We start from the raw sequence: 59,153 nt of genomic DNA, 5'->3' as shown, positions 1-59,153 counted from the left end.
TTAACGACTGAGCCACCCAGGCGCCCCATGTCGTTTTTTTAAAATATTTTGTTAGAGAGTGTGTGAGAGAGCAGGAGCAGGGGCAGAGGGAGAGGGAGAAGCAGACTCCCTGCTGAGCAGAGAGCCCAACGCGGGGCTCCATCCCAGGACCCTGGGATCATGACCTGAGCCGAAGACAGACGGACGCTTAACCAACTGAACCTCCCAGGCGCCCCCCTGGTTTGTTTTCATCTGAACCATTCAAAGGCTTACATTCATTTTCTCAAAGGGGTTAAGATCTCAATTTCTGGGGCACCTGACTGGCTCAATTGGTAGAACATGCAACTCCTGATTTGTCGGTTGTGAGTTCGAGCCCCACCTTGGGGACAGAACTTACTTAAAGAAAAAATTCCGTATATAGTTCAAATACGATTTCCAGCTCACAGTGGGAGTTCACCATTGTGGCTGGGAAAGCTTGATGGGCCCAGAGTACTTCCTTGATATCCTCTGGCTATCCTTCCTTCCAAGAACCCTGTGCTCATTTGCATAATGTTCATGCTATGTCTGGACGGTGGTGGTGATGGTCTATGCATGGAAAGTGCTGTTGTAGAGCAGAGGCTAACAATTTGCCAATGGTAAGGACAGACACTTCAATGAGACTATTAGAGATCCAGTTTAAAGACACTGCAGAAATCCTTCTGTTTGGTTCAGTTAGTAAAATGAATCCTAACTTGAGATGGAAGTTGAAGTAGGAATCAGGAAAGTATAGTAATGAAGGCCCAGGATGGCTGTAAATAAGCTCCCAGTGTAAACTACCAACTTCCTGCAGACTTTACTTTTTTTTTTTTTAAAGTAGGATCCATGCCCAGTGTGGAGCTTGAACTCAGGACCCTAAGATCAGGAGCTCTACCAACTGAGCCAGCCAGGCACCCCATTCCTGCAGACTTTTTATCAAAATGTAAAATGGGCAGATCTTCTGACTCAAACACTCCTATGTATAGGAATTTGCCCAAAGAAGATAGACCTATGTAGGGACATGTAAGGCTTTCACAGAAACAAAAACCTATCAATATGGAATTGGTCAAATGAATTATGGTGTAACAGAGTAAAACATTAGTTATTAAAAAGATGTGTATCCTGGGGCGCCTGGGTGGCTCAGTTGGTTAAGTGACTGCCTTCGGCTCAGGTCATGATCCTGGAGTCCCGGGATCGAGTCCCGCATCGGGCTACCTGCTCGGCAGGGAGTCTGCTTCTCCCTCTGACCCTCTTCCCTCTCTTGCTATCTGTCTCTCATTCTCTCTCTCTCAAATAAATAAATAAAATCTTTTAAAAAAATAAATAAATAAATAAATAAAAATAAAAAGATGTGTATCCTGGGTGCCTGGGTGGCTCAGTCAGTTAAGTGTCTGCCTTTGGCTCAGGTCATGATTCCACAGTCCTGGGATCTAGTCCCACATGGGGCTCCCTGCTCAGCGGGGAGTTTGCTTCTCCCTCTTCCTTACCCCCTGCTTGTGTGCTCTCTCTCAAATAAATAAATAAAATCTTAAAAAAAAAAAAAGATGTATATCTCTTGGTAGGGTTTGATGCTCATTTTTTTTTTTTTTTAAGCTGCAAGGGGCGCCTGGGTGGCTCAGTCAGTTGAGCGTCCAACTCTTGGTTTGCACTGGGATCATCATCTCATGGATTCTGAGATCCATTTTGAGTTGCAAGACAGCCCCACATCAGGCTCCGTGCTCAGTGGGGAGTTTGCATGAAGATTCTCTCCCTCCGACCCTCCCCTCACTCTCTCAAATCTTATAAAAAAAAATTAAAAAGGCTGCAAAATAGCACATATAATCTTCTAAAATTATATATGCAAAAATAAGCATGTGGATATAAATGCAAATATGATTGAATAGCATTATCTATAATAGCAATAGCTCTACATCTCAAAACAGAATAAACAGTATCTCAGATTCTGGAAGATTTACTGTCTACTGTATATTTTTTATAGTCTGAATTCCCAATTGCATTTATAAAGAGGAAAAAAATCATACCTCAAATAAAATCTACCTTATGTTTTTTTTAAGATTTTATTTATTTGACAGGGAGAGACACAGTGAGAGAGGGGACACAAGCAGGAGCAGAGGGGGAGGGAGAAGCAGGCTCCCCGCTGAGCAGGGAGCCCGATGCGGGACTCGATCCCAGAACCCTGGGATCATGACCTGAGCGAAGGCAGACACGTAACAACTGAGCCACCCAGGCGCCCTACCTTATGTTTCTATAGCAGTTTGGTAATGGTCTCATCTCTATGCTCATTTGTATCATGTGGAAGCTGGGAAGAGTATGTATCCCAGCATTACTTAATCTTTAGTAAGGCCTAGCACTGTGGGGGTAAGCAATGGTTCCTGCTCTGAATATTTACAATTCAGGTGAGGATACAAAAGCATCATGCAACAAATTTTGAATGCGTGCTATGTGCCAGCATGGTCCTAAACACTGATACACAAGGCAGTAACTGGCATGATCTTTTCCTAGAAAAGTTGTTACTACCTCACACCCATTAGGATAGCTACATTCAAATAAGCAAAAGATAACAAGTGTTGGTGAGAATGTAGAAAAACTGGAACCTTTGTGCAGATGGAAACGTAATATGGTACAGCTGCTGTGGAAAACAGTATGGAGGTTCCTCAAAAATCTAACATTACCATATGATCCAGCAATACAACTTCAGGATATATATCCAAAAGAACTGAAAGCAGGATCTCGAAGACCTGTATTTGTACATTCATGTTCATAGCAGCATTACTAACAGGTAAAATGTGGAAGCAACCCATGTCTATCAACAGGTGAATGGATAAGCAAAATATGGCATATATATACAATGAAGTATTACTCAGCCTCTGAGGAGGAAATTCTGCAATATGCTACATCATGGATGAAACTTAGATACTGTAGGATTCCACTTCTATGATAGTCAAAATCATAAAAACAAATTATGATTGCGAGGGGCCGGGAGAAAGGGTGGATGGAGAGTTTTTCCTTAATAGGTAGTTTCAGTTTTATAAGATGGAAGAGTTATGGGGATGGATATGGTTGCAGAACAAAGTGGATGTAATACCACTGAACTGTGTACTTAAGAATGGTTATGATGATAAATTGTTATGTGTATTTAACCAAAAGAATCCCAAAAAGAAACAAAAAACTATTCTGAATTAAAAGGAGGATCAAATTTGTACAGGCTGAGTAGGCAGGATGACCAGGACTTAGACACTAAGGTGTAGATGTGGAGTAGGTAAAAGTTTTTGCAGAAGGGTGATGTGTGCCTCCGTATTGCAGAATACTGGAAGGGCAGAGGCAATTCCTCCTGGTTGGGCCAAGCCCTTCCCAGCTGATGAGACTGGTCAGTGGGCACCTGGGTGGCTCAGCTGGTTGAGTGTCTGAGGGGCTCAGTCGGTTGAGCATCTGACTTTGGCTCGGGTCATGATCTCAGGGTCCTGGGATAGAGCCCCTGGGATGGAGCCCTGAGCTCAGGGGGGAGTCTGCTTCTCCCTCTCCTCTCCCTCTGCCCCTCCCCTCCTTGTGCTCTTGCTTTCTCTCAAATAAAATCTTAAAAAAAAAAAAAAAAAAAGCCAGACACACCTGGTGCTTGTGAGAAGTAGCCACAATCAGGAACATGAATTAGGAGGCACCACTACAGCTTCACCATCCACCATACTAATAATAAACTGCCATACCTTCCCCCACAGGCCCTCATGACACCACAAAATAAACTACAGAACTCACACACAAGAGAGCAGAAACTGGGGATTACCCTGATAAAAGTGGAGTAATAAGAAAAAGGAAGTCCATATAGACTTGTAGTTGCCAAGAAAGTAGCCAGAATCTGATTGCTAATGCCTTTTGATGTTCATAGCCAACTTCTTTTTAAGATTTTGAAGTAATCTCTACACCTAACGTGAAGCTCGAACTTAGAACCCTGAGATCAAGAGATGCATGCTCTACCGACTGAGCCACCCAGGCACCCAACTCTTAAAAGTGAAGAAAAAAAGTCATTTAAATCTCAAGAGTCAGGGCGCCTGGGTGGCTCAGTTGGTTAAGCGACTGCCTTCGGCTCGGGTCATGATCCTGGAGTCCCTGGATCGAGTCCTGCATCGGGCTCCCTGCTCGGCAGGGAGCCTGCTTCTCCCTCTGACCCTCCCCCCTCTCATGTGCTCTCTCTCATTCTCTCTCAAATAAATAAATAAAATCTTTAAAAACAAACAAAATCTCAAGAGTGAAATAGCCAACAAGAAACCACTACTTTTTTTTTTTTATTTGCGAGAGAGAGAATGAGAGACGGAGAGCATGAGAGGGAGGAGGGTCAGAGGGAGAAGCAGACTCCCTGCCGAGCAGGGAGCCCGATGCGGGACTCCAGGATCATGACCCAAGCCAAAGGCAGTTGCTTAACCAGCTGAGCCACCCAGGCGCCCAAGAAACCACTACTTCTGAGTTAACTACCCTGGCAAAGTTGAGCATGTAAGAATTAGTCCTGCTTTACAGTAGGCAAATGCAATGATTTAAACTTGAGTACTGTCCTAATGAAAGGTGGGACATTCCTGATGGTGTTGGCACAGCCCATTTGCATCAGGTTTTCATATATATATATATATATATATATATATATATTTTTTTTTTTAAGATTTTATTTGACAGAGAGAGACACAACAAGAGAGGGAACACAAGCAGGGGGAGTGGGAGAGGGAGAAGCAGGCTTCCTGCGGGGCAAGGAGCCCAATGCAGGGCTCAATCCCAGGACCCTGGGATCATGACCTGAGCTGAAGGCAGATGCCTAACGACTGAGCCACCCAGGTGCCCCTTTTATTTTTTTTAAAGATTTTATTTATTTGACAGAGAGAACAAGCAGGGGGGAGTCATAGAGGGAGAGAGAGAAGCAGGCTTCCCACTGAGCAGGGAGCCTGACGCGGGGCTCGATCCCAGGACCCTGAGATCACGACCTGAGCAGAAGGCAGATGCTTAACCATCTGAGCCATCCAGGCACCCCGCATCAGGTCTTTAGAACCAATACTTCATCAATGCTACCATGCATGAAGCACAAGGACATCATGGATTAGAAGTCATTAAAGCTGTACTTAATGCCATTCTCACTCCAAGTTTACTTGGGGTGGGCACCTAATGTCCATTTTTTGGTCTACTAGCCCCAATATAGACCGCCTTTCCTTTTCACACTGTTTTCCTATTTCCTATTGTACATCTTTACAGAGTTCTTAAATTGTGTGGAAATTATAAAACTTTCTAAGGCTAGAACTTCAGGTTCACAGAAAAGCCAGGGCTAAAAATCTTAAACATAAATCCTTTAAGTATGTTAACATGGTCTTAAAAATTACCTTCCAACAATCCTCACCCGTACTTTTTCAGTCTGTCTGTAATTTAATACAGTTTCATCTTTTACCTAGTACTTTGAGCTCCACCCAGTATCAACTATAGTTTATCAGCAAGTTAGATGTACTTGAGTGATGAGGTAGCCATTTCCATTTTCCCATTCACTTAAAACTTCAACTAGTTGTTACCAAGCCTTATCATTAGTTCCTATGTTATTAAGTGATACAGTGGGAAAAGAAACATTTAGCTAGGCAAAGTAGTGAATTCCCAAGACTTCATGTTTCTGCCCCAGTAACTTTCCTTGAAACGTCTGGTTGTAGCTAGTTCCCAGAAAATTACAAGACTTTAATGTTCCGAGCAAAAGACAAGACACATCTGGGAGGGGCACCTGGGTGGCTCCGTCGGTTAAGTGTCTGCCTTCAGCTTGGGTCATGATCCCAGGGTTCTGGGATCGAGTCCCACATCAGGCTCCCTGCTCAGCGGGAAGCCTGCTTCTCCCTCTCCCTGCCGCTCTGTCAAATAAATAAAATCTTAAAAAAAAAAAAAAAAAAGGCGCCTGGGTGGCTCAGTTAAGTGACTGCCTTCGGCTCAGGTCATGATCCTGGAGTCCCGGGATCAAGTCCCACATCGGGCTCCCTGCTCAGCAGGGAGTCTGCTTCTCTCTCTGACCCTCCTCCCTCTCATGCTCTGTCTCCCATTGTCTCTCTCACAAATAAATAAAATCTTAAAAAAAAAAAAAAATCTTAAAAAAAAAAAAGACATCTGGGAAAGCAGTACCTAGGGCTCTGAAATGGGGTATCTTCCATTGGTGGGTTTTTAAAATTCAGTTTTGAAAGAGTGTGAGGGGGGGGGAGGGGGAAGTCCCCCAGGGCCTGAGATCGTAACCTGAGCTGAAACCCAAGAGTCAGACACTCAACTGACTGAACCACCCCCCATTGGTGTGTTTTTTGTTTTAATTCTTTGCACAGGTTTCTAATGGTGATTATTTTCTAGCATTTCCCCTAGTTCTAGGTTTGGAACAATAACAAAAGCAGTACCTCAAGCAAGAGTACCTGAAGCAGGCATGATTACAACTCCCTAGCCTAAATACTTCTTTGGCTACAGGTAAAACTATCATTCTCAAAGTGTAGCTTCTTCGCTTGATACCACCATCACCTGATAACTTGTTTAAAATGGAAATTATCAAGACCCACCCTAGCGAAGTGGAAATTCTAGTGGACCCCATCCATATTTTAACGAAGCCTCCAGATAATTCTGATGCATGCTAACATTTGAGAACCACTAAAGGAAAACATTTTGTTTGTATACTAATGCTGACCCTAAGAAATCTTGGCCTCACCCGTCATAGGACTTGCATCAAAGTGAAAGGGTATTTTATTTAAGAGAGATCTTATTTTTGGGGCGCCTGGGTGGCTCAGTCGCGTAAGTGTCCATCTCTTGATGTTGGCTCCGGTCATGATCACAGGATTATGAGACTGAGCCCTGCTTCAGGATCCACTCCTGCTTTGGGCTCTCCCTCCGCCCTTCCCCCACCAGCTTGTGCTGTCTCTTAAAAGCCCTACCCACAGAGCCAGCCAGGTGCCCCGGAGAGGGCATTTTAAACTCCAGCTCAGCAAACAGCTCAGAGTTGCCAGGGAATACCCAATCCTAAATGCATTACCATTCAATACTTGAGCTTTTAGCTATACTAAGCCATATTCTGTAATGGAGACCAATAAAAGAGCACACAGAGCTGCTCCTAGCCATACTGCAAATTATGTTAAATAACCCACACAGACTGGACCAAACACTTTACTGCTCTGATTTTTTGGGTAATCTTTACACCCAACGTGGGACTCAAACTCACAATCCCAAGATCGAGTTTGCATGTTTCACTGACTGAGCCAGCCAGGCACCCGATTCTGATTTTTAAAAAATTGTTCTACAGTGTTCCTGCAGATTCCACTACATCAGCCTCCTTTTAAGGTTACTTAAAGAGAGAGCCTGAGAGGTGGGGGAGGAGGGGGGCAAAGGGAGAGGGAGAGCGAATTCCAACCAGATTCCATGCTGAGCACAATGCAGGGATCGCTCATGGCCCTGAGATCACACCTGAGCCAAAACTAAGAGCCAGATGCTTAACTTACTGTACCACCCAGGCACCCCCACCACCAGCCTGTTTTTGTCACAATTTTCACTCAGGTAATACTACATTTTACTGTTCAAAGCCACTGAAATCCACTGTGAACAAAGCTAGACAAAAAATAAGGGTATTCTTCCCCCGTAACTCTAATATCTGCCATTAATACTTAACAGGGTGCATTTTGTGTTCCACATCACTGGGTGAGGAAAGCCATCCCTCTTAGAAGAATTCAAGAGAATGGATATAACCTAAAAAATTTCCTTAGAATTTTATTATTTAGACTCTACAGGAAGTCAGTGTACTCTGTGGCCAGAAATTCCTGTTCCTCATTAATGAAATTTCAAATCAAACTTTTACAATATAGCTAGCCAACTCATGCCTTTATCAGTCACGATCAAATCCCAAATTTACCAGCAATAGGCTTAAAAAAATAATAATACATACTCAAGGTGTTTTTAAAGGTTTCCTTCACAGAGTAATTAACCTAAGATTAAACTGAAGGCTAAAATGATACTGGTAACAACGTTCTTCAACTTTATACCAGGTTTAAGTGAAAACATTCCTATGAAAAAAGGTCTGCCATAATCTGGGAAATACTAATAGCTTACTTATGAAAATTTTTGCTTTCTAAATGTTATCAAATGAAGATACTGAACTTTCTCTTCTACAGCTTGCTACAGCCAACAATGTCAGACCTATGAAAAAAAGCTATCACTGATAGGAAACAATTAGGGATTCCAATGCACACACGTTTTCTGTTGCTTGCTGTTAGTTAACAGTTGGAATTAAACAGAAGTGGGTAATTAGTAAAGGCCAATATTAAACTGCAGAAATAAACTGGCGAGGATTTTTTGTGCATGTCACATTAAGAAAATGTTAACTGCCTTTCAGAGATACACCATGGAATTTTGATATATCCCTTAAACACATTCAGACCTAAGAGTTCCAAAGAGAATTCCTATTAAGTTGTTTTTCTTAAAATTAAAAATGTTTTTTGACAATAGGTAAATCCCTTACACCAAGAACCCTGAAAGATTTTGAAAAGCTGGTAAGACTAATTCTTGATATTCCATGTTATTTCCAATTTTATTGTTTGATACTTAGACAGGTCTAAACATGAGCTTTTGCCATTTCTTCACCCTTAGCGTTTTAACCTCCAAAGGTTTTTAAAGACCACAAATAGCCCGATTTTTATGTAACAGGAACAAGAAATCCACCAGCACCAAAAACTTTAAAACTCAGATCTTTAGTAGCAGTCTTTTAGAACACTCTAGATTAAAAATGTAATAATTTGTTAAAGCATGCAAAAAAGTGTAACAGTGAATAAAAACCACAACTGACAAAAATATTGGTTAACATTCCAAACATGTATAACCAATGAACATGGCCTAGGTTTTTTTTTTATTGGTATTCACTTCAGAAACTTGAATCCACAGATATAAGCAGTATATTACCAGAAAGTTACAAGTAAACACAGATTATACATGCAAATTTCTGTTCACAAAGGTCACATGTGCAGGTATATGAATTAGAAGCGTGCGTCTAGATTATGGCCAAACTGTTTTTAAAATGCAGAAATGTAAAATTACATCTTGAAATATGAAGAGATGGTCTACACACTTCAAAAATCAAATGTTGCTTATACCAGATGTATGACAGCTACAGGATTCAAGTGACAAGCAATAAGATCTCAAGAAATTAATACTGCTCAAAGAGAACGGGAGTATTTTTACATTTCACTGAAAATACATTGACTACTAGAATACGAAATCTAGCAGGAACTTAGGGGAAAAAATTACAAAAATCTAAAGCCAATTACTTAGTATTTCTTATTACCTAAACAACAGCATGACATTAAAAGAAAACTGCACCTGCTTTTTAATTGCCAATCTCATATTAATGAAGATCTCCAAATAAAAAGCAACCCAAAAAGCTTCAAACTCCAAATGAAAAGTCTGCAAGGCTCAGATTAAAATGTGGAATGTTTCAGATGAAAGTAATAAAAATACAATTGGTTTTGTTCTTTATTGAATGGAATCAAAAGTTTTGACATTTCTTTGAAGCTTGGAACTAAATTTCATTTCTCTGAATGATTCTACATCTTTTTTCTTAGTGGTGCAAGTTGTCTTAAGTAGCGAGTCAGTCTCTACAAAGTACTTCGGTCTGTTACCATTCTGATAAAACAAAAACAATTCTTCATTAACTTAACCGTATATGTATTTTTGCTGTAACACTTAACACATGAACAGACATCTATTATTTTTCCACTAAAACAAAAGAGTACAATAGTTTTCTTCTAACTATCAGTATTATATTTAAAAAAGGTTAACATTTAAAAACAAAGAACCATTATTTTCTTTGAAATCGTTAAGCTTCTTGCACATCTTAAGCTTCCTTCTTCTGCCTGCGTTCTTCTGCCAATTTATTCAGAAATTTCTGAAAAGAAAAAAAAATTACAAGGATTAAGTCACCTAAGAAAAACTAAATGGATGAACTCCAAAATAAAATATTCGATCGAAGTTTATGAATTTGAATGTAATTTAACTGTAACATTAAAGATTCAGTTATTCTTAAGTCAGTATACAAAACTAGATCACAGTACATAAGACATGAAAAAAATGGTAAAATGTGAAAAAAGGTTATTTCAACTTAAAATTAACATTAACTTACAGAGATAAGAAAACAAAGATCATACTTGCATAGAAGAACTGCCACTGCTCCAAGAAAATTACATGCATTAAAATAACATGCGTTTATTCAAATAGTGCATCTTCCATTAAAGTGGGGAAACATTTTCTTAAAGGTAGTAAATATTTTGTCTGTGGGCCACTCTTTATTTCAACTACTCAATTCTGTTACAGCAATAAAGCCAGCCATAAACAATACTTAAGTGAATGACTACGGCTATGTTCCAAAAAAAACCCCACCTCACCTACAAAAGCAGTGACCCCTGTATTCCACTTGTAATTTCTAGAGTTCTTGGACATATTAAGACATTAATAAGTAACCCTCCCCCCCAAATCTAAAACACCCGAAGTTTCTTTACTTCTGGGTAGAATTTCTCAACTCTATAGTTACTCCCAATTGATGAGAGGGTTAAAAAGCATTGGAAAAAACACTCAGGAAAGTATCAAGTTATTTATCATTAGCAAAATATTATATTGCATAATACATTTTAGTGAAGTCGACAAAGTTCCTTTAAAATAGAAATAAGTAATAAAGAGAGCCGCCTCCAATAAACAAATGAAAATTAGAATAGCTAGGAAATATTAGATAGCATATCATTTATAAAGTATCAAGTATTAAGAGACAACTTTTGTATTTCAATACTCTTCCATGTAATACACAATGTCTGCTACTAATGGAATTAAACCATTTTTTTCATATGCTAAATGTAAGATACATATAGGTAGCAAAGAACACCTCCATTTGATTTCATCTCAAACTAGTGACACAGGCCAAGAACTGGCATTATTTCCTAAATTCAAGGCTATCTACCCCCCCCCCCACAGGCTATCTTTATCCATCTAAATCAACACACAGAACATGTTTGATAACGGAATACTCCAATAGCTCTCTACTATAAAACAGTGCAAAAAACCAGGTTATTTATAATTAATGAGTTAACTCCTTTCAAGTTTTTCCCTAGTTATCTGTTTTAATACTCAGTCCTTAAAGAAGTCAGTAAAATACCAAATTTCAAAATATCCAACTAGGAATTTGTTATGCTTCATTATGCTTTATTTACTCATTTATCCTTATATCCCACTGGTCATAAAACTCAGAGTATCATTATTAATAAATAATTTAATGGCAATATAAAAATCATTAAGTATGAAGGGACATGGCACTTCACAAAGTTGAAAAAGCTTCTTATTATTCCACTTGGCTTTCAGGTCTCCAGAATCTTCCAAATAAGAGAAATTATATTCCAATACCCATTTGGAAATATTTAGATAACTTTAATTATAACAGAATTTATAACATGGTTAGAAAATTATTCAATTATTTAATTAGAATGTACTATAGAAAAAGGCTCAACAGAAGTTCCTAGAATTCATTAGACTGCTTAAGGCCCATCAACAAAGAAATAAAAGTGTCAGGGGCGCCTGGGTGGCTCAGTTGTTAAGCATCTGCCTTTGGCTCAGGTCGTGATCCCAGGGCCCTGGGATTGAGCCCTGCCTCAGGCTCCCTGTTCTGCGGGAAGGCTGCTTCTCCCTCTCCCACTCTCCCTGCTTGTGTTCCCACCCTCACTGTCTCTGTCAAATAAATAAAATCTTAAAAAAAAAATAAAAATAAAAGTGTCATCTCCAGGATAAGGCATTGTGATGGGTCTACAGAAGGTACCATACACATTTTACTTTGCATAAATATACACGATCTATTTTCATAAAGGGACTCTCCTCTTTAGATTCAGCCTTACCTTTAATTTCTGATAATGAGGAAGGCTGCTGCAATGAGTATTCTTTGCAACTTCTTCATTTGTATAAAAGAGTGAACACAGCTTACAGTAAAACCCTGTTTTAGGTATCACATAGTCTATACCTAGAACACAAACATACATTCTTACAAATTTAGTAAATCGAAAATTTTAATTAGTGTTCTCAAATCTTTTTTCCGTCATTATTATGTGAATGAGATAATATTTGTGAGAAGTCCAACATAACCTAAGCTAAAACAAAACAAAAACCATATTAGTTAATTGTACTTAACTGATGTTTAAGGTCCCACCTAACTGTACTCTTAAAAGGCAAAAATATAAAAGATTAAAAAAAAAAAGCAATGTGAAATACTCAGAAACCTTTATGCGGAGCAAGAACATATTGTGAAATGGTAACAAAAGATAATACAAAATGAGGAGAGCTGGTTAAGTGGAAAAGAAAGAATATGTCAATTAAGATTTACAAATTGTTCTGCAGAGAAATAAAACTTAAAACGGTATCAGAGTTTATGTAAGACCAAGTAGTAAGAACTTGGGAAGGGTGAGAGGGGAAGAACAAAGCCTTAAATCTCACCAACAGGAACATTGGGCTGATATGGTCCAATTCTATACTCATCTGGGATTGTATAGTCCTCCTTGTTTTCATCACTTTGGCCATCTGCATTTTCACTTGTATCTTTGTTGGGATCATCAGCATTCTCAGCAGGTTCAGCGCCTGGTTCTGTATTTTCCTCATTTTTAATTCCATTTTCCAACGCTGCTTCGTTTTCTTGATCAAGTTCCTCGATCTTGTCCACCTTAATTTCAACCAAACCATCATCATTTTTGTCACCAGATTTAAATGCCATGCCCGATTTACGAAGTTTCTGAAGTTCCGAATCTTCCTCATCACCAACCTCATCTAGAGTGACAAAACCTTCCATACTCCCTGGGAAACGACGCTGTTAAGAAAGACAAATTTACTCTGCAACAATTATCCTGCAGCATCCCTTCCATCTGCTTTACTTGAAGGGAAAGGGATAGCATCTTTGTCTATTCATTCTTTCAAAATACTGACTTTTTCCTTTCTCTCCCAAAATCACTGTTTTGTTTTGTTTTTTTAAACAGCTTTGTTTTAAATCTGTATAATTAAAAGCTTGCCTCACACGAAGAGCAGAAAATAAATAAGGACATTATATTCTACACTTCTGAAAACTATTAGGCTGCAAGGACTATATCAAAATGTGATTTGATAAAAGTAGTTCAATGGTATCCTTTGGAAGATAGTATCTTATGATACAACTTATTTAGAGAACACTCAGTCTAAAGTATGTAGCGGTTAAAAAAGGGAAAAAAAAAAAATCAAGCTCTGGAGCATGACTGCCTATGTTTAAATTTTGACTCTGCCGCTTATAAGCAGTATGACCAAGGACAATTTACTGAACTTCTCTATGCCTAAATTTTCTCATTCATGAAACCAAGTTAACAAAGATATGTATCTACTGCTTACAGTTACTGCGAGGATTAAGTTTATTAGCATACACAAAGAGCTCATAAAAATGTATAGCATGTAATTAGTATCAGCTCTTAAGAGTGCAAACATATTATACAACAATCATCCACTTCAGCCAGAAAAATAACTTGAAGACCAAGTTATGTCTTGACTAGGCGCCTGGGTGGCTCAGTCGGTTAAGCGTTGGCCTTCGGCTCAGGTCACGATCCCAGGGTCCTTGGATCCAGTCCTGCGTCAGGCTCCCTGCTCAGCAGGGAGGCTTAATTCTCCCTCTGCCTTTGCCCTTGCCCCCTGCTCGTGCTCGCTAGCTCTCTCTTAAATAAAATCTTAAAAAAAAAAAAAAAAAAGAAGAAGAAGAAGACTGTTATGTGACCAAACCATTAAAATCTGGAGGCTAAAAATTCATCTTCCAATAGTTGAACATTGGTTACAAAGGACCAATGGGCCAGGAATACTAAGATCTCATTGAAAGAGCCATTTAACATAAGGAGCTTCAAGGGCATTTTAATGCTCTAATCCTTAACACATAATCAGTACACCATGGTTTTTTACTTTCTTTATGCTATGTATATAATTTTATATTTGTATTCACCTTATATGCTTATCTGTAACGTGTGTTCTAAGAAAAATGTTTTAAAAGCTACTGAATTATCTGATATAGCTTATGTTTCTCAAATAGAATTTTTCAAAGTTAACAATTTTTATTTATTTTTTAAAAAGATCTTATTTTGGGGGCGCCTGGGTGGCTCAGTTGTTAAAGCGTCTGCCTTCGGCTCAGGTTGTGATTCCACGGTCCTGGGATCGAGCCCTACATCGGGCTCCCTGCTCCGTGGGAGGCCTGCTTCTCCTTCTCCCACTCCCCCTGCTCGTGTTCCCTCTCTCGCTCGCTCTGTCAAATAAAATCTTTAAAAAATAGATAGATAGATAATAAATAAAAAGAAAGATCTTATTTTTAAGTAATCTCTACACCCAACCTGGGGCTCAAACCCACAACCCCAAGATAAGAGTTGCATGCTCCACTGACTGAGCCAGCCAGGTGCCCCAAGTTTAATAATTTTTAAGTGAGTGGCAAAATGTTTTAAGTATCTTGGGTCAATTAACTTATTATAAACTCGTATCTCCCATCTTTTTAAAAACAAGCTGGACTAAAAGGCTGCCTACATGTACTTATACACTACCACTATAATACACAAATATAGATTTAGGTCTTCCTCCTTCCTTAGTAAAAATTTCCTTCTGTGAGTTGACAGTTTTTAACAACTATTATAAAAAGTCTTATTTAACCTATTTATTGCAGAGTTTACTTTTAAATATTTATATTATGGTTCATGACTGACTTTTTCTAATATTAAGTGACTAATTCTCTTTAATCTGACCCTGCTAGTGTAAATAATATGAAACTTTTATCTGATCTAGTTTTCTATCAACACAGGTCAATATACAATCTTCCTTTACCTTTTTTAGCTTTTTCTTTGCAGCTGCCGAAGCACTGGCATTTCCGTCTTTTTTCACAGCTTTGTCCGAAGGTTCCTTTTTCCCATCAGAAGCCACATCACCTAAATTAGCAAGATCTGTCTCATCTCCCACTGAACTGCCACTTTCTAGCAGTGCTGCTGCTTCTTCTTCATCTACAAGTAGCTCATCTTCAGATTCAAGAAGCATGTTAGGTTCTTGCTCAGCTTGGTCATCCTTTGTATCTTTTTCACCATCTTCACCTGACTTCTCTTCTTGTTCTTTACCTTCAGTTGTACTTTCAGTCTTCTGGGAACCATCAATCTTGGATTTCTTATCGCTTGGAGATTCTTTGCCATCTGGAGAATAAGATCTTTTCCTGAAATCAAAAGGATACCCCCTCAATTAATTCTCCTGAGTTGGAAAACAAAAGGTGAATATACCAGTATATATACACACACAAAATGAAATTACCGAGATTTATCTTTTTTCAGTAAGTCAATGCCTCTGTTGGGAATCTAAAAGACAAAATTTTGTATCAGTGAAATAAATGTATTAGAATATGCTCATGTGCAGATTATATAATTATGCAATTAACTAATAGTTGAGGAACATTCTTTATATCAACTAAGCTTATTCAATCCCAGTAACCATACCTAAGAATGTAAGTAAGCAGTTCATTACAATCAACATTTCAACAGAGCATAGAGCAAGTGGACAGTAAGTATTTTGGTAGCAGAACTCAAGTTCAAATAAAATCTTAGAATAGATAAAAGCAATAAAGGCATTTTTAACGTAACATCATCAAAACAACAACAACAACAAACTTCTACTGAAGAATACCAGGGGAAAAAAGGTTGCTATCTTTAAATAACCAAACCCTATATTCTTAACAAATAAAAGTATTTAAGAATGTTGTGGCTTGAAATATGTGAAACAAGCTTTATAACGATGACAAATCCATTACTACATACCCTCAGTACCAATTTTTTATATTTTTCAGACAAGTCTACTTTCACACATCTCCCCTGAAACCAAAGGGCCTTTTTCAAACAGTGGTCAACCATTGCCATTGCATCTTCCCTGGTCTCCATCTCAATAAAGGCCTTAAAAAAAAGGGAAAAAAAAAGCAATCAGCTTACAAGATATTACTTAATACTGTAAGAAAAAATTAACTTAAAAAGTCTGGAAAGATACAAACTCTAAATGCCATATACAAGAGTTAACAACAAAATAAAGATGCTTGACTCTGAATTTTTAAAACGAAAAACCACAAGTGATTATAAACTGGTATTTTTTGCAGACCAATTTGGCAGTATCAAAGTAAAGAAAGTATGAGGATACAATATTCTAATTCTGAAATTTATCCTTCAATTATATGATACAAATATGTAAAAATCTATATGCTGCCAAGTCCATAGCACCAATGGTACAGTCCAAAAACCTCTAAATATCCATCAACTCAGGAAGTTAAATTTGTTAGTTTACTCAATGGAATCACATATAAAGTGGAAAGCAACAGTATAATATAATACCACTTGAGGCAAGGAAGAAACAGTATACCTACATACACACACGGGGAGATTTTTTTGGATGCAAACTTGGAATACCATCTTTACTTTCCACTTTATAGTTTCTCAGTATTTACTAACTGTTCTACACACTGAGAATCTACTGTGACTTAAAAAAATATCATTTATCAGGCAAGGAAAATTTAAAATTTATCTGAGAAGATAATTATTCTCCCTTTATTAAAAATGAAGATACACACAAAAAACCTTGAAGCACTGAGAAATAATCTTAAAAACTCATTTTTATTTTTTAAGATTTTATTTATTTGAGAGGGAGAGAGAGAGAGAGCGCATGACAGGGGAGAGGGTCAGAGGGAGAAGCAGACTCCTCACTGAGCGGGGAGCCCGATGTGGGACTCAATCCCGGGATTCCAGGATCATGACCTGAGCTGAAGGCAGTCGCTCAACCAACTGAGCCACCCAGGCACTCTCTTAAAAACTTTTTTAAAAATTTTATTTAAATTCAATTAACATATAGTGTATTATTAGTTTCAGAGGGAGAGTTCAGTGATTCATCAGTTGCATATAACACCTAGTGCTCATTACATCTCATGCCCTCCTTAATGCCCATTACCTAATTACCCCACCCCCCAACCCCAGCAACCCTCAGTTTGTTTCCTTTAGTTAAAAGTCTCTTATGGTTTGTCTCACTCGCTCTCTGATTTTGTCTTATTTTATTTTTCCTTCCCTTCCCCCATGATCCTCCTTAAAAACTTCTATATGTGGTATTACCTGACTTTTCATCCTCATCAGTATATAATTTTTTATTTTTCCATAAGGCTCAGCAAGCTTGAGAACTGCACTGTCAGAATAGCCAGAATGAGGTAAATTGCTGAGATGTATCACACGTCCAAGCTCTTGCTTTTGATCAAACTTCTGGTCTGGCTTCCCCTCGGGTTTCTAAATAATAAACAAGCACACAAATAAAAAAGGCAAATCGAATGGTGACAGGTATGCTATAATTATTTGTTAATAGATAAGGTAATTCTAGTTATTAGCAACAACTTAAAGTAGCTAAAGTTAATAAATATTAAATTAAAATGATGTATTAAATGGTTTGTGGTGCAAATCTGGAAAAAATCGATAATTACCTTTATTCTTTTATACTTCTGTGATAAATGAACTCTCACTGGCTTGCCAAATACTAATGCTGGTGTGGTTGTATAATAATCCACTGCAGCTTGAGCATCCTCTGTAGTTGCCATTTCAATAAATGCCTAAAATTGGACAAAATTATCATTTCTGAAACAAAAGAACAATGCCAAGTCTTTCTAGATATATTTAATCATTAGAAAGCATCTTTAAGAGTCTAAAAACAGAACCAACACTGCTAATTTGCTATTATTTATTTATTTATTATGCTATGTTAATCACCATACATTACAGCATTAGTTTTTGTAATTTGCTATTTTTTTAAAAGGTCATCTCAGATTTTACTATCTTCATGCTACTCAAGTGTCATTATGTCTACTGTATTTGAAACAATAATTTGGCACCCATTTTGGTAAAAGTTTAGAATGGCTTCTCAAATAATTATCATCCTTTATAAAAGAGCCCTTATAATAATAATATGATGACAATTTTACTGCTTAAGGACTACAATTAATAAATTTACTAAATAATCCATTAGGCTGAGAAATTAATGTTATTGACACACTTCAACTCTTTGCTTTTTTCTCTATTAAATTCCATATTAATGATTTAAAATTATATTGAGTTTTCACTCTCTCTCAAATAAAATAAAATTTAAAAAAATTATATTGAGTTCTTTTTATAATACAAAATCATGTAATTCCTTCAGGAAATATATTAGTAATGAATAAATACTACACTTATTTCAACTCATACCTCATTAATTTTATTTAGAATCAGATGATTTGAAATGACTCCAAACGGTTCCACCAGCTGTAATAGTTGATATCTCAAGTTTTTCCCTCGCTGAAAATCCATGATGTGAACAACTCTACTTGTTTCCTATCCATTAGGAAAAAATCAAGTCAAGAAGTCTCTTTAGAATCAAGATGAAACAAGTTATATATTAGAAGTTTCAAGTCTAAAGTTAACCACACCAGATTAAGTATTTAAAACTACTCCTTAACATTCTAGAGAATTTTAAAACTACACAGGAAGTCAGATTCACTGGGATATATCCCAAAGTTTCAGAAAGCCTCCTCTGCAGTTATTTTTAAATAGAATACACATAAATGGGCAGCAAAATTTGGTACACTCAAAGTGAGATCTCTATACTATGGGTATATGAAAAAAGTCATGTAAAAGCCTGATGGTTTTCAAGCAATAGCAGTCTTTCTATAATAAAGAACTACAATACAGGTTCAATTTATAGAAATCTTGAAGTTAAATTACATTTCCCCAAAAAACAAAGTAAAAGAAAGAGCTGTATTACTGACCACTCTGCCTTTCTGCATGTGTCTTGGTCCTTGCAGGTTCCCATTTCCAGCACCTTTATGGAGAAAAAATGGTTTTTTTAATCTTATAATAAATATACTTAACAGTTTTAAGTGAAAAATGAGACATCTTCCTTTTTTAAAGATTTTACAGAGAGAGAACACACAAGAGTGGGCTGGTGGGGGGGCAGAGGAAGAGAAGCAGACTCTCTGCTGAGTGCAGAGCCTTACAAAGGGCTCCATCTCAGGACACTGAGATCATGAACTGAGCAGAAACCAAGAGTAGGGACACTTAACCACACATGCACCCCTCTTTTTCTTTTCTCTATTTAAAAGTAGGTTCTACACCCAGCCAGGAGCCCAATGCGGGGCCAGAATTCACAACCCTGAGATCAAGACCTGAGCTGAGATCAAGAGTCAGACGCTAAACCGACTGAGCCACCCAGGCGCCTCAGGAAAACAGGACATCTTTCAAACACAAATCAGAGGTTACCACAAATATAGTAAGAACCATGTCTTCTCATGTGATATGTTATTTTTGGATAGTTTTTCAACAAGCCTTCTTTTACCTCCAATCACTGCATTTCATTTTTATGGTAAAAGCTCTTAGGGAAAGGTAACAAATTTTATAATCACCCAGATTTCCTCTTGGTCCAACTGCTGGTCCCCCAAGATGAAATGAGGGAGGTGGAGGTCCCAGAATTCCTGGTGCTGGGTTTGTAGACTGCTGCAGCATGAATGGATCACCCCTAGTAACGTGAGACATAAAATGTAATGAATGACAAAGAGGTCCATCAGAAATAATTTAAGATTTATTGTTAAAATACCCCTTTAGTGATTTTAATTCCAATCGTTGTAGGCATTTATATGTGTGAAGTAACTAGGGAAAAAGCTATAATAACAATAAAATAAAAATCACTAACATAAAAATTAAAATTCTAAAGATTCTTTTACCCACAGTGACTTATACCAAACTCTCATATTTAATGAAGATACTCAGAAAACATTTTTTGTTTATAAATTTTGAAAGTTTAACCTGAATTCCTTATAATGATCTCCTTTATAAACAAGAGCTTAAAAATTTTAACTTACATTGTGTGTCCTGTATCATTGTCAGGATTCCATTCTGGGTAGCTTTAAAGAGACCAGAAAATTAACTTTAAAATAAAACTGTCCTTTTCACAAAATAGCCTTGTTTGGCCTTTAAAACAGAGTTTATTTATTAGTGAAGTTATAGGAGAGTCTAAGTGTTAGAAATATTACAGTTTAAAACATATCATATAGATACTTCCAAAAAAACCTCCAGAACTACAAAATAATCCAAATGAACAAGAATAAACTTGTTCTGAATTGAAAATGTAGGTAATATATGTTGAAGTTTAATTTTTAAATTTATTTGGTAAGTCATAAGGAGGAAAAAGTGCTGCATGGGGAATTGGAAATGTTGAGTATATAGGGAAATAAGGACCAACCACAGATTTTCCTTCTCCAATTGTAATACCAATACCAAAAACAGAGTTGAGTTGTTGACACTAGAAAGAAAAGAAAGCCCCAACAGAGCTAGACATATGTGAAAACTGGCATTCTAGTAAACAATGGGTATGTGTGTTTAGGCAGGGAGATGCTTTATGAATTCAATTCCATTCCAGCAGCTTAAAATCAGAACCAAAGGTAACTCAAAAGCAAAAAATGTATATTGACGGATTCTGCTTGACAACTTGTAATTTCTAACGACTTTTCCCCTTTTCTCTATCTTCTATATTTTTAGAGCATGTATTAACTGTTATTGAAAATGCTTGAGTCAGAATATTCTATGTATCAAAGGCCATCTGTAAGTCTATTAAAAATTCTTGCAATTTGTAGAAAAAGAGCCATTGTTTATTTGTCCTACAAGTAATATTAAATAACAAAATACCACTATCACTGAACCTAATATTCCGAAAGAGAGATTCCAGATCTAAACATTTTGTTTATAACTGGTAAAGTCTGGTCAGTATCAACTATGCAGTGGTAACAATGTGGATATTACAAGCAAATGATGAACTCCCCAAAACCAATCAATGGCTGTTTCTGATTCACGGTACGGATGCTTTAAAGGTATTTCAAACTCCTACATTTCAAGAAGAAGCTGGCATCGACGACTGTGACTTGCTCCATTGATATGTTGACTCCACTCCTGCAGCAAAGTAAATTAGTAGAATTAACAAAAATAAAGCTAAAATATTTTCATTTGAACCAAACTCTAGGAAGTTAATTTATATGCAGTATGACAGATGGTAGAAACACCTGACCATTCACTAGTCACAATGAATTAATTTAAAACCATTTCTCTGAATCCTTGTAGCATGATCCTGCCCTCAAATACGCCATGCACATTCTTGGAAAAACTGGATAACTTGGTTAACATACTAATAGACCTGACAGGGAAGAGATAAGAGTTAATAAAGATCAAGAATAATAACTGACCTTGAGATCAGCTAGACATACTATTCTCTTCTGTGGACCAAATTGGATTATATATATTGTATCATTAGAACTGCTTTTATATAATTCAATGGTAAAATATCCATGCTTCTATTTTTCTAGAAATGTTATAAATGTAGTTAAAAATAGACTTTCATCATTTTATCCAGCTTTGAGGCATGTTCCAAGTGTACTACAGCCATGAAAAGCTAAGATTCAACAGTAATGGCTTTTCTAGAAAATGCTCCCCATTTATCAAAAAACTAAGCTCCCATTATATTTCCCAAAAGTAAAGAAGCAAATTTCAGGAATGTCTGTTTCCAAATTTTAGGGAGCGGAAACACTATATTCATCGATATTTGTGCTCCTTTGTGGTTATTTTTAATTTAAGGGATTAACTTCTTTCCTATTTTATGCAAATAAGCTTTCCTTTTTTAAAAAATGCACATATAAATGATCAATGTTTTAGACAACTGAAGAAAGAGGAGTTAGGAAAAGTAGGCTCTGCAGTCAGACTGCCTAGGTTCCATTCCCAAGGTGCCACTTAGTAGACATGAATCCTTGGTACGTATTATTGAAATTTACTATGATTCAATACTCTCCTAGGATTTTGTGTAAATTGAATGACTAAAGGTAAACTGCTTATCAGAACATTGCCAGGCACATAAGAAGTGCTCAAAAAAGAAAAAAAAAATGAACTGTCATTACACTGCTTATAAAGCTACTTCGTTTTACAATTCCTGCTTTACAAGTATTGTTGTTTTACAAATTCCCACAAAATGAGGCAAGTTTTGTCACATCCACACTACCTAATACATTGTATTTGGAATATAAAACAGGGTCAGGCAATGTTTTTAAAAGGGGGTCTCACTTAGAGCTGAACTAAAATAAGAAACCAAATTACAAGAGATACCTTCTTGAAAAGCTTCAGAATGGTATTTTATAAACCTAATTTAAAAAAAATGGATTTATATTACAACAGCTTACAAACTTCCTCTGCCCTAAAAGAATTAACTAAAATCCTGTGAAAGAACTATGAAAGCTGTTATCTCAAATCTAGATTGTCTTTTAAAAATAATGGCTAACAGCTAAGGAACTTGAAGAAATCTCTCCAGCTGGCTCCACAACTAGTTATTTGGGATATAAAAAGTTTGTACTTGCAAAGCAACAGACCACTGACTTACTGGAGGACACTTTTAAAATGGCTGTTAAGAAGAGGCGCCATAGGTAAAGTTCACAAAATTCGTAAGAGGGATTAAACAAATACCTTAACTTAGAATTTTCTGAACTAAAAATAGATTTTATTTAAAATGTCCTTGAGAAGCAGTGTGCTGGGAGAGGAGTAAAAGTTACCCTATTAGGCACGTTTCTAATTCATAGGAGATGGAAAGGGTATCTAGTTGAACAGAAAACTATTTATATCCAATCCTCTATGCTCTTTAAAGTTTCAAATTTATGGTAAAAGTGTAGCTGGTCTTTCAAAGTACTAGAAGGAAGGCTAAGATCAAAGAATTATTATGTACCTCCCAAACCAACCCATTCCTAATCTGCACTACACCACACCGGATCTTTGGTTTAAAGTGAGGATTAAGAGTCAAAAGGGTTTTTAAAAAACCTATATCCTTAATTCTACATTGAGGTAGCTTTCACATCAGATTAAGGTAAAAGGATTCACGTTTTGAATGTAGAAGTTCTGTAGGAAAACTATATTCACCTTGATGTCTTTGAGATACCTAAATTATATAAAGAAAGGATAATTTGGGAGAAGCACTTCTGGAATGGCAGAATAAAGAATTTAAGGGCTTCTAGAATAATACTAAAAGGAAAAATATGAACCCAAGTGACAAGACAGTGAAAAGGCTGTAGCGGGCACTTTGCTTTAAAGTGAAAAGAATTTGAGGCAAGTTTGAGGTCGTGGAGAAAAGCAATTTGACATTCTAAAATGACCTAGAAAGAAATAAAAGCAACACCATCACTGAAAGTCACTTAAAATATCAAATAATGATGACAAATTAGATCACGTTTTTCACCTAAAAGTTCCTTATTTCATAGTAAGATGAAGTTTTGCTCATGTAAGCTATTTAACACTACCACTAAGTGAAAAGAACAGATTTTCCAAGTTATGCAGCAATACCAGAGAGCAGGATTAAATGTTTAAAAATTTTCATTATCTACTTTCACCACAGGAATTTTCTCTCAAGTCGTTGTTTCTATGTCAGCTATAAAATGAGAAAGGACCACAACTAAAGGTAAATAATTATTTTTTCAATAACACAGATACCCAGAAAACATGAGCTATGTTAAGGAAACTGGAATACATTGAGAATCCAAGTGCTTAAACTTCTTTTTAAATTGGCCCAATTTACAAATACAAATTTTGTAAATCAATCAATCAATCAAAGGGCCTCAAGTAATTCTTAAATGTTCCCAATACTGTGGCATAATACCAAAACCAGCTAGGGCCTAAGCATTTTTACAGGTTTAAAATACTTCTTGCACTAGGCAGGGTATCTTACTCTTGAATCCAAAGTTTCATCAGATATTTTAAAACTGTTCTCTTGTTAATTTAGACTCATTTAACTATAGTGATTTATTAATATTATTGTTCAGGAACTAATAGGCAGCAAAATCTGGAGAGAAAAGATTAATCACATATAATATAGAAACTTTTCTCTGATTAAAGCCCTCTTCTGGTTTCCTTTTGTGTTCCTTTAGTGTTTTTCTATGTGCAAACAACAAGGGTAAATACTGCTCAAAGTCAGAATAAGATTTCCAGCAACAGCTGTTGATGTATGAGGACTCCATTAGCAAAGATTTTAAGTCCCTCAGAATCACTTTTCATTTGAGACACTGTAGCTATTCTGCTTGGAATTTAGAGATCCTATCTGAGAACACTGATCATGTTGCCAATTCTGCAAAAAGGCAAGAACAGAAAAAACTGAGTCACCAAAGTTTTGTGGACCTTTTCACTAAATCAACTCCCAGCAGAGCTAAAACTTTATCCAACGTATTTGGAAAAAAGACAACACTAAAGACACCTAGTAAATAAAACTCCTTAACTTTTATGAGTTTGGGGCTACGTCTTCAATAAAAATTAATCTAGGAATTTAAATTTAGCATCCAATGTTAAGTTTATTTTATTTGGATTAAAGATTAAAATATTCCTTGTTTGTGCTGTACTTAAACTATTATACACTAATTCAAAAGATTTTTGTATTATAGAAACACATAAACTTGGCTAAGAATTAACTTCTTAAAGACATTTTTCAAAGTATTCTGTAAATTCAAATAAAAGAAGTCTCTTAATTATCTGAGGCAAAAATACTGAGATTGAAACAGAAAAGGGAGTGACTGGTAATACTTTTAAATAGAATATTAAAAACAAAATCACTCATCATCTATGATTTAGTTTACTCAAAAAAATCAAGTCACTAAAAAATGCATTTTAAAGGGAGAGATATGAAAAAGAAATGACCCTTCCAGATGTTACCTTAAAGAAAAAACCCTGAAGAGTAATCATCAAATCAATTTCATGGCAGCAACATGGTAAGTAGAATAACTGTACAGCACATCAGGAAATATGGACGGTCAGAGCATAGATCAAGCTATTAGAGTGCTGTTATGTTGACTTTTAAGCCAACTGCACTATATATCGAAAAAAAATTCAGTGAGAACGAGTAACATTGAAAACGGAAGAGAAAGGACAATGTATTTATAAGGGCATTTTGAAAAAGCTCCCATTTTGCTAGATGTGATAATTAAAGCAAAGGAGAATTAGATATATATATATATATATTTTTTTTTCCTCTCAAATGACTATACCAGAAGTCTAAGCCTAGTCAGAAAAAGAATATGCTTATGAGGAACATAGAGCAGGATACTGCAGTAGTTGATTTTTCCAAGTCTCTAAAGGGACAGATGCAATATGGGATAATAAAAAGTGAGTTTTGAAGTATGTTTAAGAAAGTTGTGGAAAAGGAGAAAAAAAATGATGAAAAATTTCAGTCATAGTATGAGAGTTTGTGTTAAAGGGAAATTAAAAAAGAAGAATGAACTAATCTAAAATATGAAACATACTGAAACAAACACCAGGGCTCTACATTAACTCTTTCCCTGTAGCCACAGATAAGGAAAAAAAGAGAATTGTTCAAGAATACATCTTTACTACATACAAATCAGCAATCAAGACAGATGGAGAGCTGAAATCTAGCATCCTGAATGGCAGAGCACATTGACTGCAAAAAAAAAAAAAAATACTTAAAACAATTCAACAAAGCAGACAAAAAACCTGCTTAAATATATGGTTAAGAAGAACATATTGATGCCAAAAACCAACAAGATAATCCCAGTGGATGACAGCTTTGTGGCTAGAAGTCATCTAGGCAGATTATATTAATGTAAAGCCCTGGTTTAATGCTCAAAAACAATTACCTTCCAAATAAAGTGTTCTCAAAAGCATAAAAATTCTTGATCAACTCAGTGTCACCAGACTACAGAATTAGAGTAAAAGATATAGGTAAATACAGAATAGTCACTACAATGTAAAAGAAATTAGAAGTATCTGTTGCATTAACTCACCTTATTAGAATGAACTGGCAAATCACATATAGAGCACAGATGGGGATAACCCTTCGGTAAGAGTCCATGGAAGTCTTCAATATTGCTACTTGGAGGAGCGCCCCTCTTTTTCTCAAAGAGAGATCTCTCTTGTAAGGGGCCAGGACCACGTCCCATTCTCTCATACTCACTGTCAAATTTATGATAGTTATGCGAGGTCTCACCAAAAAAAGAATCATCCCTACACCTTTCTCCATCTCTTAATCTGTCATCTTCATAATCCATTCTGTCATAATAACCAGATTCTTGAGAACGACTTCCATGGTCATAATCAAGCACTGGGTTGAGACTAGGACCACGATCATCAAAACTATCTCTTCTAAAGTGCCTTTTTTCTTCCCAATCATCCCTAGGTACTCTGTATGGTGGTTCCCGTGTAGCAGATCTGCCATCTCTACCATAACTCAATGTAGGGCCTTCTTCAGTTCTCCTCCTTTTAAGCTGTAGAAGGATTTGGGGCAAATTCTCAGGAGTAATCTTGTCCTCTGGATAACGACTCAGTTCATCTAAGTCTCTAGCAGACAGACCAAAGCTGGCCAAAATGTTACTGGCCTGGTCTGCATCTCCACGGTGTTGAGAAGACAAAGGGAGTGGACCTCTACTTCCAATGTTAAATATAGACTGCAAATTATGGGAAGAAGTACTAGCAGAAGACAGTGCACTATGAGCTCCTTGTTGATTCAATGAAGAACTCATTCCAAGATTCATTAAACTAGCAAGGCGTGCAGTACCCTGGTTCATCCTTCCAAGAGATGCTGGCATACTTAAAGACTGGGTAGCAGCAGCAAGAAGGCCTATTCCTGCTGCAGACAGGTCACGCCCATGACCCTGCGAATCCCTACCGAGAGATGACTGCTGGAATGACTTGGACATTGTAGAACTATCTCTTGTCTAGTTTATAGACTTAAAAAAAATTTTTTTTTAAAGAAGGCCAAAAAGAAAGCTCAAACTAGCAAACTAGGTTAACTTTGCTTCAAAAAATGGTAACGCCAAGAAAAAGGATCAATAAGGACTGTAGAATCTTCTTCAAGCTGAGAACCAGCAGACAACTCTGTAGAAAAATAAGCAATTTTAGTCATAAATCCCTTTAAGTAGATGCTGTTTTTTTAGAAAAAAAACTTATGCATCATGTTGATTTAAAAAAAAACATTTAAGATCTCAAACTTACAAGGAATTTATTACATATCTTAAACAGATTCCAGATGTATGCAGAGCCTGCATATAGATATTTAAAAAGTAGTCTTTCATGCCAAAGTTTATTAAAGGGAATTCCATACTGAATTTAAAAACATTTCAATTGAAGGATTAGATGTCTGAGTACATCAAAATTTCAATAAAAATATAGATGGGTCTCTTCTTTTGGAAGAATAAAAATACACCTATAGTATGATGTTTAAGTTCCAGGAGAAGACTAAAAACAAACAAAAAATCAAGGTCAGCAAGTCAGATGAATCAGTTGTATTCTGCTTTAGAAAATGAGACCTATTATTACTATCAGAAAGAACCAAGTAAAATCACAAGTAAATGAAGCTTAGGACCAAGTACCTAGGTATAAGATCTAAGACCAAACACAATAGTCGAGACCTTTATGCAGCAAAATCAATTTGAGGTAAAGACAGATGTGAAGAAAAATAAGTGACTTCCTAGTTTCAGGATTTCTGCACAAATTTAAGCCATTTAACTAACTGCCTTCTTACTATCCATCCTGTATCAGGCAGTGCTTATTTCTAATATTAAAAAGTAAGGAGAACTAAATATGGTCAATATAGAAATAGGAGAACGCCAAAGAAAAAACCCAGGTACAGGAAGTATAAGTGATTTAAAAGAAGTGAAACTCCCCTCTAAGTTAGCATCCATCAAAGCTCATTTAATACTCTGGGCTACAGAACCTTCTAGAGCTCAAAACAGGTAAAAATGAAAATGGTATTGTGCTTACACAGATTTCTGTAAACTTTTCACAAGATTAGCCCATTCACCTGGAAATTTTAAATTCTGAACACAATCCCCCAAGATATGTTTCTGGATGAAATTACTGTCATTATCTTCCTTAAATTACTATTTTATCTCAAATTGTTACAGACGAATTTGAAAAGCATTTACATATGATTCTCATAAAATATCAAATGACATACATAACAAATGTTCTTGAGGAAATAATTTTTTATAATCACAACTATTTACCGAGGTTAAGTCTAAAGTTGTTTGCTACATAATTCAATTAAGAAGCATTGCTCTGTTAAGTTTCATACATTTGATCACCCATACACCTAAGCACTCGTGGTTTAATATTATTAAACTTTATTACATTAAAAACTGGGCAATATTCAATAGTTACAAGTCTATTATGGGACCAATTCCACCAATGATCGAATAAAGCAAGGAACACTGGACATACAGTGGTAGAGAAGTATAAAAAAAAGTTGCAGGCAAGACTTAGTTAGATTTTACAAAAAGATGTAACAAAGTTAAAGACACAGAAATGCTATCAGAGGTGATTGGAATTACAGAAGATGTTTTTGCACACCAAGAGAGATGAAACTGAGAAAAGATACTAAAGAAACTAGTTCTAGATGAGATATACTATATAAACTACTTATGCTTTAAGAATAATAAAGACAAGAGTAAGTGGACCTTTTTGGATGACAGTTTCCTTGGTAGGTCTTATAGAAAATGCCATACAGAATGGCAGCTGAAAAACTGCAAACATTAACAGGACCCTCTAAATTTTCATGTATACTTTATTTTAAAAGATCAAAACCTTTAAGAGGGTTTTCTAAAACCAGCATTTCGAAGTAGCAATATTACTATTAATGGCAGTTTTGCACTTCATGGTACAGACAAAGCTGTGTAATACAGAAAAGCCAGTTTTTCTTTTTTTTTTTTTAAGGACTAATCCTTTCCCTTAAGGAAATTATACAATAGTATTAAGACTATGTAAAATTTTTTAAATGACCATACTTTAAGGAAATGACTCTTGGATTACAGAGATCTCAATTACTTTTCTTTATAGCACATATGAAAAGGGTGGATCTGAAAAAGGAAAGGTTAAGAGAAGTAAAGATAAAAGATAACCTTAAGACAAAACAGAAAATGGATGTCAGGAAAACTGAGAAAAAGAGCAAGACAGACAATGTAAATCCCATGACAACTTGTAATCTCGTAAGACTAACCATAATTATTTTTGAGACTCAAGAGTTTCAACTTAAATGCAGCCCCACACAAAGACATGAGAACATTATTAGTGAAAAGTGACTTAAGTCAGACTTTTGACCGGAACACAAATAACCAAAGTCTTAATTTTTTTTTCATTAAAACAAATTGAGAGAAATCAGACATGACAGCACTGTTCAAAGAGCACTTACAAAAATAGTTCCACTAGTATCTTCAGTCAGGGATAATAAAATGACAAGCCATTTTAAAAGGCTCATTTAAGCAAGACCTACTGCCTATTAAGGTTAGCACAACAGTGAGGTGTTTACTAAATTACTTTTTAAAAAAGAGTAGCTTATTGTACTGTTTTTCCCCATATTATAAAACTGCCTTCCCATAGTACACTATACTACAGGGTAAGAAAGTTCAAAAATAGTTCCTTTGAAATAACTACTCTAGAATGTAATGTCAAAATCCAATTTATCCATTAAAATCTTAATGCCCATCAATGCAAAAAAACCTTTCACTTCCAAAAAAAGCAGCATCTCCACCCTAAAATCAGGAAACATGGGACAATTCTAAGTAATTAACCTGGAACTTAAACCTAGTTCATGACGTAAGTATAAATGCTACTAAAAATGTTAACTTCACAGTCAACATCTGAATAACTGTATGTATGGTTAAGAAGTAAGTTTCACTTAGTAACATTGAAGTCTCTCCATTCCATCAATAGCTTTATTGGATTTACTTTCTTCAACTAAAAGAAGTGGAATACTAAAATAACTACAGAACACGATTACAGCTTAACACATCCACAAAGTTCATGGTAAAGAGAAGCAAATGGTCATTCCCCATCTAGATTTCCTATGTAAAATAAGTTTGTCTCATTATTCATTCTTCCAGAGGATTATTTAGCAGGATTACTAAAATGAGCGTAAGAGGACTTTGGTTCTTTAAAACATTAGAGAAAAAAATCCTTCAGCTTTTAAATTCAAAATTTTAAAATGCTACGTCTTAAAGTAACTACTATCATATCAAACTTTAGTTATGTTCTCAATTATGTGAAATAACCGCATCCTAAAAACAACTATTTTTAATGCATGTATAATCATAAAAGCTTGTAGAGATGCTTAAGGAAAAATACCTTTATGTTGACATTTTAACCCTTCAATCTTAGAAAAACTTAAAAGCAACAGCTAGAAAACTGTAGCTTATAGTATTTTTCCTCCTTCTGAATTAAAAACACAAGTGGGTATTAAGAAATTTTCAGATTTTGGGGCACCTGGGTGGCTCAGTTGGTTGTGTCTGCTTAGCGGGGAGCCTTGCTTCTCCCTCTCTCGCTCCCCCTGCTTGTACTCTCTCTCTCTTTCATAAATAAAATCTTAAATTTTTTTTTCACATTTCCCAAACGTTCTATGAAAGCCAAACACCCTTGTGATTTGTTAAATTATTCGTGTGAAAATACGCCAGGGGCGCCTGAGTGGTTCAGTCAGTTAAGCGTCTGCCTTCGGCTCAGGTCAGGATCCCAGGGTTCTGGGATTGAGCCCCACATCGGGCTCCCTGCTCAGCGAGGAGCCTGCTTCTCCCTCTCCCTCTGCCTGCCTCTCTGCCTACTTGTGCTCTCTGTCAAAAAAAAAAAGAAAAAAAGAAAATACGCCAAATATGTTTAAGGTAGCAACCAACAATACCAATATAGCAAAAACCAACAATACCAATATAGCAAAAAAAATTCTAATCGTCACCAATAGACAGGAGGAAAAGATCACTATTAGTAATTTCAAAGAAGCATCATTTCGGAAGGCAGCAGCTTAATTTTTGTCATCAATCACACAAAAGCACAGATTCCTGTGGTCAGAATTTGTAAACCAAGCACCTGATTCATTTCCAACTACAGTAAAGGGTTAGGTTAATTATTCCTTAAAGTTTCACACTTTTAATTAATTTAAAATGGTCTCACAATTCAACATAGTTTCCAACTCAAAGTTAGTAAATTTTTATTTTAATGTTAGTTCACGTCACTATCTTTTCTTAATAGATTTTGTAACATACATCTTAAGAGTTTGGTTTTTAAAAATGGATTTACTATCTGAGGAATTACTCAATCTTTTATATAGAGAGCTTAAACCACTTTGAAACCTTATACTTTAATCTGTGGTTCTTCAGTGCCATAATCTCATTTTAGAATGGCATACCTTTGAGTGACTTAAAAGGTTTTTTTCATAATAAAATGAACTACTAATAGTTCACAAACCTCTTAGGAAATAAAGTCCCAGCTCTATTCATTTAGTTTTGTGTAAAGCAATACGCATCTCATCACACCTGAGGAAAAAAACATTGTAAAAAGTAGTGCTGAGAAGGCTGAAAAAGTCCTTTACGATTATCATTCTTAATCCATTTTACAGACCTGGATTCAACTTCTAGCCCACTTCTTGGTCCTTAGGCTAATGATATAAGAGTGTTTGTTGCAAAATGCCTTCAGCTGCTAAAACAGAAAACAGGAGGGATTCCTATTTAGGCTTGGAATATTTTTCTTCTTCCTACACTTAAATTTTTTCTTAGCGACTTTCAATTAGACATTAAAAATTTTTAGATTAAAGCAATGCAGGATGGAAAGTTATTCCATTTACCTGACACTTGTGACTCGATTTGATTTTGATACTAGCTTGTCTTACTTTCTTCTCAGAATTAGTGGTTTTCCTCAAGGTGCCATTCTGCACCCCTGAGACATTTCCTTCCACTTTATATTCAACGCTCAGTTCCCACAAAAATTTGTACAACTCTTTAATTTGGTATATATGGAGATTTTAGCAGGGTCGGATCTGGTCAGGACTTGGATGGTACATATGGAGATTTTTTACCAAATACCTTGATGTGAATGCTAGTTCTACTATAAAATAGCTGACTAAGCAAATCATTTAACATTTGTGTTTTGTTTTTTCACTTGTAAAATGGGCAAGAAAATACCCATTTCATAAGACTGTAAACATTTAATAAATTAGTCCACATAAAACACTTAGAATGGTTTCGGACACGTGGTCAGGACTGTAGTAATCACCTACTTTTATGTAGATGACCCTAAAATCCAATGCAATCTGATCCTAACAACCAATGAGAAAAACCTTAGATGCAGAAGGACTGACCCGGAGACATACAATAAAGAGCTTATAAACCTTTCACTTGCACTGTACTCCCCATTTCATATGTCAACTTTAGTGCCTCATTCATTTTCCTTTCAAAGCTGGAATTCATATTTGAATTTTGCTACTGAACCACAAGTAAGCTTTAAAAGACATCAGATTTAAAGTCTGGTAGTGACCAAGAACACTGAAGAAAAGCAGAGGCTAGGGCAACTGGACAAATTAAACCTCTTCCTTGGGCGCCTGGGTGGCTCAGTCATTAAGCGTCTGCCTTCGGCTCAGGTCATAATCCCAGGGTCCTGGGATCGAGTCCCCACATCGGGCTCCCTGCTCGGTGGGAAGCCTGCTTCTCCCTCTCCCACTCCCCCTGCTTGTGTTCCTGCTCTCGCTCTCTCTCTCTGTCAAATAAATAAATAAAATCTTTAAAAAACAACAACAACAAAAAACCTCTTCCTTTATTCTCCATTACCAATCTACCTTTAAATTATCTTCTCATCCTTCAAAAAGAAGTCCTTACTTCCCTGATTCCCTGCCATAATCTTACTGGAGATAGCCAGTCCTCCTGCCTTTTCAGTTGGCCTCTTTGCATCCATGTTTACAACTTCCAATACAAACCTCCCAAAACATCACTATTTTATATACTCCCCTGCTAAAAAACACATTACTCCCTCCTACTTACCACATGAAAAGCACACCATGGTATTCAATGCCTTTCACATTCTAGTTGCATCCTACTTCTCGAAATCTATTTTCCACCATAAGCCAACACCTTATGCAAAATATTTTAGAAGCAGTCACAGGGACTGCTCAGTACTTGTGTAAATATATTTGCTGGACTATCTCCCCTCTTCATTAATACTAGTAATTCTCTTAAGGCCCAGCACTGCCCCCCCCTTATATCATGCCAGTTTATATAACCACAGTGTATACAACACCAAAGTTTAGAAAGGGAACGCTAACAACATCTTAGATACCATTTACCTACCAATTTCCAATGCCTTCATCTTCCCTTTCTGCAGTCCCTTGTTTTTAAGTTTTATCACTTAATATATACATCTTTAAAAAGGTGTTAATTTTGGGGCGCCTGGGTGGCTCAGTTGGTTGAGCAACTGCCTTCGGCTCAGGTCATGATCCTGGAGTCCTGGGATCGAGTCCCGCATCGGGCTCCCTGCTCAGCAGGGAGTCTGCTTCTCCCTGACCCTCCTCCCTTTCATGCTCTCTGTCTCTCATTCTCTCTCTCTCAAATAAATAAATAAAATCTTAAAAAAAAAAGGTGTTAATTTTGCATTTATGAATCTTATGCAAATTGATTTTTAATATGTATGGACTGTTCTTACATACTTCTAAAAAACGGATTCATACATGCATTAAACCTACATTTCACTGCAATATACATAACCACATGGCACATACACTTATTTATCCTGCAGATGATGAACATTTAGGCTGTTTCCAGTTTCCTGCCATTACCAAGAATGTTGGTAGGAATATTTCTTGGTATCTCCGGCAGTTTCAAGTTTTAAACTCCCTCCTCTGTGGTTCTCTTTCAGAATACTATAGCCCATACAAGGATACTCAGTTAAGCACTGTAAGTGTTCTGCTGTTCCACATTTTCTTGCATCAAGAATTTTTAAGTACAAATGTTTGTAATTCTTTGATACCCAACAGGGGCTCAAACACTTGATTTTAAATTTTCACGTATGGAATAGGTTCTTATAAAAGTTACCATACCAAAGGGAGATATTTAATATCTTAGTAATTGCCACAAAGGGGAAAAAAACCACCATACAAATCTCGAAAGATCAGAAACTTACCTTTATTAGCAATCAATGATACTGCAAATCTAAGATCCTATTTAGAACTTAACATCAACTCATTACTTTCCATACTTGCTACATTTATTGCTGCCCAGAAGGACATCTACCATAGGTATCATCCTTTGCTCTTATCCAGCAGCAGTAGCTGGGATTACCTCACCCTCCCTTCATTCACCTTGTTTTCCTACGAACTTGTTTGTATTTTAAAATAGGCACCAACACCCACAAGCTATTGGGACTGTAGATCAAAGAGAAATGTCAGATCTGATTTTTTAAAAACTTTCCAAAAAAAGCAAGCTCTTTATATCAATTAACCTTTGAACCTGGAAAAGCTTTTTAAACTAAAACAAAATTTTTTATTTTAAAAAATTTAACCTTAAGATTTCATTGCTATTTGGGGCACCTGGGTGGCTCAGTTGGTTAAGCGACTGCCTTCGGTTCATTCAGGTCGTGATCCTGGGGTCCCAGGATGGAGTCCCATATCGCGCTCCCTGTTCAGGAGGGAGTCTGCTTCTCCCTCTAACCCTCCCCCCTCTCATTCTCTCTCTCTCACATAAAATAAAGTCTTAAAAAAAAAAATTCCATTGCTATTTCATGTAAATTTTAATTTCAAAGTCTTGAGCCTTATATATGCAGAGAACATTGAAGTTTGATACACAGCTGGAAATTATGTGGAAGCTGCATCATATCAAAGGCACTCCATCTACTCAGACCTGCCACAGTAATTGTATTTGTCAGGCAAGATAACAGCACTTTATCATGTAACTCTTATTGTATTACATGTTTGTATTTAAGCTTATGATAGACACAGGCTGCAGTAAGTCAAAAGCTAAAGAAGCAAACTTTAAAAACCACTTACAAATATCTTTTAAAGCTACATATATACAATTCTCTCAAACCACTGGCTTTTCTCTCTGCTCATTTTAACTATCCAATAAAATTTTGTACATGTAAACTTTTTTTTTAAATCAAGAATTTCAGAGCTCTCAATCCCAATGATCCAATGAGAAGGCCCAATACATAGCTAAGAACTATAAATTAGAGCTTCATTTCCTTGCAATAACCACGTGTATACATATACATATATAAAACCGTGAAACTACACGGTCTACAACCCTTCCACCGCACCCTCAAAGAACTCAGTATTGTCCATCCCAAACCTGCTGCCACAAGTGTGGGACAGTTTTAATGCAACTCTAAAAGAATATATTTAAAAAACAAAGATTTTTTTTTAAAAGTACCTTTTAAGATGCGCTATGAATAACACTTTAACAAACCATTACCCCATTCTTTGATTTTGATCATTCTTAAAATAGTTTAATGGCTGCACTTCACACTGTAACCTAATTACCATCAGTCCCCATAATGGTAAATTAAATATTCTTACATAAGGATGTCTTCGGATTCCTCCATTTGTCTACACATAATAACCAGGGTATCTTACATAATAAACACTACTTTCTGCCACTTCTGAATACTCTGCACTTCAGACTTAAAGAAACTGGCTCCCTTTTATCTCAATTCCCCTCAAAAATACACAAGGGCCTAAAGAAACAAAACAACATGATAAGCAGTCTAGCATGTATAAAAAATGTTTCATTGCCCTCCACCTACAAAAATAAATGTAATTTCTCGTGGAAATGTCACAAAAACACAAAGAAAGAAATATAAATCACCGGTAATGCCAACGCCAACATCCAGGGCTAAGAAAAATTTTTGGTACATCTCCATTTTTATGCTTATTCACAAAGTTCCTTGAAAAACCAACAAAAAAGACATCAAATCTGGGATCAGCAGAGTTTTACTATTTCCTTTCCAAGTAATACTATATTCCATTATTTTCCCCATCATTACTCTCCTCTTAAAACAGTTTTAAAGAGCTATACAGATTTCCATCAGATGGCCACACTATAATTAGCACATCTCTAAGTGTTAAATCTTTCAGACTTTTAGCAAGCTTGATAACGGAGATTACAATGATGTACACAAATCTTTTGTATACTGTTCCCTTAAGATAAACTCCTTTAAGTATATTCCATTTTTAAGCCTATTTATTATAACATGAGTCTGAATCAAGTACCCAATCAAGACGCAAGCATTTTAGAACACACCCACAGCACTGCCACTGTTTATATTGCCACCACCTCCTTGGGCTTTAATCTTTTCTTCTATGAAACTAGGGATTTGAATCACATTTATTTCCATCTGAAGTCATGTAAGACAATTTACTTGCTTTCCTCATGCTAACATTTGTTTACCTATCATTAACTCACTTGTTATATTATTTAACATTTACAATACCCTAAAAACATTAATGAAATTATGTTTAAAGACTCCTTTAACATACATGATCAGACCAAGAGTGATTAAATCCTTTAGCATTAGTTCAAAATGGTATGTAAAGGCAGCTTCACTTAAACATAGCTGAGAAGGGAGTTGTGTGAAAACCTCCTCTGTGGGTAAAATATACGTTAATGTTATAACCATATAAATGTTAAGTGCCAGGGAAAAATTGTAAATTTAAAGCACTTCACCACAAACATCTGGCTAAAGATCTCTTTTCCCAGTCGTACATAACAAACCAGAACAATCTTCATTTAGTACTTCAATTGTGTTCAATTTCAAGTTTGCAAAAACATTCTGGTTAAGTACAAAAGGCATACACAGCGTTTCGGCAACAAAAATCTTTGCCCACCTTCCATTTCTAAAACATTACTGTTGAAAAATTATGACGACAGACTGCGCAGATGACCGAGCCACTTAGTTTTCAAAAGGAAATTTTATTTTCAACCTTTATGAAAATAGCCTAAAATAGAATTTTTGCCCGTCGAGTACAACTGTTTTAATTTATCTGGGAGAAAACTGTATTTTATCGACTACTTAAAAATCTTAAGCCAAGCTCTATTCAAAAGAACGCAGCATAAAGACAAAAATCTCATGACTAAGACCTGGGAAATAAACGACTCTCGCATTATTCCAGCGCGCTTCAAAGACTAGAAATTTCGGAATCGCCATAAGCGTTCTAGAAATATCTGTCCGGAAAACTGTAACTGATCCAATAGGAATATTCCACAGTATAGGGCCACAGAGCAGGAAAAACATCTAGGAGAATTCTTCCGCGGCAAACGGGAAGAGTCCCTGTAAAACACCGAACATGGCACAAGGCTAGCAATGAAAAGAACAACGATGCGCCGACTACACCACGGTACTCCCAGCCCTTTGTCTGGAAACCGGAAGGTCCCACAACACACGATCCTCTTTAGAGGAACGCAGACTGATAATATCTTAATAAAGACAAAAGGAATAGGAGGTGACTCTCTAAACAAGTCTCCTGGCTCGCAGCCTACTGCAGAAGGCTTTCTCCACGACGCAATACGAAAAACAAGCGTTAACGTTTCATTTTTCGGCCATTTTTACGCGATGGGGGTGGGGAGGAATTGTTTCTGAGGTCCGGCTAAAATCCCGCGCGGATGTGTGTGGGCGGCGGATAGGGGAGTCTTAGGGGGCGCTATGAAGCTATCGGCCAAAAGCAGAGCGAAGGCCGCCGTGACACCAAGAGAAGAAAGAAACGCTGCTCAAACGGCTAAGCTTTCAGAGTCTGCGAAATCCTCCATTTTGCTTCACAATTTAAAGGGGCAAAGAGGGGGAAAAAAAAAAAAGCAAACACCTATCTGGGGCTGGCGCTATTCTAAGACTTCGCTGCTTTAACTATTCTCCCCAAACGGCAGGCCCCCTATGGATAGCCAGTCCCTCAGGCCTCGAGCGCTCCTCCCTTCGCCTCAGAGCTGCAGCCCGCGTGTAACGGGCTCGTCGTCCCGCCCCCGCCCACAGCAAGCCCAGGACGCGGGAAGCTCTGCCGATCGGCTGCCCTCGGCGCCCCCCGACTCTCCCGCCGCACCCCGGGCCCTTGGCTGGCCGCGTGTCTCCCTCCGGGACCGCTCACCTCCGCCGCCCGAGGAGGCTGGTTGCGCCGCCACTGCGCTCCTAACATGGCGGCCGCCGATGAGGCGGCTCACATACGCAACGAGGAGGGAGGCAGAGCGGGCGAGCGGGAGCGAGCAAGAAAGGCGCGCCGCCGGCTCCCCGCGGCCCCTGTCGCCGTCCCTGCCTCCTCCCGGCGGACGCGGAGAGCCCCCGGCCACCCCACCCCGATTCTTACCCGCTTCACGCCTACCTTAAGGAAAGGGAGAGGGAAAAGGAGAGGTAGCTCTCTCCTAGCGAGCGGGACGCGGAGGCTCCCACAATCCCCCGCAGCAACGGCGCTGGTAAGAGGTGGCAGCGGCGGCTGTAGCCCAAGAACAAACCCGCTCTCGCGAGAGAGTACACCCACCCCACCTCCTCTCGGGTCCTGTTTCTGCGCGCGCCAGGCCCCTCCCCCTACTCAGGGCGCGCACTCCATGCGCGCCTTCGACGACGGTCGTTGTTCTCTAATTCTGGAGCCCGCCCGTGGCGGGAAATGGATAGAGCGCTATAGTTTACGAGTTCGAGTCCCATTCCCCAAAAAAGCTTTTTTCCAACCCTTAACTTCATGGTGCAAAATTTAAATAGGGTATGCGTTAGAAGCGAGTCGCGGGAGTCAGTAGCTTAGACCCGATTTCTATTCTGATTATTCTCAGTATGTGCCAAGCGCCAGACGGGGAAACCTATACCATTTTAGCCGGCTTTTAATCTCAGTAATTCCGTGGAGGGTCATGGAGACGGAAGATAGAGAATCCAGCCCATTCAAAGGAAGACCACCGCCGCCACTATGAATTTGACTGAATGTAAAACGCTCCTGAGACTGATAGAGGTTCCCGAATTACACATGTGAAAATCCTGAGGTAGACTTTGAGACACTGCAGTAGGGCTCCAGGAAAGGGCCATTTCCCTGGGTTTTCAAATTTAAATGCAGAGGGACCAGCAGTCACCTGAAGCCTGAAGTAAATTAGTGAATACAAATACTAATAGCCCTCAAATTTTTAAAATCTTGACTGCTGAATCAGACTGAAAAATCGTTCAGGGTCCTCTGTGAAGGTAGTGGAGAGGGCAAAGATGGAGAAGACCAGAGACCAGTAGAGAATTGAAGAGATCGTCTAGTTCAGAACTTAACTCTTGTTAATTTGACTGGATACTGAAGATGAGGAAGGGAAGGGTCATGAATGAGTAACAACTCAATGGTTAGCAGTGCTATTAAGTGGCACTGGCAGAGTACCAGGAGGGGAAACCATAGGGCAAGATGTTTGGCATCAATTTTAAAGTAAGGAGTGGTATTTATGGGTCTTGAGCTCAGGGGAAAAAGATGTAGGTTAGTGGCACATTTGAGTTAATGACATAAACGAAGCAATGGGATTTCAAAGTTAAGCTGGAGATAGTACAGTGAAGAGAGGACTTAGGGCCTTGAGAAAATCAGGTAGAGCTGAGTGGCAGTGGAGACCAAGTGAGTACAGAGGTTGGGGGGGGAAGCAAAAAGGTTTGGGAAGAGCAGGGAGGCACACAAATTGTACTGCCTTGACAGCCAAAATAGTTAGAGGTCAAAGTGATCAACAGGGTCAGATGCTATCAACAGGGAAGACTAGGACTAAAAACATCTACAAAAGATTTAGCAACATGGACATCATCCTTAACATTATGGACTTGCTTCCAATAAAGTGGGAAAGGAAGTCAGACCAGAGGTGTATTGAAACAGAAAGATGGAAACTACCCCATGCAGGAAAGGTTTGGCTGGAGAAAGCAGGGTTGAGTTTTTCATTTTACTCTGAGAGTTTTGTGGGTTTTTAAAAAAAGATTATTTTAGAGAGCATGAGCAGGAGGAGCAGAGGGAGAGAAAGAATCTCAAGTGGACTCCACACTGGGCACAGAGCCCGAAGTGGGGCTCCATCCCAGGACCCCAAGATCATGACCTGGGTCTGACGCTCAACTGCCTGCACCACCCAGGCACCCCTTACTACAGGAGTTTTGAGCACAATTAAAATGTTGGCAGGAAGGGTATTTTAGGAAAGGACTGGTTGAAGAGAAAACAAGTTAAAGGAGGGGCAATTTGTAATGGACACTAAAATAGGATCCAGAGAAAGGAGACATGACTTTAACAGGAGGCATTGGAGAGGATGGTGTAGAGTTCTCATTAGGTTTGGTTGAAGCCTTGGGAATTATATTCAGGTGACTTCAATTTTGTGACTAAGTCATCCTTGAGGGCTAGAGTTGAAGAAGGGATAATTTTTTAAAAAAAATTTTATTTATTCATTAGAGACAGAGAGGGGGAAGCAGAGGCAGACTCCCCGTGGAGCAGGGAGCCCGATGTGGGACTCAATCCCAGGACTCTGGGATCAGGACCCGAGCGAAAGGCAGACGCTTAACTGACTGAACCACCCAGGTGCCCCTAAGGGACAATTTTTAAATAGCCATAGTGAAGAGTGGAACTGCAATCCCACATCTCCATGTATGTTGTATAACCATCAAGAACTGAAGCTCCTCTGATAAGTGATGTTTAAAGCCCACTGGTTAGCTCTGTAATGAAACTTTGGGGGATCCTAATTCCTCTGTGAATCTCAAATCTTCCATTCAAAGCCGTATCTGCTTTCCACTTGGTGAGCCTTTGATTCCAAGTAATCTTGGCTAAGACTTCCCTTTATGTTGTTTCCAGCACTTAGATGAAACAAGAGGCTCTGCTCCTCATTTAGAAACATAAATGCATCTTAGAACTAAGATATGCACTTACCCGTGCTTTTGTATAAGGCTGTAATGCCATCTGGTGATCATACAAAGAAGAAAAGTCAAACTTTATCATTGAATATTTATTTAGTGGCTCATCAGCAAAAAGACACACTGCAAACCAAACTTAATACAAGATTTCAGTCATTAAATGCCTATTTCATTAAGGACACATTACAAGGGTAGGGATTCAATGACCAATTGCCAGCTCTTAAGGATCATAGTCTGATGGTGAATGGACAAGGAGTCTGGCCTCAAGGTGGGCCTGGCTGTGAGTAGAGATGAATCAAGAGCTCTACGTTGGTTTAGGTTACTTGGGAGTGGGTGAGGTGTGCACCAGGGATGGTAAAGAATGAGGCTACAAAGCAAGAATTTCTGCTAAGACTTTGAAAGGTCTAAGTGACAAGCTTGATACAGCTATGTTATGTAAGACTTTAAACACCAGGAAAGAATCTGGATTTGCGCTGATAATGAAGACCTTTTACAGTTTTGCACAGGAGACATATTGAGGACATGTATTTGATACCACACAATCACTAAGCAGCTGATAATACTTTCTAATTATTATAATTTTTGAGGGTAAAGTACCATTATAGCTGTTTTATGTAAGAGATTAAGAAGCTTGCAGGTGATGCAGCTAAATAGTGACAAAAGCCAGAATCTGAACCCAGTTCTGTATCAATCCAAACACAGAGCTTGAGCATTACATGATATTGCCTTCACCAGAGCTGTAGTCTCAACCTCTTGACAGTCCACCATCTACTTATTTTTTTAACAGATTTAATGCCCTGAAACCAGGTCATTCCTATACTTTAAGCTATTTAAAAATAGAGAACTATTAACCAGTGGCTCTTTTAGCAGTGGCATGGTGGGGGGGTGGGGGGGGTGGGAGGACAGGCAAGAGGAGGTTTAAGTAATTTTTGAACAAGTATTACATATAATAAAATTCAAAGAACACAAGTTTTCCCCAACTTGGGTTCCCCTACATAAAGGCAATCCACTTACCAATCATTTCTTGTGTATTCTAAGGATTTTCTATAAAGAAACACTTTGAATATACATATATGTGTATATGCTTGTGGTTTACTAAAGATGACCACAAATTATTTGCCATTCTTCTCATAGTGGAATCAATTTCTACTCTACCTGCATCTGGAAGGGCCCTATAAATGGCTTTCACCAACAGAATGCAGAAGTGACTTTTTCTCAGAAGAGACAAAATTTTTTTTTTTTTTAAGATTTTATTTATTTATTTGAGAGAGAGAATGAGAGAGAGCACATGAGAGGGGGGAGGGTCAGAGGGAGAAGCAGACTCCCCGCTGAGCAGGGAGCCCGATGCGGGACTCGATCCAGGGACTCCAGGATCATGACCTGAGCCGAAGGCAGTCGCTTAACCAACTGAGCCACCCAGGCACCCGAGACAAAATTTTAAGATCTTTTTTCATCCACTTGGAACCCAGTTGCCATGTGAAATCCCAACCACTGTGAAGAGGCCACAACAAAAGAACCAAAGCACTTCAAGTCTACAGCTCCAGCTGAATGAAGCCTCCAAATGGCTAGAGCTCCAGCCAAGTCCATGTAGAACACAACCACCCAGCTGAGCCCTATCAACCTGAAGAATTTTAATACTTGTTTGAACCATTAAGTTTTAAGGTGGTTTGTTATGTCATGATGCACTAAATGGAGATTTATTTACTTTTTATTTATTTATTTTTTTTAAAGATTTTATTTATTTAACAGAGAGAAACACAGCGAGAGAGGGAACACAAGCAGGGGGAGAAAGGGAGAACCTTGGGATAATGACCTGAGCCAAAGGCAGATGCTTAATGACTGAGCCACCCAGGCGCCCTTTTTACTTTTTTTAATACTTTAATAGTAATCTCTATGCCCAGTATGGGGCCTGAACTCATGAGCCTGAAATCGAGTTGCATGCTCTACTGATGGAGCCAGCCAAGTGCCCCTCCATACAGAATTTAAAAAATCTAGTCACATAATTCATTCCTTTTAAGTACTCTTCATTTTGTTTTTTTAACTCAGAAGGCAAAGGGATACTACACGATATTTTTTTTTTTAAAGATTTTATTTATTTGACAGAGAGAGACACAGCGAGAGAGGGAACACAAGTGGTGGGGGGAGTGGGAGAGGAAGAAGCAGGCCTCCCGCGGAGCAGGGAGCCCGATGTGGGGCTCGATCCCAGGACCCCGGGATCATGACCTGAGCCGAAGGCAGACGCTTAACGACTGAGCCACCCAGGCACCCCAAGGGATACTACACGATTAAAGGAAAAACCATGCTTTCTTATTGTACTTTCTAAATTTAATTCAGAGTCTATTTCTGGACTTCCTTTTATCTGTTCTATTCATTGAGTAAGCTAGTCAGGTGCCAGTATCAACATTTTACTTTTTGTGACATTTTAATATCTGGTAGGTCTAGTTATCCTGTATGATTCTACTTTTTCACATTATGATTATTCTTATTCTTCCATATGAATGTTACAATCAACTTGTGTAGTACAAAAAAAAATCCTGTTATTTTTATTGGAATTTTTATAAACTTACATTTTTCTTTAGGAGATTTATCTTTGGGGCACCTGGCTGGCTCAGTTGTTAAGCGTCTGCCTTTGGCTCGGGTCATGATCCTGGGGTCCTAGGATCGAGCCCCGCATCGGGCTCCCTGCTCAGCGGGGAGTCTGCTTCTCCCTCTCTCTGCCGCTACCCCTGCCTGTGCTCTCTCTCTCTGACAAATAAATAAATAAAATCTATAAAAAAGGGGGGGCGTCTGGGTGGCTCAGTCGTTAAGCGTCTGCCTTCGGCTCAGGTCCTAATCCCAGCGTCCTCGGATCGAGCCCCACATCCGGCTCCCTGCTCCGCGGGGAGCCTGCTTCTCCCTCTCCCACTCCCCCTGCTCGCGTGTCCTCTCTCTGTCTCTCTGTCAAATAAATAAATAAAATCTTAAAAAAAAGGGAGATTTATCTTTATGTTGAAATTTCTTAGACATGGTATGATTTACCATTTAAGGTCTCATTTGTGTCTGTCAGTATTTTAATGTTTTCCTCATCTGTAACATCTGTACATCTATCTAATTATTCCCATATTTATTTTCCTTCCAATTTATCTTCTACCTATTACTTGTTACTTCAATAAACCACTTTCAATGGACACCCATAGACATATTTCCAAGTAAACTTACCATCTATGAGTGATTTTTACTTCTTTCCCCATTTTTTTTTCTAATTATGTTTGATAGTAACCTTGAAAAAAGCTCTTTTTTTAAAAAATAGGATCATTTCTAGGGTTTCCTCATTAAGCATCACACAGTCTTTTGGAGTAAGACACTTTTAACAGGTTAGGAATGTTGACCCTCAGCAGTTTTAGCAAATGCTGTTTTAGCATGTAGGGAGATTATTCTCTTTTCTTTTTTTAAAGATTTTATTTATTTGACAGGGAGAGAGACAGAGAGAGAGGGAACACAAGCTGGGGGCAGGGGGGGAGTGGGAGAGGGAGAAGCAAGCCTCCCGCCGAGCGGGAGCCCAATGCAGGGCTAGATCCCAGGACCCTGGGGTCATGACCTGAGCTGAAGGCAGAGGCTTAACAACTGAGCCACCCAGGCGCCCATAGGGGGATTATTCTTGATATATTGTTGAAATAATCTCAGAATGACTTTTCTGTGTTGCATTATTATTTAACTGTTTATTACATGTATCTATAACATCTTTATGTCCCTAATTTAGCAGTTGTACTACTATATATGTAAAACTAAAATGGGAACCCTACTCTACTCCATCCTTTAATAAAGTAAATCTTTGAGGCACCTGGCTGGATCAGTCGGTTGAGCGTCCAACTCTTGATTTTCAATGAAGTCATCATCTCAGAGTTGTGAGATGGGACCCAGCATCGGGCTCTGTAGGGGCCTAGAGCCTGCTTAAGATTCTCTCCCTCTCCGCCCTGCATTCTCTTTCTCTAAAAAAAAAATAGGTAAATCTTTGAGGAATTTTTTAATGTCTCAATTTTCTTCTTCTGACCCTCACTGAACCCATAGTTTAGTAGGGCTAGCACTGAATAATTTTAATAAAATGTGACAAACACCATCAGAGGGCAAGCCTGGGTGTGGGAATGTGTGACCCATTGAGGCCTTCCAGAGGAACATTTTAAAAAAACCTAAGAGGGGTGCCTGGGTGGCTCAGTCGTTAAGCGTCTGCCTTCGGCTCAGGTCATGATCCCAGGGTCCTGGGATCGAGCCCCGCATCGGGCTCCCTGCTCCGCGGGAAGCCTGCTTCTTCCTCTCCCACTCCCCCTGCTTGTGTTCCCTCTCTGGCTTTCTCTCTGTCAAATAAATAAAACCTTTAAAAAATAAAAATAAAAAAACCTAAGAGATTCATGGTGATATGACAGGAAGAATAAAGTAGATGTGTGCTAAAAGCAAGGCTAATGGGTTTGTCTGTATATGTTCTTTGTATGCCAAGAGCAAAAGGAAGCCTCTTCAAGCTTCAGCAACAGTGGCCAAGATGCTGATAGCCTGAAAGAAGGTATTTGGCATTTGGAATAGTTTTAAGAAACTAGAAAAAACTGTTATTTCAGTAGTTCATGAAAGATGTTAATCCTTAGTCTCAATGAGTTTGATGATTAAAGAAGGCAAGCAATTATTTATTAGAATTAGTTGGAAAGACCTGGGGGCACCATACTTAAAAGTTCCAAGTCAAACACTAGTTTTGGAGCTAGATTAATTGAACACCACAGTAGTTCCTGGACCCACTGTGTGACCTTGGGCAAGTAACAGCAGTACCTTGTAGGCCTGTTGAGAGGATTAAGATATGTAGAATGAGTTTACCAATTCTGGCACATCAACATGTAGTAAATGTTGTCAGTGTTGTAGAGTGCCACACGTCCTGCAGTATATTTACAGGGATATCCTAAAATGACAAAACCATAGATTCAAAGGTTATTTATTTTTATAGAGCCCCAGAGTAAGCATGTTAAAATTATCCATATAAGTCTGGTTATAACCTACGTTTAATCTGGCACCTACTTGTCAGCACAATGACCGCTAGTTAGAGAGTTTTCCAGTTATAATTTACACACAAAGCTGTTTCACAAAATTTAACTATAAAGACATAGATTACTGAAAAAAGTAACAAAAGGCCACACATATATTTTAGTTAACAGATGTCTCGGGGCACCTGGGTGGCTCCATCGTTAAACGTTTGCCTTCGGCTCAGGTCATGGTCTCAGGGCCCTGGGATTGAGCCCTGCGTCAGGCTCCCTCCTTGGCAGGAAGCCCACTTCTCCCTCTCTCACTCCCCCTGCTTGTGTTCCCTCTCTCACTGTGTCTCTCTCTGTCAAATAAATAAATAAAATCTTAAAAAAACAAACAAAAAAAACAGATGTCTCAAATTGGAACAACAAATCTTCTGCAAATCCATTATTTTCTTTCAATACTTTCTGAAGTTAAACTTAGTTTTAAATAGTTGCACACTAGGTTACATCTTTAGAGTCCAAGAGCAAATGCTTTGGAAATCAGACACCTTTGTTTTCATGATTTTTTCTCAAACCGTTAAAGAACAAAACCAGCACTGTTGATACCTTCAGTTACTGTGGTAATCTTGAAAAGCAGGATATGCCAATGGCATTACTCTATTTTGGATACATTCTGACACAAAGATATTAATATTTACCAGCTGAAGGTCTTTAGTCAGCTGTCAGCAGAACTGAGGCTGCTTGGCAGTATGGGAAATAAGTAAACCTTGAGAAGCTGGTGCATAAGACCTTTCAAAGGACTCTTACACAGCATCTGACTATCTAGCTCTGTGGGGAGCCATGGTGCAAAGACGCATGGAATGGGTACTCAGATACTCAGGGAAGGCGGCTTCTCTGCAGAAGGGCTGTCTGAGCTAAGACCTGAAAGGAGACAAAATGGAGAAGGAAGATGGAACCAGAAAGGCAAACAGCATGTGCAGAGACCTAAGAGCAAAAGGCTTATCAAGGACTGAAAGAAACCAGTGTGGCCAGAAGGGAATCTGAGGGTGGTAAAGATGGGGAGATGAGAGGGTAAGGGTTAGACTGTGTTAAGGCCTGACAGGCCATGTTAAGGTAAGCAGGGACTATTTCTTCCCCATCACTCACCACAACGTCTAGCAGAGTTCACTTAATAAAGGCTATAAACTCATAAAAAGGGTGAGTTAAATGACAGTCTTCTGATAAGATGTGTGATTGGCATAGGTCATTGTCTTCCTCTAACGCAGCCCTGGAGATTACACAAACAAGAAGTAAGTCAGAGATCTGAAAAATTAAATATGATGAGTTCTTGGAGGAACTGATCATGATTGGGTCCTACTATAGAAGGGCAAGAAATGGAAGCCTAGTGCAGAAAAGGGCAGAGTGCAATGAGAGTAGGGGTAGTAGAGGCTAGGGCAGAACTTTTCCATTATGCCTTTTCCCCTCCTGCTCATTGCCTTACATCTTTCACTGGCAGGGTGGCCAACATCTTGCAACCTTACGTAGCCCCTGGAGTTCTCCAGAGTATTACAACTGAGGAGAAGGAGAGAGAGTTCTACTAGCTGCCACTCTGGTGAAGTCCAGATTCTAACTCAGAAGCTTTATGCCTTTGAGGGCATCTCCACCCTCCAACCCATTCTGACACCAGAACAAGGGCTTGGCTCCTCCCTTCTACAAGATTAAAACAACAACAACAAGTCCCATCCTCCACAGTGAGCTCATAGGGTAAGAAGAATCAACTTTTGCATCCGCTATAAAAGAAAACAAGGTCAAAGAATTCCCTCTCTCACTCCCCCTGCTTGTGTTCCCTCTCTCGCTGTGTCTCCCTCTGTCAAATAAATAAATAAAATCTTAAAAAAACAAACAAAAAAACCCAGATGTCTCAAATTGGAACAACAAATTTCAAGGGGAATTTCAAGGTCAACCATTATTCTAGATGAGGGAGAATAAACGACTATAGAATAAAAGGTGTTGAATATTAAAAATGAAATGTTTACACAATACGGGGGACAGTGAAGTAAAGATCCTGGTTATACAGTTCATTGTTCTACCAGCAGACAGGGCCTAGAAGCAACAGGACCTCAGTATCAAGAGCATATCTAGTGCCCAGATCTTGTTTCGTAATGCCATTCACCAGTAAAGGAACCAGGGGTCCCTGGACAAATGTTTGACACTGAGACAGGAAAGATACAAGATGAGCATGGAGCATCTTAATAGTGCCATAAAGTGAGAAGTGCTTAAAAACCAAAACCCCACAATGATGGAGGCATACTGAAGGTATACAGTAGCCAAAGAGCTCTCCCAAAGGCCAAAGCTGGAACACTGAACAAAATAAAGTATTACTGGATTACTTCCCAAAGCATAACAGAAATAGCCATGGGTTTATAGTGGTATAAATAAATTGAATGAGAGGTCAATTTATTTCTTAAGAATTCCAAGTAACCTACATAGATATTCCACCTTCAAAGAGAGCACAACTCCTGTCTTTTTAACTGTTTGTTGCACACAGTGATTTCATTCCAAAGCACACAGAATTGGGTCAGGGAGAGTAACTCTACAGTGGAGAAATTTGGCAAGACAAACCTCAGCCAGCTGATCAAGGTTAACAGCAACACTAATAAGTCACCTTGATAAAGAGAATGGAAATTTACCTCTATGGTCTTCCTCTCAAAATCCCTTAAGCCCAGCTTAATCATGAGAAAAACTCAATCCTGAGGGACTCAAATTCAAGGTCATCAAAAATAAGCAAGTCTAAGAAGCTGTCATAGCTAAAAGGAACCTAAGGAGGGGCGCCTGGCTGGCTCAGTTGGTAAAGTATGTGACTTGATCTCAGAGTTTTAAGTTTGAGCCCCATGCGGGGTATAGAGGTTACTCCAGAATAAAATCTTTTTTAAAAAAAATAAATAATAATTTTTAAAAGGAGCCCAAGGAGATATAACTAAATGTGATATCCTCACTGAGATCTTAGAACAAAGGACATTAAGTAAAAACTAAGGAAATGTGAATAAAGTATGGACTTAGGTAATAGTAATGTATCTATATTAGCTCACTAATTATGACAAATGAACTATACCAATGTAAAATGTTATTAGAGGAAACTGAGTGTAGGGTACATGGGAATTCTTTGTACTATCTTCACAAATTTTCTGTAAATCTACAATTATTCTAAAATAAAATTTCAAGGTCCATTTTATCAGCCTTTTCTGAGGTAGTAGTTAAGTCACCCTTAACAAGTAGTACAGAATAGTCTCATACTCTAAAGGGCCTTTACTGGAGAATAGGGAGGGCCAAAGTAACAGGCTTCTTAGAGCCAGACCTTAGGATACTAAACTGACAAATATATGACCCAGCAAGCTGGCTTATTGTTTCTAAATAGCAGTAAAGAGAAAAAATTGCTAAGCAGACATTCTAAGTATTACAGTTGATTTGTTAATTCAGTGAAATTGTTTTCCAAGAGAATATTGACAGGTCCATTAACTGGAGCTGTTCATAAAGCCCTAATTAGGCAACAAGATTCAAGGAGTCATTGTCACTCTTTTAAGTACTTAATTAGTTGCTCTTAAGGGATTGTTTTCTTTTGTGTGAATTCCCAGGCAGTGATCCACCTTTGTGTCCCTTTGGGGCCTGCACAATTTATTTCTCTGGGGTTTTATTTTTATTTTCCTGATTACAATTTGAGACATGATCCACAATTTTAATGCAAAACTCCACTGATAGCAGTTTCAACCCTGAAGGAAGGGAAGTAAATTACTGATAGGCACCAGGGATGGTCTACTCAATACTTGTGTCTCCCTACCCATCCTGGTTTAGTTTTTCCTCTTAGTGTGGCATAGGACTGAGCCTTGAAACTTGAGCAGGACAATGAAGAGGGTCACTGTCTACTAATTGCTACCTACAATAGGAGGTGGCAGCTTGGGGCTAAATAGTTACTTTAAAATGTTTTACTTCATCTTCTTTTATTTCCTCACTAGGAGATTAAAAAAAAAAAAATCAAGTCAACAGGGAGTAGTAGGTGACTGACTAACTTCACCTATCAACTAGGAAATCCCATTACATTATTTTAATGTGCATGATTAAGCCACTGAAATCTCCTGGGGTATTGAATACAGGTATCAATGAATCATCCTTCTTCAAGTAGCAACAAAGAAGCACCCTCCCTGCACGTGAGTAGCCTTAAGAGTAGTCAGGAAGGCAATCTGTATGCTCAGAGGAGCATACCATCCCAGATTTTAAACCAATATGTCATGACAAAGTCTTCCTCCTTTCTTAGGGACCATTTCTATTTCACGACCTAGGGCTGAAGCTGTGATCAGACTGCTGTTCTTAGAACCTCTCCTTTGGGTATACATTAAAAATGAAGAGAACCACTACGATAAAAGTAAGCCACGCAAAGAGTGTACACAAAAAACTCCAAACACAAGAAAGGACTATTCTAGTACTGGATAATTTACGAAAGTCATCTTAGTCCTCTAAAAGAGGTAGAGTTTAAGGCTAGAATGGTAAAGGCTTGCTGTGAGGCAAAGGTACTGATAACATGGAATTCTTCAGAGACACGTTGGTCTTGGCCCTGAACCTGTCACTAAATGAGCTGTCAAATCTCAAGGCCTGAATTTAATTTTCTAGAACAGGGATTGGCAAACCCTAGCTCACGGGCCAATTTTGGCCTGCCAATCTGTTTTTGAAAAGCCCTCAAGCTTAGAATGATTGGGGGAAATTTTTCAGTTATAACACTGAAAACTTTACAAAATTCCAATTTCAGTGTCCATTAATAAAGTTTTATTGGAACACAGCAATGCTCATTTGCTGACACACTGTTTATGCCTATGGCTGCTTTCATACTGCAAATGCAGAATTGAGTAGCTACAAGAGACTATATGGTGTACAAACCTAAAATATTATCTGGCCTTTCACACCAAGTTTGTCAACCCGTGCTCTAGAACATCAGTGTATAGTGAAACTTCCCACATTGGTCGAAATGTTCTTAGCTGTCCACTATGGTAGTCACTAAACACTGACATGGAAAACCACATTTAGTTTTTGTCAGTTGAAGTAGTGTCATGTATTGTACAACACAACTCTATGAGACTTTAGTTTAAGCCTTGGACCTTAGATCAAGTATTCTCTAATATTCTCGTACTCTAACTTTTTAGAGTACTAAGTTTTAGATAGGCAGCCCTATGTGAACTCTAAGTTTTAGAACTCTAAATTTTTCCACCTGTGAAGAAAACCTGTTTTTTAAAAAAATTTTCTTTCTTTTAAAGTAAGCTTTACAAACAACATGGGGCTTGAACTCAGGACCCTGAGATCAAGAGTCGCATGCTCTTAAAAAAAAAAAAAAAAAAAGTCACATGCTCTATGGACTGAGCCAGCCAGGAGCCCCAAGAAAACTTCACTTTATATTTGTCCTTTACTCTCACACTACTACCACACTCCCACCATTTCTGACACCAGATGTGTGTGGGTTTTCCCCCACACCAAGCAAGTCTGTGTCACCAGCTGGGTGTCCTACAGTTTCACTCAGTTCTGACACTATACACCTGGAGTATCATCAGACCCCACAGGTTAAGGGCACAGTCCAACAAGACTGCTCCTCCCTCACTGCAGATGCCAATCACAAGTCCAGGTTGTTACCAGTGCTTCTGACCAGTTTCTGATATAAATCAGAGGTTCCCACAAACCCCCCTCAGGTTTGATTAATTTGCTAGAGTAGTTTCAGAACTCAGGAAAATGGTTTCATTACTGTTTACCAGTTTATTTTAAAAGGATATGAGACAGGCTATAAACATCCAGATGGGAGATGCACAGGGCAAGGCTATATGGAAAGGGACATCGAGCTTCCACGCCTTCTCTGGGTGCACTACTCTCCCAGCCCCTCCAAGTGTTCACCACCTAGAAGTTCTCTCAACTCCACACTACTGGGATTTTTATGGAGGCTTCATCATGTGGGAATGATCAATTATTAACTCCATTTCCAGGCCCTTTCCCTTTTCTGAAGAATGCAGGTGGGGCTGAAACTTCTAAGCTTCTAATCATTGCTTGGCCTTTCTGGTGACCAGCCTCATTAGAACAAGACATTCCAATCACCCAGGAAATTCCTGGGTTTAGGAGCTCAGTGTCAGGAATCAGAATCAAAGACCAAATATTAAAACAAAAGATGCTCCTACTGTTCTTATCACTTAGGGAATTTTAAGAGTTCTGGGAACTCTGTGCCAAGATGGGAGCAGAGGCCAATATGTATTTTTTCTATTATTTCACACCACCCATCTGAGCTGAAACAAGTTCATGAGAACCTACACGACAAAAGGGACTATATACATTACCTATCCTGATGTCACATAGGGTTGTCAGACATCTGAGGTCCTGATGGAGGCAGATTTCTCACTCGGGTAAAGGCATCTAGGATTCAAAGAGGAAAGGAATGACAAGCTATCCCTAAGATAGGGTCCTTTCCTCAAAAAACAAACAAACAAACAAAACTGTTTGCACCCAGACTAGGACCAACTCCACAGGAGGAGTTACTCCACTCTCACAGGTGCAAAACGCTGCCCAAGAGTACTTAGCCACAACACCAAAACAGTGCTTGGAGCCAGACCTCAATAAAGGCCGCATTTGCTCTTCCAACAGTGTAACACCATCCAAGGCATCATACTAGCCTGGATAGCTGACAACAGCTGGGTGATTCCCAAAACAGCTTTCTTTGTTTCAGATACCCAGACACCCCAAGTAGAAGATAGGGATACAGGTATCCTCATGAATTCAATTGTTGACTACAAACCAGAAGCCTGGAAGCACTGATGGCAGACTTTGCTGCCAAGCCCTTTAAACAAATAGGAAACAGGAACCCCTTTCCCATGCCTTCAGTCATTCTGTCCAACATTCAGGGAATTCCTGCTATGTGCCAGGCACTATGATTGGGATCTAGCAGTGAACACACAAGATACACCATCCTTGTTATCCGGGACTTTACAATCTCCTTTTACATTCCTCAGATGGAATGGTACAGATAATCTCAGAGATCCTACATGACTTCAGACCATAACCACCAAAATCCCACTTAGCCTTTCACAGCTCAGAGGCCGAACTTGTTTGGGGGGGGGGGGGGTGTTGGCGCGGGAGCACAAAAACGGTGATTTTGCCTCCCCGCTGCTTCCTGATGGTTACCAACCAGCAAACAGGCCTGCCACACAGGAGGCAGTCATTGTTGGAATGAATAGGGACATTTACCTGAGAATGCCATTACAGACTGTTGACCAGCCACTAATTTTCTCTCTTTAGGAGGACCCAGGATGCCCCACTTTCAAGTCATCCTGAAAAAGAAAAAGATTTCATGGTTCAACACCCCAGACTAAAACAGTAGCTCCTGAAGCTGCTTTTCTGTAGAAATGGAAACAATGCTGTCTGCCATTTATGATTTACTCTATTTTCAATACCCTCCAGAATTATTTTATTTCCCATTGTCTTTTTCTTGCCTATAATTACCATTAAAGCTAACCATTTCCCCAAACCCTCTAGATTGCGTGACTCCTAAGACGCCATACGTAAAAGGCTATTTACAATGAACATCTGAGGTATTCACACAAAGCACTCAACATTTAGCTAAGTTAACCCTTTTGAGGGAAAGCCAATTGACATAACAAAGCTAGCTTTTATAAATAACTCCCATGCCTCCTAACATCCTCACCAGTTCCTCCTGTGGAATCTAGGCTGTCACTTCACAGAAGCAACAACTAAGTCAGCCCTATTGGACAATCTCCAGCATCACCCTGACTGCAAAACAAAATCACTACAAAAAGGGACCCAGTATTTACTGCTCCAAAGGGGCAACAACTCTGTTCACTCCTGAAAATCAGTAAGAAACCAACAAAAATATAGTGTCAGCCTAAAGCAGAAATTAGTATGGTTGTAGCTAAGCCTACTGCCTAGAGCTTCTCAATCTATTGGTTTTTTTCTATTTTATTAAAGACCTAAAGAATGCCCTAATTTTAAAGCAAATTCACATCAACATTTCCCTAATCAGGCATTCCTATAGGTAACTGCATCTATGAAACCCCCTACAAAGGGATCAGCATGACTAGCTTTCTATGGTGCAGGAATGGGGGCCAGGCACTTTGATTTCAGTGAAAAATTGCAAAAATCCCATTGACTCTTTGGAGCACTGGTAGGCACTCAAAAAATAAAAAGGTGACTTTCTCCCTCTACTACATTCTTCATGGCTCGATTACCTTTGTTCTGTTTCCAAGGTATGATTCAAGTAACTTCATACTAGCCAAACCTGTTGAACAAGAACCACTCAAAAAGATTTGGATTTTTAGGTTTCTCCCTGCAGTCATGCCCTTACAGATTTAACCTTAATGAATAAACAATTATGCTGGCATCCTGGTATAGTTAACAACAGAGTTGGCATGAACCAGGCCCAGAATGCCAACCAGCTATCGGCTGCTGTTCTCCCAGCAGTGTAACACTTGCCTAGGTACACAGCAACCTAGGCAGCTGCCTACAGCTGGGGCCGAAGGCAGGCTAATGAAGTTGCACTCACCTGGGGCTGCCTCTGTCCAAAGCCCATGGCTGTCCCCTCTGCAATCAAAGCACTCCAGGTTAGAGTCAGCCAATAGTGAACACTAACGTGAAGTTCAAGACCTCTGCCCGCAAAAACCCCATAAATTATTTCTGAGTCATAGAAATAGGCAATAAAACAAAAAGCTTTTCCTTGGGTAGCTTTATTTTCTCACGTCATCTGTTAGCCATGGGCCACAGCAACTCAACCGGAGCATTTTTTTTTTTTAACATTTTAAGTAATTTACACCCAACATGGGGCTCGCACTTACAACCCTGAGATCAAGAGTTGCATGCTCTTGATGAGCGACTGAGCCAGCCAGGGGCCCCTCAACAGCGGCGTATTAATGATCTAGTCAACAAGTAGAAGGACGCTTGGCTCTATCACTTAACAGCTAAGTAACAGTGAACAAGTAACCTCTCCATACCTCTCAGTCTCATTTGTAAAATGAGAATGTTATCAATAGTACTCTGTACACGAGCTGGTTGTTAGACCAAAAAATAATACAAATTAAGCCCAAGAATATCTGGTATAAAGTATGTGGTCAATAAACACTTCCTGTTATCAAGAGCTACATTCCAGGCAAGGAGATGATGAATAGGGGGAATAGAAGTGGGAAAGTTATTACCTTGGGAGAGCAATGGGCAGGGAAAATCGGAAAGGCTGGTTAAAACTAGATTGGAGAGGATGTGGATTATGAGACCTTTTGAAGAACAATAAAGCAGTACTTCGGAGAAATCCGATGTGATAATGGTATGAAAGGAACTGGAAACAAGCTGCCATTCCTGCCAACGACCTCAACTATTGGTTGAAAGCAGTAACCAAAATGTTTGCAAGAATGTTAATAAATATTCCTACCCATTCACCATTGTAATTTACCTTATTTACGTAAGATTAGGGTATCTAAGACAATACCTTTTTCCAGCCATGCTCTAATTTCACTCTTAACAAACTCCAAACAATTGAGAGAAAAAGTAAAATAGAGGGGGGGCCCATTGTTGAGGTCTAAAAACGAAATCTTAAGAAAGCCTGCCCCTTTCAGGGGCTTGAAAGACCTGACCGAGCTCCACCCGGACACGTGCTCATCACAAATCTTCCCCAGCTCCTGGCCCCGGCGCCAGGCGCCTGGGAAACGAGACTCGCTCAGACCAGATCTAGGTGACTCTCCAGGGACAAGAGGGATGGTAGAAAACAGGGGGCGACTCTAGGGCTACACTCTCGCAGCGACTCTTCTAGATGCCCTCCAAACCCGGGGTCATGATGGAACGAACCCCAAATTCGTCCCGTGCCTCAGAAGAAGCCTCCCCACAGCTGCCTCTCTCCCCGAACTAGCAAACCTCCCAAGCTTCTCCCCACTTGGCCCTTAACTCACCCGCACGTGTCGGGAGCTCCGCCGGGGCGCTCCCGCCGGAGCAGAGGCCGCAAGGAAAAGGACAGCCCGAGACCGAGGGGAGCCCCGCCCCGGGGCGGATACGGAGCAGGCCCTTAGTGGGCGGGGCCCGGAAGCCCCGCCCAGGAAAGTCCGGGTTAGAAAGATGCAGGAGCCGTGGCAGAGGTGAGCTTACTCCTTAGAGAAGCTAGCACCTCACAATAGGAAGGGCAGGAATCTGCACGAGGGCTACACTTATTTGACCCCCATCCCGTTTGTTACTTACCGATGGGAGGGGGCGTTGGGTTTGGAGGTGCTAAAGACTGAACTTGGTGTGTCCTAAGGGGGGCCGTGCTTCCTGCCTGCCCACACCGAGAGCCCGCCGGATGCCGGATCCTGTCGCACGAGTGGCTTCTTTGGGTTCCTGCTGGTGCAGCCCACGCTTTTTCCACCTCCCGCTCAGATCTCTCAGGCTTTCTCCAGTAGGGTTGTCCCTGGGCTGATGGCTCGCCCACCCACACAGGTCACCTTAGTTTTCGGGTTCTCTCCAGAAGATTTTCGGGTAGATTCTGCCTGGCACTCCTACAGCCTAACCCTGTGGGTCAGCGTCCCTGATGCCCTGCAGTGGCATCCTTAGTTGAGTTGCAGTACCTAAAGAATACTGGCTTTCTCTCTGCCAGAGTTGCCTTGCACCGTGGCACAGTCAGCCAAGGAGGCACATCTTGAGTTTAGACAGATTGCCCACCAGGTTATCAGCATTTCTTATGAACACTAAAACTTCTCCCATTAGCTAGAGTCAGTACAATTCTGTCCTGCTGAATAGTTGGTAAAGCTGGAGCCCCTCTCTCCTAGCCCCCACGGCAGCCTATCCTGTCTGCTCATCTATAGCACCTGGCACCTTTGCCAGGCAAGCCCCTAGGAATCAGCCACTGCCCTTGGCATTTGCCAACATGTTTTATTATCTTCCCTCAGCTGTCATAATGAGAGGAAATGTGTTTCCTGCGCACCGCATTCCTCACAGACCTCTGCTGAGAAAGGCCAGAGTGCAAAATTGATTCCGGCTAGAGACAGGCACTAGGCTCTAAGGCGAGAGAGAGACAAGTAGTAAGCACAATTCCTCCAGTTTTGATGGAGTCGGACACAGGCTGTGGTTGGAAAAAGGCTTACATAAATGCAGTAATTAAAAAAGTCACATGAGCAGTGCTGAGCTAGTAGGCAGGAGCTCTGCTTTGCAGTTAAATAGGAATGTGGATGAAGACTGCTGCCATAATCAATGCCTGCATCCGGCTGTCACAGTGTGTTCATAAAAGAGGGTTATGAGAGCTATAAACCCCTGCAGATTGGGTGGGTAATTGTCCCGTGGAGCTCTGCTAAAGGCGAAATTGCATTGACATCTCACATATTTTGCTTTCTTTTCTTCTAAACACACAAAATGGAGAAGGAGAGCTATCCTGAGGATTCAGGAAAAGGAAAGGTGAGGTTTGTGTGAATATGTGCATGTGTGCTTTCAGGGAAGAGACAGGAAGTAATTGAGGCTAGAGAAATACAGGGCCTTTGGGGAGAGAAGGACCAATGACCTGGTGACTACTGGATTCATAGATTAGTCAGGTAGGAGGCAGGATTTGTGTGGAAAGAAGGCCAACCATTATGAGTAAGGCTGAGTGGTGGGCCATGTTGTCATGTCATTGAAAATGTAAACTTTTTTAGGTATAGGGCATTCAGTGTCCTACGGAGGAAAACCTAGATTATGATTTCTGCATTTCCTAGTTAAAAATTTCTTCATAGTCAACCTTCTTAGCCTCTAACCTTTTAAATTCTGAATTCATTTTGGTGAGTTGATTGACATGGTCTTTTACCTGTCATAGCAACTACTTTTCTACTGTGTTTCTGTGTTATTCTTTTTTTTTTCCTTCCACATTTTTATTTAATGTTTCTTATTCTTGCAAAGACAAAATTGTTAGGAATAATAACAAAAAAAGAAAAGGGAAAATTTCTAGGAAAAAAAAAAATGCAGCCAGATGAGAGACAAAGGATTAGGGTAGGTTCATTAGCTTTGAGTTTGACCTCATAATTGGATCTAGCCCTAAGGGACACTAGGTCCCCAAACTTCTTGCGTGCCTTTCCCTCTCTCCTCTGTCTATACTCTCCTTGCTTCCCTTCTTGAAGCCTTTTGCCCTTGAGATTGATCCCTTTCCTCTCCTCCCTGGACAGGAACCACCAGTAGAGAAATGTTCAATCATATATTCAGTCAGTCAGTAAACCAGCATTTACTGAACATCTACCATTTGCCAGACCCTGTGCAGGTGCTTCAGATAAAGTCAGAGCAATAGAGATCTCTGCTTACCTAAAGCTTACAATTTAGTGGGGGGGAAATGACAAATAGTCTAGGTATCCCTGGACAGATGTCAGAGGACAGCTAACCTAGCTGGGGGAGTCAGGGAGAGTACTAGAGATGGCAGCATTCCCTCTGGATGATCCTAAGAGCTTAGAGTTGAAGAGGGATCCCTCCTTCATCCCTGTACTCTACTCCTCCTGCTGCTTCTCTGTAATAGCTATCCAGAGTAGAGTGGGGCCCTGTAGTTGTCCTTGTTATTTCTCAAAAGCATAGTTGAATTGGCAAGGATATACAGAAATTGGACTCCTCATACGCTTCTGGTGGGAATGTAAAATGGTGCAACTGCTTTGAAAAACAGTCTGGCAGTTCTACAAATGATTAACCACAGAGTTACTTTATGATTCAGCAATTCCACTCCTAGGTATATACCCCAGAAAATGAAAATATATATCCACACAAAAACTTGTACACAGATTTTCGTAGCAGCATTATTCATAAGAGATAAAAGGTTGAAATAGCCCAAATGTCCATTAACTGACAAATGGATAAATAAAATGTGGGATATCCATACAGTGGAATATTACTTGGTCATAAAAGGAATGAATGCTACAACGTGAATGAACCTTGAAAATGTTACATTAAGTTAAAGAAGCCAGACCATATATTGTTTGATTCCATTCATACAGAAGTCCAGAATAGGAAAATCTGTAGAGACAGAAAATAGATTAAGGGCTGCTCAGGCCTGAAGGGGAAAGGAGTGAAAGATCAAGGTTCTAGGTTTCTTTTTGAGGTGATGATGAAATATTCTAAAATTGTGATGGTTGTACATATCTGTGAATATAATAAAAACCACTGAATTTTATACTTTAAATGGGTGAATTGTATAGTATGTGACTTCCATGCCAAAAAAGCTATTAAAACAAGAATGAAAAACATATTAGGCGACCTGAAAGATATGCAGTTCTGATTAAAATTGTGGTCTGCATGGTCGTTGCCAATTTTAAGGTTTAAAAAGGACTTTTTATTCTGGGTCCTATGGCCCCTCGGAGCTCCTTTCTCACTATACAGAGAAGTTAATGCATTTGAGTGGGCAGCATGAACAGAAGCAAAGGAGTAGACTGTGCATTCCCATCCTTGCACTACCTAACTTCCCTCCCTCATAATGATTTGGTTAACATTTATGGTATACCTACTGTGTGTAAGACTTATGGAC

General features: G+C 38.9%; 1 protein-coding gene and 1 non-coding gene across 16 annotated transcripts; both read right to left on the bottom strand.

Annotated features, from left to right (window-relative positions):
* Window positions 1–8,686: 8,686 nt before the first annotated feature.
* Window positions 8,687–55,625, bottom strand: MATR3 (matrin 3). Of its 15 annotated transcripts, none has more exons than XM_064595975.1 (20): window positions 55,609–55,625; window positions 54,219–54,256; window positions 52,907–52,989; window positions 52,003–52,078; window positions 46,811–46,931; window positions 45,474–45,600; window positions 25,862–26,951; window positions 20,935–20,996; window positions 19,913–19,954; window positions 19,457–19,569; window positions 18,824–18,876; window positions 18,264–18,389; window positions 17,507–17,632; window positions 17,148–17,315; window positions 15,819–15,950; window positions 15,319–15,362; window positions 14,848–15,223; window positions 12,475–12,841; window positions 11,883–12,004; window positions 8,687–9,895 (listed from the first exon to the last, which is right to left on the bottom strand). In XM_064595975.1, exons 7-20 carry the CDS (start codon window positions 26,771–26,773, stop codon window positions 9,845–9,847), a joined length of 2,694 nt encoding a protein of 897 aa, XP_064452045.1. In that variant the 5' UTR covers window positions 26,774–26,951; window positions 45,474–45,600; window positions 46,811–46,931; window positions 52,003–52,078; window positions 52,907–52,989; window positions 54,219–54,256; window positions 55,609–55,625; the 3' UTR covers window positions 8,687–9,844. The 15 variants fall into 15 exon arrangements, with proteins under 15 accessions (XP_064452045.1, XP_064452046.1, XP_064452042.1 ...); XM_064595976.1 differs by having other exon boundaries at window positions 45,519–45,600; XM_064595972.1 differs by lacking the exon at window positions 46,811–46,931.
* LOC123836689 (small nucleolar RNA SNORA74) lies at window positions 52,158–52,358 on the bottom strand. The gene has a single exon (XR_006789025.1). It is a non-coding gene; the product is annotated as a small nucleolar RNA SNORA74 (small nucleolar RNA).
* Window positions 55,626–59,153: the final 3,528 nt, after the last annotated feature.

The sequence above is a fragment of the Mirounga angustirostris genome, unplaced genomic scaffold, assembly GCF_029215605.1.
Source record: "Mirounga angustirostris isolate CCGP_5_RB_7025 unplaced genomic scaffold, mMirAng1.0.hap1 SCAF_7, whole genome shotgun sequence".
In the NCBI taxonomy this organism is placed as follows: Eukaryota; Metazoa; Chordata; class Mammalia; order Carnivora; family Phocidae; genus Mirounga; species Mirounga angustirostris.
Note: the sequence above shows the minus strand (reverse complement) of the source record. Positions and strands in the feature narration are given on the sequence as shown.

Excerpts from the sequence above, each read along its gene's own strand:
- MATR3 (XM_064595975.1), bottom strand. The coding sequence starts at position 26,773 with ATGTCCAAGTCATTCCAGCAGTCATCTCTCGGTAGGGATTCGCAGGGT. Across the intron at positions 19,570-19,912 it reads AATGATACAGGACACACAAT|GGGTGATCCATTCATGCTGC; the intron begins GTAAGTTAAAAT and ends TCACGTTACTAG. Across the intron at positions 15,951-17,147 it reads TGATGAGGATGAAAAGTCAG|GCCTTTATTGAGATGGAGAC; the intron begins GTAATACCACAT and ends CTTTTTTTTAAG.